The sequence below is a fragment of the Mercenaria mercenaria genome, chromosome 15, assembly GCF_021730395.1.
Source record: "Mercenaria mercenaria strain notata chromosome 15, MADL_Memer_1, whole genome shotgun sequence".
Lineage (NCBI taxonomy): Eukaryota > Metazoa > Mollusca > Bivalvia > Venerida > Veneridae > Mercenaria > Mercenaria mercenaria.
The window spans coordinates 35378521-35450609 of record NC_069375.1 but is presented as its reverse complement, the minus strand read 5'-3'; the positions used below and the strand labels follow the sequence as shown (position 1 = coordinate 35450609).

General features: G+C 34.8%; 2 protein-coding genes across 3 annotated transcripts; both read left to right on the top strand.

The window, feature by feature from the left end:
• Nucleotides 1-13342: 13342 nt before the first annotated feature.
• On the top strand, nt 13343-19646 carry LOC123550979 (acetylcholinesterase-like). Of its 2 annotated transcripts, none has more exons than XM_045339529.2 (3): nt 13343-13480; nt 15180-16754; nt 18415-19646. In XM_045339529.2, exons 2-3 carry the CDS (start codon nt 15631-15633, stop codon nt 18659-18661), a joined length of 1371 nt encoding a protein of 456 aa, XP_045195464.2. In that variant the 5' UTR covers nt 13343-13480; nt 15180-15630; the 3' UTR covers nt 18662-19646. The 2 variants fall into 2 exon arrangements, with proteins under 2 accessions (XP_045195464.2, XP_045195474.2); XM_045339539.2 differs by having other exon boundaries at nt 13349-13493.
• A 46810-nt stretch (nt 19647-66456) lies between these two features.
• Nucleotides 66457-66918, top strand: LOC128548760 (uncharacterized). Its single transcript, XM_053524179.1, has one exon. The coding sequence runs from the start codon at nt 66457-66459 to the stop codon at nt 66916-66918; it is 462 nt and encodes a 153-aa protein (XP_053380154.1).
• Nucleotides 66919-72089: the final 5171 nt, after the last annotated feature.

Genomic DNA, 72089 nt, shown 5'->3' with positions numbered 1-72089 from the left:
TAATGTCATGCCTCTTCAAATAAATCAATACTTCCTCATTATTTATTCCGAAAAAAACGCTCTCTTTATATAAATGATATAGCGTCATTCAAACATGGTCTACATGCCGATTCACATTGTCAAACCGTCCGGAAAAAATCGTCTGTACCTTCTTCCGTTTTAAGATAATTATTATTATATACCACATTAATATAGCACTCTTTTCATATAAACATACGTTCAAAGGTGCTTTACATAAAAACATTTATATAACGTTCAATTAAATTGGTAATTGATCTATTATAGAAGAACTTTACAAAATTACATTACGGTAATAAGATACCAAGCATTTTAAATTAAAGGTAGGCAGATCAAAACATGAAACAAAAATACAATATCGCAAAACATTAACTGACCTGTCAAAGACACATGTTAGAGCAGAATAGAACAGAACATATCTTACATTTTGAACAGACAGAATTAACCGGTATGATGTCTGCGAAATGCATCAGAGCATGCAAACCGTCCCGGATGATTGGGTCAATCCCTACCTAAACGGCCCGGAGAACATCCATGATACATCCCACAGAAAAACCACCGCCAACATTATTCTGTCACACTAGAGTTCTTGATTAAAGCAACTGACTGGCCGACAAAGAACCCACATCATTAATCAGGTAATCAGTGAGATTAGTTGCCAAAGAATTCTATGAAATAATGCGTCTTTAGCGCTTTTTTTAAACTTTACAAGGTCTTGCACTCTCTTATGCCAGATGGGAGATTAGGGGTCATACATTTTGATTTATTGCATATTCTGTATTTCATTAAAATCCTGCTACCTGTAGACTGACTTCATATATATTTACTAGATTTTCAAAACATCTAACATTTCTATGTAAACCCTATTCTTAGTATAATTATATGTGCCCACACGTACATGAAAAACTTTCTATTTCTTCTTTAATCAATAGACATATAGTAGAAAAATACCACCCAAACACGAAAAACTATTACAATATAACCGACGTTTCGCCGAAAGGCTTCATCCGAGTAATAAAATACTGTTGAAAGACGGCGTTAAATCCAAAACTAGATATGCTTTTGAGAAAAGCCCATGTCTCCCACAACTGCCCCTATGAAAAATGTCTAGTGTCTCTAGATGGCTTAAATGAGTGGATCCAATTAGATGGTCTGGACGAGTGGATCCAATCAGTAATTCAAGGGCCATAAATCAAAAAAGCCTGGGCGGATTTGGCTAGTTATCGAACTTGACTAAGGTCTTATGGCCAAACACATTTTGTTCAAGTTTGGCGAAGTTCGGATGAGAAATGTTCGACTTAGAGAGCGGACAAGTGTAAAAAGGCAGATTTTTCAGTAATTCAAGGACCGTAACTCCAAAATGCCTGGACCGATTTGGCTAAATATTGAACTTGGCCGAGGTCTCATGGTCAAACACATTTTGTTCAAGTTTGGTGAAGATCGGATGAGAAATGTTTGACTTAGAGTGCGGACAAGAGTAAAAAGGCAGATTTTTCAATAATTCAAGGGCTGTAACTCCAAAATGCCTGGACCGATTTGGCTAGTTATCTAACCTGGCTGAGGTCTCATGGTCAAACACATTTTGTTCAAGTTTGGTGAGGATTGGATGAGAAATGTTTGAATCAGAGTGCGGACAAGAGTAAAAAGGTCGACTTTTGGTAATTCAAGGGCCATAACTCCAAGACGCCTGGACCGATTTGGCTAGTTATCGAACTTGGCCGAGGTCTCATGGTCAAACACATTTTATTCAAGTTTGGTGAAAATCGGATGAGAAATATTCGACAAGCTTTGTGACACACACACACACACACACAGACTGGAGTAGATCAATATGTCTGCCACACCACTGTGTGGTGGGAGACATAACAAGCAAAATTCATTGTGTATATACAGTTTGGTATAATATTTTTGAAATCTCATTTTTTCAGCAATGGACGTAACTCTGAATTTACCGGCTATTCGAGTGTCTCGTCTTATCTCCCCTATATAACAATGCCTAAGCTACTTAAAACTTCAAAAGGGACACAATTTAACCATACAATGAAATAATGCTAGTAATAATTATTCATCATCCTGATACAATGATAATAAAATTTATTAAAGGTAGTAGTATTTATCAAGAGTATTTAATCATAACATTATCATACGACTGGCGAAAGCAAAGTATATATCAATACGTTATAATTTTTTTGAATGAAAGTTTTTCTTTTACAAAAAAAAAATGAATCCCATTAATAAGAACCAGAGAATGAAGTCATTATTGTATGTCATATGCCCCCTTCCCTGTCCTCCACCTCACTTACCTCCCGTCCTTCCTTCACACGCTACTGATAATGCCAGATAGAATAATATTTTAAAGTCATGAGAAGGGTCATAAATCCAGAAAAAAATAATCGGCCATGACAGTCCCGACAATATGCGCATGTCAACTTCATGTCTAATGATGTGTACCAATGTCCATTAATTGGATGGAAATTGCACAATGTTCTGAAGTACATCGGGGGCGGCATTAAAAGTTCGGTCAGTGAAAACGCTACTAGTCAGGGCGTCGTACAAGTAATTTGAGTAACATATTTGTTAAACCGCTTCGTTTTCTTTTTTTTTTTTAAATAACTATTTGCCCAAAGATATAAAAATTTATAAAGATGCTCTGCTGAAGTTTATATATATGAAGAACAACACAACCGGCTATTTGTAAAATTTTGCACCTGACTTGACTTGGCGGGGATAACTTTTATTTACACTGTCCTGTGACTTTGGAACATGACGGGGGTAAGAGTGAGATCAGGTGCACCATAAACCGGTTAAAGCTTCCTGATGGTGTTTATCTTTTTATATGCATGTGAAACATGGACCCTCACTGCAGAACCAGGCACTAGAAATGCGATGCTACAGAAGATTGCTGGGGGTTACATACTTAGACCGAATCACCAACGTAGAGGTCAAAGCCAGAATCCATCAAGCCATAGGATCATCTGAAGATCTACTTACGATAGTGAAAAGAAGAAAACTGAAATGGTACGGCCACATTACAAGATCATCGGGTCTTGCTAAAACAGTCCTGCAAGGCACAGTGCGGGGAGGCCGAAGAATAGGGAGACAGAAAAAAAGATGGGATGATAACATCTGTGAATGGACTGTCAGTCACTCAGTAGATGTCTAAGACATGCGAGAACCGGGAAGAATGGAGAAGGATGGTTTGGCAATCTTCTGTGATGCCCAACTGGTCTTCCAGACAGACTACGGGATAAGTACTGGTACAGGATGGTGTTTTTGCCACTGACAGTTCCAAGGTAGTGCCCCACTGTGTTCCTTTATTTGTTCGTTTTGTCATTATGTGTTTTGCTTTGTGCGTGAGTGTGTGTAAGTTGGTCGTGTGCACGTCCGCGTGCTGGGTTGCGGTTTTGGGAGGCGCGGCTTTCCCTGTCGGATATTTATCCTTGTTTTTTCATATCACACACAAAAAGTGGATCTACTTAAATCAGGACGTCAAGTAGATCTATGATTTAACAATAAACACATTGTCACATAGAAAGTCTGAAAGAAGAATCAGCATACCATTCACAAAACAGAACGACAGTGAAAATCAAAGACAAAATGTAGCAAATCAATGAAATACTGTAAATGCCGTAAAAAATCTCACTTTTGACAAAAATAATCGCTTCTTGGGGGTTGTTTACATGACTGACCAATCAGAACGCACAGACGTTACCTTATTCCCAGGTATAAAATTACCTCATTCCCAGTAAGTTCCCTGTACTTTTTGGAATTGATGGTCTCTGACCTATAAACGCGGAGATGACTTTTAGTAAAAAAAAACCGGAAAATGCCGAAATTGCATATGGAGAATTCACTGATTGTTATTAAGGGCCCATTACCATAAAGACCTGCTCCAGTCCTACCTTTTAACCTTAAATTGTCACTGAAAAAGCATGAAAAGCCTGACTATGAACAGTGACGCCTGTCAAAATATAAAATTCTATATAAGATACCTGTGGTTTTGCGTGCTAAAGTGTGGCGCGTGGCCGTTAACTGTTACCTATTGTAATCATGGGTTGCATAACACAATAGAATTTGAATAGCCGCGGAGCAGGGCTTTAAGTTGGTAGCCATAAGCGCAATGATCAATTTTGTTCCATCTGTTTAGAGATTTAAAAGACCTCTGTTTATGTACTTTCTAAATAGAATTAAAAAGATACAGACCTCTGAGCATTTATCGAAGTGATATATGCCACCATCGAACGAAATCATAGTTTGCCTTAAACAAATCGGTGTTTCAGACTTTAAGATCATTTTCTACAAAAATAAAATTTCATGAAAAATGGCGCAATTCTAATCAACATCTTTTTTTTAAGTTTCGAGATTCAAGGATATTGTTCTTTTTTTTTAATAAAAAGAAAAAACGTAAAAGAAACATTTATTTCACGACGCTCTTTTTTTTTAAAAAAGGTTTTCAATATTTTTTGGAATAAGTTCAAAAAACTAATTTTAATTCTTGATAAAAGTAGGAAATGTCGATTAATGTGATTAGTTTAGCCAAAACCCCGACTGACGGGACATGTAAAGTAGAACTGTTCCAATCACAGGAATTTCACACAATACTGAAAAATTATATTAGTAAATTGCAAATTGACTGCGTTTTTATCCACTACACTATACAACACTGAAGACACCTTTTCGATGTGGTTGCCTACCATTCTTGATACCACAAGAGGGCAAGGAAAGGAAGTTATGGTACTTCAGTTTTGTTCTGCAACAATTTGTTTCTATAAGTAATAATTTGTTAAACCAAACTAATAAATATAATGAAGAAAGGAAGAAGATTTAAGATCTTACTAAAGTCTAACAACGTTATTGCTCTATCTGTGATTGGCATTTTGCAACAAGCCTGTCGAACAAACGTATTATCATAGGCCCTGCATTTTTCTTCAAGAAAATGTTGAAAGAAGGGCTTGTTCAAGACTTCATTTATAGGCAGTTGTGATACTTAAGTTCCTTTTTGGAGCTGTTAATACTATACAATTAAATGCATCATGAAAGAAGACATATCAAATGTGTCAGTGCGTGAAAAATATTTATTTATTTATTTATTTGGGTTTTACGGCGCACCGATTACAATTTTGGTTTCACATCTCATTTACATCGAAATAAAACCATGAGGTATGGAATCAAAATTTGCGCGAAAAATATATAACGTTTTGTAGTTAAACAAAGGAGAGCACAGTTCTATGGATCACGGAGTCATGAGTATGATCCCTGGGCGAGGAGTATGTTCTCTGTAATGATTGACGAACGGCATTGTGTTTAAAAATTATTCGTCCTCCACATCTGATGAATGTGGGGAAGATAGCAGTTACCTTTGGAGAACAGGTTAGTACTGTAACGGTAAAACATGTATATAACTCTACGAAACAAGTGTCAGTATACCGATATAAACATTGAATTCCGGAAAAGGAATGCAAAGGGGCCACACTTGCGGACAGTTAAACAACATTAAAAGCTCACCATTTTCAAGTACTGTTACATATGTTCGTTTTGATGCATTTACAACACCGTACAAGTGTTGAAATTTCACATAACTAGGTGGAACGCAGTTTTCAGCAATTGTTTATTTTTATTTCTATACAAATGGCATTCTTTTTCAAAAGGGAGCAACTTTTTCAGAATATTTTAAGTATCCGTCGTACGGGACAGTACGGCAGAACATGTAATGGTCAGATAAAATATTGGTAAAGATGTTGTTCGTTTATCAAATATTTCTGTGTTTTGATGATATACTCCATAATCTTAACTGCCCATATACAACTGAAAAAAAACACCAACAAAAGCATGTATTTATTCACAGCTCGAGTGATATCCTCCTAAGCACAATGGATTTCTAATTCCTATAGATATTTCAGACTATAATTATAATAATATGTTATTATATTATCATAATGCACACTTAAAGAGAAAGAGTTATCAAAGTACAGCAAGTTTGTCGGGGGAAAGAATGTCGGGAGGGGATTCTCTATATTTCATAGAGACATACTTATTTATTTTTTAAATTTGAATGAGGATGCATGCGACACGAACTAGTTCATATCCTGAAATTTGGCTCCTCTGTTTATGTGATGCTGCAGACAGTTTATTAAATAATAAGATCTATGAAAATGTCCTTTCGAAGCATAGGGTCTAAAGTTTAAGTAATTAAAAACTATAAATGTAAATTATGTTGCCCTAAACGTATCATTTTCTGCATCGGAATCTCAATTGATGACACTATCACAAAACAACCAAATAAAAACGTCTTAAAGAAGTCCCGAGTTTCGTTTGGTATGTCCTAACAAAAAAGACGTTTTACAAGACATAACGTAATACCCAAGACCTATTACATAATAACTAAAACAAAACGACCCAAATAAACCTTACTCACTCTATGTCGTGAGTAAATCAATTATTTAATAATTCCATGTTCCTAACTACAAAAAACAACAAACAAAAAATGTAGGAAACAGGTCTTGGTATTTGACATCATTCCAATGTACAAAAAATATATTTGTCATGTAAATGCCAGTTGGTACGATGTTGTGCGATGTGGTAATGATCGACCTGTAGAAGTGGGGTAAATGCGGTTATTTTTATATATTACCTTTGTACACCACTCAGCCTGAAAACATACTATCAAAATTTAAGGCAAATATGCAATCAGACGTTCATGGAAATCTAAACAGTAAAAATGTGTTCCTATTATGTCCCAAATAAAACAAAAGAAAATGTAATAACTTGAATTCATCTAATCTAGAATAATTAAACAGCATATAAGATGGCCGCTCAGGTCTCTCTCAGCTTCTTTGAACAACCACAAAATAAAAAAACAAAAATTGTTTAGACCACACCAAATTGAAAAGTTGTTCATCGGATTTTTTTTTCTGAAAACATTGTGACAGCAAGCGAAAAAATAGTTTAATCTATTTTGGAGAAAAATCAGTAGCGAAAAAAGAGCGAAGAAATTTTTTTAAAAAACAATGTACAGCCCTTTAACATTAAAAATAATTCACCAGGAATTTAGAAAACATGGGTTCATTTTGGTATGGGTATGTTTTGACTTGCAGGTGCATAACAGAGGGAACTCGTGAAAAATAAAGGTAATCAAATAATGTGTGCACTTGAATATTTTGTTAGAAAATATGTAATGTACAACAGTGCATAACCTTTAACCATAATCATGAAATAGATATATGACATGAATATTTACTGTTATGAAAATGCAGCAATTTAAGCTCGAATTTTCGAAGTTTTTGATAAAGTCAAATATCTCCTTTACTATTAAAGCTTTTGACTTGAAACTTAAAATAGTTATTTACTATCAAAGTCCGAAGTCATCAGTACTTATTTACTCTTACAAAAATAATGTATTATGTTATCAAATTAATTAGTTTGTGTTTTCATCCAATTTTCAATGAAATAAATCCGATTTTGTAGCAAACCAATTTAGTAAACATTCGAAGAAACTGGCGTAACTGCATAATACCCCGGTCACACATACGGCGCGGATAGCTACGTCTAGCCACGGATAGAAAAGTAGTAATCCGTATCGATCTCAGGTACGGATCGATACGGATTACTACGTTTCTATCCGTAGCTAAACGTAGCTATCCGCGCCGTATGTGTGTCTATGGTATAAGGGGGAATAACTTTAATGCAACCAAATATAAGTATCATGGTGTACACTGTTACGTCCGTAAAAAGCAGCGCACCAACAAATTTTGGCTTGATATAGCGCAAGCCAAAAACAAACAAAAAATTGTGTGTTTCTGAAACTATACGAGCGGCAAATCCGATGAGCAATTATTTAATTTTGTGAGGCCTTATTGTGTAAAACGAGTTAGAATCAAATAAATTGAAAACTAGCTCAAAAAGAATAACGAAAATTTCCATTTGATAACGAAAGAATCACATTGTATGGGGAAAAAAAGCATAAAATATATGGATGAAAATTAAATGCGTACTTGTGAACGTTACTTTTCTAAATGTAGATACCGAGTCTGAACTAAATGAATACTCTTGTTTAAATTACAGTCAAGTCAATTATGCCTTTAATATTCGAATACTGATACAAGCCATTAGCAATAACTATCAACAAACTTGAAAGCCGGTAAGGGTGGGTGGGAGAGAATAAACAAATAATCAAAATACATTTGTTTTTTGCTGTCAAATAATCAACCTCGGGTAAAGAATTATCAGTGGACAATCACTTAAATAGTGCACTGAAAACATGAGAAAATCGTGAACGCGGTAAAATAACTACCCGGGAACCGGAGAAAAAAACAGTTAGCAGACGATGGAAAACGTGAATAATTTCACTTACTCACTCGTGAGTAAATCCATTAGTCACTAATTCCATGTTCCTAACTACAAAAACAACGGATACAGGTTTTAGTATTTGACAGCATTCCAATCGAGCTAAACAAAGAAGGCAATTGTAGTGTAATGAATTCAAAAGATCAATTTAGAAATAGCCAATGTTTTCATATCGCTAGCTAAGTAAACACAGCACAGCCAAAAGTAAATGCAACAGAGACAAAGCCTTCAAAATACAGTTGACGCAATAATGCGCGACTAAAATAAACAGTCCACGTTTTATCAGCACGGCAAAGTGAAAGGTCTCTTCTTTCAAAACAGCAAATGCTTCCACAGCACGACCAAATAGGATCAGTTTTTTTTTACAATAGAACACACGCACAGCAGTACCAAAGTAAAACGTTCATTTTTTTCCAAACAGCCACCACTATCACAGCACAGCTGAAGTAAAATGGCCATTTTTCTTCCATTGCAGTTCTCACCAAGTCTTATATGAATTACATATCTGTCTTACTATCTACATTCAGCTACAACTTTCACACCATTGAAAATGTCAATTTACATATTTAACATTTCTGTTAGATAGAACTCGACAAAAATAATTAACAGACAATCTTTCAAAGTTCAGCAAAAGTGAAACGGCTAATGGTTTCGCATCGAGGATAGTACATTTTTAAGATAGAGAATGAATAAGAAAAAATGGGACCAAATAATTCGTTCAGTTTAGAAAGGTTTTCGGATTAGAAGGGTTCAGATTAGGGAGGTTCCACTGTATAACCAACTCGAAATGAATAAAAAAATATCATGTTATCAGACAGTTCTATCAAAATTCTGAAACTTTCTGAAATATATCCACTAAAAACGATTATATACGTTAAGCTAGTCACAACATCTGAATGTAACACTTAAAATATTTAGCACTTTTGTTTGGCTAGTCAGCACTTCTACGTTATAACCAATCAAAACATTAAAACCTTTCTTGCATGACAGTTAAACAATGGAAAAAAACTTTTTTTAGCAACATTGAGCTTAAACAGACAACACTTAACCTTTCAAACAACCAGTGCTGCCGCTTATCCTTTTGCTACGGTGTTCCGTTTTTAATACTACACCGAAATGCACGATGGTACGATGACGAGAACGCGATGGCGCGATGGCACGATGATGAAACAACGATGGTACGATGGGATGGTGAAAACGCGATGGCACGATGATGAAATCGCGATGGTGCGATGATGCGATGGTACGATGGTGAAATGTATGTACTTATCTATTCATTGTTTTCTTAGTTAGCCCAACAGCTTCAGAAAAATATATCCACCAAGCAACGTAACACTGATCACTACATATGAAAACAACATTAATAGATTAAAGATTGATCTGGAAAAAAATATTTTACAGCACAACTATATAGTAAAAATGGTCCGTGCTCTCAAGAATACGTCAACAATGAAAAGACAAAATCATTGTTTTTGAAACAACTTCATTTATCAAAATATAATAATCATTCTTTGATGTAGTACCCAGTTATGTAGCTAATGCAGAAATAAGACAAGTCAACAAAATGATTCACGGCTAAAATAAAGCAACCTACACTTCCATAGCATGGCATACCTAACGTTTTCACAACAGTAAAAATGAGACCGTCAATGCACAACTAAAACAAATTAGCCCTCACTTTCAAAGCACGGCAGAAGTAAAAGTGTCATACTTACTAACGTTTTCACAACACTGACAATTAGCCAGTCAACGCAATAATGCACTATCAAAATAAACAGCCCACGCTTTCTCAGCACGGCCAAAGTATCAGGTTACCTTTTCCCAAAAAAAAGCGAATGCTCTCCATGCACGACAAAAGTAAAACGGTCACTATTTTTGCATTACAGCTCAGTATTGTAAGACAAATACTTATCTTCCGTCGCAGTTCTAGCCTTCTGAACATTCTCTTCGTTAAGCTAACAACTACAGCCTGAAAACGTCTGATATTTTTTCAGCTAAACAATGTTACGGTTATTACAACATCTAAAATAAACAATTAATAGATTAAAGATTATATTTGGATGTAAAAACCAAGGTAAAACGGACAGTAGTCTCATATTCAACAGAACTATAAGAACAAACCCTTTCACAGCACGGTCGTATTTACAACGCAACTGAATATATCAAACGTGATAATCTGTCATTGAAAAGAACATTATATGTTTATATACTTTCATAGCATTTTTCATGCATTGCAGGTTTTTGTTAGCCTAACAACTTCTGAAATACATATCCACCAATCAACGTTACACTTATCATAACATCTGAAAAGACAATGGACTGAATGATCCGTATGTAAAACTCACATTGCACAACCAAATTAAAACGGTCAGTGGTCTCAACGTACGGCAAAAATGAAAAGACAAACGCATCATAGCACAGTCTTTTTTATTAAAAAGAACTCAATATGCCAAAACATTATTATGCCCCCGAAGGGAGGCATATAGTTTTTGAACCGTCTGTCTATCAGTCTGTCGGTCTGTCAGTCTGTCCGCAATTTTCGTGTCCGGTCCATATCTTTGTCATCGGTGGATGGATTTTCAAATAACTTGGCATGAATGTGTACCACAGTAAGACGACATGTCGCGCGCAAGACCCAGGTCCGTAGCTAAAAGGTCAAGGTCACACTTAGACGTTAAAGGTCATTTCTCATGATAGTGCATTCGTGTCCGGTCCATATCTTTGTCATTCATGCATGGATTTTAAAATTATTGGGCATGAATGTGTACCACAGTAAGACGACGTGTCGCGCGCAAGACCCAGGTCCGTAGGTCAAAGGTCCTAAACTCTAACATCGGCCATAACTATTCATTCAAAGTGCCATCGGGGGCATGTGCCATCCTATGGAGACAGCTCTTGTCTTTCACAGTTGTACCTATTTCTATAGCTGAAGTTTTCACAAAACAGTAATAAGACAGCCAATACAATAATGCATGACTTCAATGAAATAGCCCAAATTTCCACAACATGACAAAAAAAAAAAAACATTTTCACAACACACTAATAATATGGCAGTCACCGTAATAATGCACGAATAATGCAAGAGCTCACACTTTCAAAGCATGGCCAAAGTAAAAGCAACATAGCTAACATTTTGGTTGCTTTCTTCACGTTACAACTCGAAATGTTAAAACAAACACTAACTTTTCATCGCAGTTCTCACCAATTCCGAATACTTCTTAATTGCATATCAATAAACGATCTCTACGGTATGCTAATTACTAATAATTTGTCTCAAAAATCCATAAAAATGAGTACTCTGAAGTGACTAGTGGTACAAACGTATTGACATAAGATTTTTTGCAAGATACTCTTATAAATAACCAAAATTATTAGACAGAAGACAGTACGTTGGAACGCTTTTAAAATAATGCAGAAAATTTACATTATTCTTGCATTTTTTCCAATATCTAACTTTTATTTTCATCCACTTCATCATTTTTCAGTGTCATATATACATTCATGCCAAACATGGTGGAAATGAACATGTTCAAAATTTTCACCTCAACTATGGGACAGGGCGAGTAGCTTTAAAAACCAAATTTTTTAAACATATACTTATATTTTCATTGCAATTCTATTCTTGAAAAACATCTCCATCCCTTGGTTTACATTTAAGCAAATCAAAGCTTCTGTGCTTATCACAACTTCACACAATTCAAAATCAATCTAATTACAGTATCTTTCTATTGTTGTTTTTCTCTGATTATGCTAAAAACTAATAGCACCATCTGAAAAAGAATAAGTAAAAGACGACCGAGCTAAAACTACTGAAGCATTTACGCTCGATAAAATATGCACACCATTTATTTACTAGTTCATAAGTATATACATAAGTATGTAACCAATTTACCAACTTATTAAGTTTCCTTCAATAGCATTTGTTTTTTTTTTCATGGTGAATTTATATTAAACAATATTAACAAATAGAATAACGCTTTAAGCAAGAAGCACCTGCATAGTCAGAAAGAAAAAACAAATAAACGCATCTATAAGATATATGTTATACAAACCTTCTTGTACACAAGTACCATAAAACTAACTGAAAATATATACAAAACAAAAATCCTTTCAGAGATAATAGATTTTGATATAAAAGTTTTCTTTGTTTGAGCATTCTGACCAGACGGAGTAATTGTTGCACCATTTGCACGAACACGTCGTGACCTGACACTACCAAAATCAACACTGTGGTTACAGGAACCAAATCACAAAGGATTATGTAGTTCTTCACGTGCAATTTTGCTATATACGTAAATAGTCCGCCACTAACGATATTAAAAATGTTTACAGATAAATTGTAGCCAACATTACCACTAATTCATATACACAGTAAGCCGAAAATAAAACAAGATATTTTGTAATTCCGTAGTACCATATATCCTAAGCGTCGATGAGCCATACCATGGCAATAATCTTGGTACAAGATATTCTAGCCAAAATTAAAACTTTAAACAATATGAAATGTCTCATTTTGTGGAAACAGTATGTTGATAAATTCTAAGACATTCCCGTTACATTCGTCTAAATTTCAAACTCAAAATATTCATTTTGACAAAACACTACGGAAAATATATTTAAAAAATGTAATCAGCGAAATTGCCACTTTTTTGTTGAGTATCAGATTGAATGTCCCTTTCTGCAGTCCAAAAACTGAATATTCATCTGATTTTTCTAACGAGAATAAACAAATAATCAAAATACTTGTTATGCTGTCAAATATTCAACCTCAGCGAAGATTTATCAGTTAACAAACTCTTAAATAGTGCACTGAAAACATGACAAAATCGTGAATTGCAAGAAGAAAACGCGGTAAAATAATTATCCGGGAACTGGAGCAGACGATGGAAAACGTGAATAATTGCATTGGAGGGTATAACGTATAGATTATGAATAATGGGTTATATTTAGTACAGCCTGTTCACAGTAGCGTGAAGGTTATTGGAAACTGTGTGAGGGCAAATCATCCATTATAAATAGATCCATGTTTAAAATCATTCGAATCTTATCATTTTAACCAGTTTATGCGTATCTGTGCAAAGTTGGACTTAAAGCTTGTGGCCGTGGTTTGCATACTGAGGTAATGCAGTCAGGTATATTTATATTATTTTATAACAACTTATTAAAATCTTTAATCAATCTATAAGACTGTTATTATTTGCACGAAAGTATGAGATTGTAGGGAACCATATCAAAAAGTACGTTCTAAAATTAAGGTACTATTGCACGTTTGATAAGCCGGGAGTAATAGCGTAACGTGATTTATCCGGATACAGTTCAATACAATCTGGACTCGGTATACAGAAACGAAAATTGTTTTATATATTAATGGCAGCCCGTGAGTAAATTTATTTATATGCAAAATTTACTAAAGAAAAATATGATATTAAAACGTCTGACACATAAAATGATTCCACATAAATTAGCGTGTAATGCGCAGATCTCTTTATAGTCATGAGGAATTATGTAAAAATAAAAATTAGCACACATATATATTCATTACGAAAAGTGTGAGGTACAAATTGTGCAAATAAGTCTAACCAAAATAAATCAAGCACACGACTCTACCTTCTTTATTTACGTACATTCTGGAGTTTTGAAAAATCAGTGTTTAATCTAGAAAAATTTTGATCCGAACGTCATAGAGTACCTTAAACGAGGATTTCAAACTAAGATTGCAGACCAGCTACAACACTTTTATATTCGACTTTTTTTATAACACAGTGCGACCAAAAGTCGTACCTAAAACGTGATTTGAAATACAGACTTCTTAGCCTTACATTTCGGGAAAAAAGATTCAAACAATGCCAAATCATAGAAAGAAGTTATTTAAAATGTATAGAACCTTTATATTACTCTACAAAGCAGTTGTCAGTATACAGATATATCTATTTAGTTCCGAAAAAATGCCTGCATAAGGGAGTCACACTTTTGGACAGTTTAGCGCCTTTAAAAACTCACCATTTTCAAAGAACTGTTACTTAAATTCGTTTTGATTCATTTTCAAAAGTCTATACTTTTCGGCTCCAAACACAGGGTCAAGTCTTTGCCTAAACTTGTTGTCACTTGTAAAGGTCATCATATTGAGCCTAAGGACACGGTTAAATATCTAGGTGCAAACCTTGACCAGAGTTTGTCATTTGAGTCTATGGTTATGTATGTAATTAAGAAGGCCAATGCAAGATTGAAGTTTCTTTATAGAAAACTCGATTTTCTTACCCAGCATTCCAAGAAGTTATCGGTTATGTCCCTTATACAGTGTCATTTTGACTACGCATCATCTGTTTGGTTTTATTCTGTTACGCAAGAATTCAGTAACAAATTGCAGGTCACGCAGAATAAACTTATAAGATTTGCTATTTACCTTGATTCCAGGAGCAGTTTTCTAGCCGGAATTGGTTACCTGTGGCCTGTAGAGTTGACTATAACTTATGGTATCTTCTAATACTGCCTCATCTTGTATGTTAGAACATTTTAACCCTGCTGCTTCTGTTCACAATCATAATACAATGTACTATAGGTTTATAGTAACATCCGCATCATCCAGTGATGATCTATCTCGTACTTTCACTGACAGTAGTCGTTTCCTCTGTCCGATACGACGGATGCTTAAAATATTCTGAAGCAAAATGTCGTGCTGACAGGTATAAAACGTCGTGTCAAGTCGCCCTTAATCATGCTTTGTGCGAAGACACGACAAATCAGTAGTTTTATTTAATGCTATAATTGATGCCAGTACAGTTGTGAATTGTTACTAAGTACAGTGCTTTATTTTACAGATCAGCAAGTAAAAAGCAGTGTGCAATGGCAGTTAAAGCATTATATCTTCTCCCAGTACTCTCCATTGTTATAGGGATGTCAGAACAACTTAAAACAGTCTCCGTGAACACAAACATTGGGATTATCAATGGATTAGTGGAAGATGTAACATTTCTCGGTAAATCTTCCAAAATTCACAAATTTCTTGGAATACCTTTTGCTGAACCACCGATAGGAAAATTGCGATTCCAAAATCCAGTTCCGAAATCTCCACTCGAAGAACGTTTGGACGCCTTTAAACACAATAACGTATGTCTTCAAATGCTAGGACTATTCGATAGCAAAAGATTAACATACGATGAAGATTGCCTGTATCTAAATATCTACGCACCTGAAAGAAAACCAGAGGATGAGTTGTTGCCAGTTATGGTTTGGATTTAAGGAGGTGGTTTTACTTTTGGCTTCGCTGACATGAACGTAGGAGACCACTTGGCTATTCATGGAAATGTAATAGTGGTAACCTTCAATTATAGATTGTCTGTTTGGGGGTTTCTTGCGACAGGGGACAAAAATGCACCAGGAAATTATGGCTTATGGGACCAGCATATGGCTATAAAATGGGTACATGATAACATCGCCGCGTTTGGGGGAGATACGGAAAAGGTAACGCTATTTGGGGAGTCAGCCGGATCGGCCAGTGTTATGCATCAAGCCTTATATCCTGGAAATAAAGGACTTTTTCAAAGAGTTATAGGCCAAAGCGGAAGTGTTGGTAATTTTTGGGGAAATAATGGAAAGAATTCTGAAAATGCAAAACATCTCGGAGCTCTGGCTGAATGTGAAACAGAAAGCTCCGAAGCTTTAGTTTCTTGTCTACGAGAAGTGTCCGCTGATCTGTTAGTAGAGTTCGTTAGCAATGCAACATATGGATTGATATCGTGTCCATTTCCATTTCTACCTACGGTTGATGGCAAATTTGTTTCTACCGACCCTAAACACATTTTTGACAAAAACACAGATATCCCAAGCGAAATCGCAGACTTCTTTTCAAGCTTGGATATAATGTCAGGCGTTAATTCGGGAGAGGGTAGCTTTGGTTTTAGTCCATTTGCAGGAGTGACTAATGCCGAGGAATTTTCTCCGAACAGAACATTCTTTGAAGAAACTTTAGTGCCCTTGATGATAAAAGTCTGCGTTGGAGACAACGTACCTCGAATTGCTATAGATGGTGTGATACAGGAATATACAAACTGGGAAAGTCCAGATGATGGTAACAGTGTTAGAGACGAATTTGTGTCAATGTGGGGCGATGTATCGTTTACCAGAGACTTGTACAAGACACTGGATACGCATTCAAATGTGTCCACTAATCAACGTACTTACATGTATATGTTTGATATTGAACCTGAATATAAGAGTTCGTTCACGCCAGCTTCTTGGTTTAAGAAGCTTGGACATGGGCAAGATCTTCCTTTTACGTTTGGGTTTAAGAACCCTGAAGAGCTAGAAGAGATGTTTCATGCGTCACCGCGGAGATGGGAAGAGCGTCTTTCTGTAGATATTATGACGTTATGGACAAATTTCGCAAAAACTGGGTAGGATGTATATATTTATAGACATTTACTTTAAACACATCTAAGACAAAATGGTCACTCAGAATTAAAACGAATGGCGTCATCAATAATAATCTAATAATGTGTTAATTATGCAAAGTACGATGAAAAGTATGCAATTAACAGTCATTCCTATGTACACTTATTTAAAATATATTCATTATTTTATACAATTGTTTTGCATTAACTGTACTAAGTGGTATTGCATTCGTTTCATTTTCTTCCTATTTAGATGTGTATACATTGTAGTTCATATGAAAATTCGTTGACAACATTTTTTTCCTTCCTTCTTTTTTTTCTCTCTTTTTATTTCACATCAAAAAATGTGATAGTTTTGTAGGGTTTTTTTTTCCACATTTTATATGATGTTTGGGGTTTTTCTTCGGTTTTCTTTAGTCTGTTATTACTATTTCATGCAGACTTAAAAGCAATATTATTCGTTTTTAAATGTAATCCTACGCTTTCCCGTACTTTTCTTACATAAGAGTTTTAAGGGTTTTGGTGCGCGGATTACAAATAACGTTTATTCTTTTGTACATAATTTTATCTTCTGATATTTTCTAGATTTTATACAGTTTTCATTGTATTGCATACTGTTATGCCACTAAGAATAAATTTGTTCATAATACATTATTTCAATTTATGTCGTTTAATTCACTGTCTATGTTACATACTTAGGATGAATGTTCACATAATCATGTTAGAGGACATTATATTAGTCTGTCTGTTGCCAAATGTGTTAACCTTTTTCAGCTGTTGCAAGCTTGGTTTACACACTGACTACGCATGCCCGAATATGTATGAACCGTGATATCGGATTTCCTTATTTGGAGGTGTCACTATGTAACCGTTATCAAATTGAATGACTCGATTTACGATATAGTGTATTGACTGGCGATGTAGACTGTTCCAAATATGGTAAAATTTACTACGGGTTTATTCTGAAAAAAAAAAAAAAAAAAAAAAAAAAAAAAAAAAAATGTTTTATATGAGCCGCGCCATGAGAAAACCAGTAGATCTATATATTGTTTTTTCGAGCAGCCTGTCTACTGTAGACTGGAAATCGAGCATCTACTTTGGTAACATTTTGCTAGATAGATAGTTAGATATAGTCGTTATAAAAGTAAGAGTACCATGATTGACAAAATGTGTTAATATTATTGCTATAATTTGAAGAAAACCACCCTCACAGCTCAGTATATAACTTGTGAACAAACTACTGGTATAATTATAGATCTATAGATCTGTTAATTATTGATTTATTTTACAGTAACTATGACCTTATTGTTAAGCTATGTTTATTGTAAATATGTATATATGTATGACGAGAAACTGTGTACAGTTTAAGTCAATAAAATATTCTTCTTCTTCTTCTCTTTAAAATTGTTATTATTATTATTATTATCATCATCATCGTGAGTGTGAAAATGAATACATTCTACCGGAAACTTAACTGTATTTCAATACATCGAAATTTTTCATAATCCTTGATAACAGCTTCACTGCCTCTTCCTGTTAAGTCTTCTTTTCATGCATTTCGACGGGCTCTTGTATACCTAAGACACAATGCTCTGTGTTTTAATGAATGAATATATTTATTTTCAGTCGAAGTATAATACCATCACCTTTGTTCTCTTTTCAGAAATCCGAATTTGCCAGAAGACCTCGGGCTTGACTGGATTCCATACACCCTGAAACATCAACATTATCTGCAGATATCACCTGACATGACATCATCAAATGTGAAACAACGCTGGAACACGCGAAGAGCAAATTTCTGGGCAAATCTATTGCCACAAATAATAAAATCGGCAAGGTGTGAAGGATCTAAATATGATGAACGTCAAAATCAAGGAACGTGCCCTAAGGACCGAAACTGTTCTCCCTAATTCCCTCATTAAAACGACATCAACACAGAACAATGGACAACACAATATAAGATTGGCTACAGTGACAGTGGTAAAATTGTGTGTAACTATGACGACAGTTCAAAGTTACAAAAGTAGGCGGTGGAAATTTATACATTTCTTTACTCACATACTGAAAATTGTACACATAATAACGTTATTCGTTATTTCGATTATAACACTTGTCATGTCAAAATTATTCATAATGAAAAATGATGTCATTAAATTGATTTATAACCGCAGCTAGTGTCAAAATTGTCATACGAGAAAACCAAATTAGTGCATTTGCGACCAGCATGGATCCAAACCAGCCTGAGCATCCGCGCAGTCTGGTCAGGATCCATGCTGTTCGCTTTCAAAGCCTATTGCATTTAGAGAAACCGCTAGCGAACAGTATGGATCCTGACCAGACTGCACGGATGCGCAGGCTAGTCTTGATCCATGCTGCTCGCAAATGCACTATGTTGGTTTTCTCATGATGCGGCTAAAAGTGCCATTAAATTGATATATAACCGCATCTATTGTCAAAATTGTCGTACCATAATTATAATCGGAGGACCCTGTTTTCAATGATGAAAATGTTATATGATAGTGCACTCGAGTAAATAACGGTAAAAATGAGTATTATTTACATCATAGGTAGGTGAGTCCGTCAGGTGCAACGGTTATACGGGGAAACGTTTAAACGTACTTGATCATGCTGAATTCAAGCTCTCTTTATGTAGTAGATGCCAGTTTTGGGCTTTCCGAAAGCCAGGCGGAGAACGTCTTCCTTTGATTCAGCAGAAGTCACATAAACACAGAGACCCGAAAAACAATTAGTAATTATGTATAGATGCAGCACAATAATTTGATCTTATCCCTTTTGGGAATCTGCCGAAAATAGTAATTGCACATTTATGATGAAATGATTTTGCTATTTTTGTAAGTATTGTGAAATATAAATATAAAGTTAAGATCACTTTCACTGGTATGACCTTTTTCATAATTATGACTTGGCAGACATTGTTTGTCAATAATATCATATTACCAAATTTTCACTATTTAAAATCCATACACAGTATCTGCCATTTACAAGACCCTGTAGTCCATACATAGCTGACAGGGAAAACTCGGAGCTAATTTCTAAAATATTACCACATTTGGCGTGGTGGCAAAATGTTAGGGGAAAAGCAGGAGTCTTGTAATGCACAGTCCCTTGTACATCATCCTCTCCCCTAGCTATTCCGCATGACAAGTCTACCTGTCAACCCAGAAAAAACTGTACTTTTTAAGTTAATGCCATAAAGGGATGTAGTTTTAAAGGAATGTAATTTTATAGCTTTTTGTATGAATCAATTTAATGTAAATGTTCCAATATGAATCGCCTATTGTAAAATGTTACGATATGGTCACACTGTCATTTTTTAATTTTTTTTAATAATTATAACGTAAGTTGTAACAGAAGTTAACAAAAGATGTTTTAGCTCGCTAAAATGTCACAAGTGGAAAGCTAACACAAGGTTGTATGTCTTCAAAAGTTTCCACACAGTTGAAATGAATTAAATAGGAGTACTTAAGTACAAATTAATCACAACGTTTCTTTCAAGAGTAACACACAGTTTAAATAAAATAAAGCGAGGTATTTTCAGTTAATCACTATGTTCTAACACACAGCTAAAACCATCACTTAGAAACGTAACTTGTTTAAATATTTTTCCTATATTTTATACATGTTTTACAAAAAAAAAAACGTGATATTTAAATACTAAACTCTAAAAACACTTCAGATGGTGTTTGTCTCATATTATGATAAAGACGTGATTGACACTACCGATTTCAAAAGTTTCTAACTCAAAGGTGTAATAAAATTGCAATAAGACTACGACCAACCAATCTGTCAATATTTAAATTTAATAATATATACCGGCTGAAAAACATTATGTAAAAGAAACTACAAAAAAAATTGTGCATGATGACAAGAACAATAGAACTACGCCATGTAAATAATATCAAAGTTTATTTTTTATTTAATATCTGATTTTAGTTTGTGGCGATGAACATTGTATAATGTTTATGCCTAATAAATTAATCCCGAAATCTTTATCAAGGTGAGACATGGTAAAATCTACCAAATCATTGATTTAACAACAAATGTGGTCACAAAGAAATACAGGAACCCTAAAAATTATACAAAAGACGAAACACAAAAAATGAATAATTTTCACATAGAAACCAGAATTTTTACAGCATGAATAGTTAAGCGAAATTGTACAAATGCTGTCTTAATTTTTGGCATAATAAGAAAATCATAAACAATGAGTTCAATAACATTTTCAACTATGTTTATTAATATTCAAGTCTTGGATAATTATATGAGAAAACACTTATACAGAAAAAAGATTTATAAAGGCATAGACATATTTGATGTTCATAACAAAAATGTGGCATCCACATTATAAACAAAGGCAGTATTAAAACGAGAATGACTTCCGTTAACACAAGGTACCATTTGTATTTAAAGGTTCTTCAATTTATGCAGTTTCAAAAACAACACAAATATTTGAATCGAATGTTCAGAAGTGCACAGAGCACTGCAGCTACAACAAACCGAAGATCATAGACCTCAGGAAATGCTCCTTTATTCTGCAATGCGTCAATTTTGTACATCCGGGAGTCTTCGATGCAAATTCTCGCGCGAACGCCTCCGTATGTGTTACTCGATACTAGAATAAACTGGCCGTCAAATATGACATGCTGTGTTAAAGTATTAAAAAGTGCTGTCTTGTCGTTGCTCAGAATAAAATCAAACTGATTCAGTTCGACTTGGTCACATAAATAATGTCTTGTAATCAAATGTGTTTCAAACAATATCAACCGTTTCAAATTAATGTAAACCTTTCGGTACCTTGGCTTTCTGAAAGTTATGGTACGATTGCCAAAGGCCGGCTGTGCTGTTATATCATTAAATGGCGTAAAGTCTGCCTTTAGAACGGTTATGGTATTGTTACGTTCTAAAAACCATTTTCGCTTGACCATATTCTTTATGTTTTGCACAATATTCCTCGGTTCTATCCTTGATATTTCTTTCCAAATTATCACTAATAATGCGGTAGACATTTCACTTCCATTTATTACTTCATGATATATCTGTGCGATTGTCCAGTCTGCAGGCCATGGTGATTTCAGAGCAACAGGTATATCGTGTGTATAATATCTAGCAGGTGTTATCTTAAAAAGTTCAGAAACATTAAATGCCTCCTCCGAAGTAAGGCTGACATATACAGCATACGTTTGATCATACCAAATCTTGCTTACGTATGTGCATTTACCGGTTCTGTCTTGTAGCTGTCCTGAAGCGCATAAGACTGGTCGGCATATGTTTTTCTGAATAAGATAAGTGGATATCATTTAGTAGTTGTACTTGTAAATACCACTTAAAACTAACCCAAATATTACATTGTATTCAATTAATTTGCTGTAATATATTCGTAAAGTTTCTATGTAAAAACTATGCGTCGATGAAATTAGTGTTTGAAAAAAAATCTACCCCATCGATATTTTAGCAATATATTTCATATTTCTTGCAGCACATTTATGAAATTCACACTTTAAGAACAAGGTAAAGATTGCATACATCTATGTTGCCATTAGAGGCAATAAAAAAGGCTTTATGTCAGATTTACAGCAAAACTTGCTTCAATATTATCCAATATTATTCATAAATTTACTTTCGTTTACAGGTTATTTTGATATGTGATTCCCCACAGGGAGTATTGCTATGGAGTTACTTATCCTGAAAAGGTCTGCAGTATAACTGCTTATACATGCACTCCTTGCATATCAAGTTCTCATCCCCGGAAGTTCAGTAGTATAACGGAAAAAAAAGAGTATTAAAAATTTTCATTTAAACAACATATTATTAGATTGTTTAGTTTTAGTATATTCTGATAGAAAATGATTTAGGAAACAAAAATGGTATAAAGTTATATCCCAATCAAAATAAGAGACAACAGTAATGCTGTTTCTAATACTGTAAGAATCAGTAATAGTATTGCCGATACTTTTTGCAGAGACAACAGTTATATTGTTTCTAATCCTGTAAGAATCGGCAGTGTTATTGCTGATGCTCTTGGCAGTGACAACAGTAATGCAGTTTCTAGTACTGTAACAATACGCGGTACTATTTTCAATACTCAGTAATGCTGTTTCTAATCCTATAAGAATCAGCCCTGTTATTGCCGATACTCTTGGCAGAGACAACAGTAATGCTGTTTCTAATCCTGTAATAATCAGCAATATTATTGCAGATACTCCTGACAGAGACAACAGTAATGCGGTTTATAATCCAGTAAGAATCAGCAGCGTTACTGCCGATACTCTTCGCAGAGACAACAGTAATGCTGTTTCTAATCCAGTAAGAATCAGCAGTATTATTGCCGATACTTTCGGCAGAGACAACAGAATTGCGGTTTCTAACCCTGTAGGAATCAGCAGCAATACTGCCGATGCTCTTTGCAGAGACAACAGTAATGCGGATTCTTATCCTATAAGAATCAGCAGTATTATTGCCAATACTCCTGGCAGAGACAACAGAAATGCGGTTTCTAATCCTGAAAGAATCAGCAGTAGTATTGCCGATACTCTAAGCAGAGAGAACAGAACTGCGGTTTCTAATCATGTATCGATCAGCGGTGTTATTGCCTATGCTATCGGCAGAGACAACATTAATGCAATTTCTAATCCTCTAGTAATCAACAGTGATATTTTCGATGCTCTCGGCAGAGAAAACAGTAATTTGGTTTCTCTAATCATGTAAGAATAAGCAGTATTATTGCTGATACTCCTGGCAGAGACAACAGAAATGCGGTTTCTAATCCTGTAAGAATCAGCAGTGTTATTGCCGATACGTTTTGCAGAGACAACAGTAATGCTGTTTCGTATACTGTAAGAATCAGCAGTATTATTGCCAGTATTCTTGGCAGAGACAACAAGATTGCGGTTTCTAATCCTGTAAGAATCAGCAGTATTCTTGCCGATACTCTTGGCAGAGACAACAGTAATGCGGTTTCTAATCCTGTAAGAATCAGCATTGTTATTGCCTATGCTCTCTACAGAGATAACAGTAGTGCTGTTTCTAATCCAGTAAGAATCAGCCATATTATTGACGATACACTTGGCAGAGACAACAACATTGCGGTTTCAAACCCTGTAGGAATCAGCAGCAATGATGCCGATGCTCTTAGCAGAGACAATAGTAATGCGGTTCATAATCCAGTAAGAATCAGCAGAAATATTGCCGATACTCTTGGCAGAGACAACAGTAATGCGGTTTCTAATCCTGTAAGAATCAGCATTGTTATTGCCTATGCTGTCGGCAGAGACAACAGTAATGTTGTTTCTAATCCAGTAAGAATCAGCCGTATTATTGACGATACTCTTGGCAGAGACAACAACATTGCGGTTTCAAACCCTGTAGGAATCAGCAGCAATGCTGTCGATGCTCTAAGCAGAGACAACAGTAATGCTGTTTTACATCCAGCAAGAATCAGCAGTAGTATTACCGACCCTCTTTGCAGAGGCAACAGTAACGCGGTTTCTAATCATATAAGAATCAGCAGTAGTATTGTAATGCAGTTTCTAATTCTGTAAAAATCAGCAGTATTATTGCCGATACTCTTGACAGAGACAACAGTAATGCGGTTTCTAATCCTATTAGAATAAGCAACGTCATTGCCGATACTCTTGGCAGAGACAACAGAATTGCTGTTTCTACTCCCGTAGGAATCAGCAGCATTAGTGCCAATAGTCTTTGCAGATACAAAAGTAACGCTGTTTCTAATCCTGTAAGAATCAGCAGTGTTATTACCTATAATCTTTGCAGATGTAAGAATCTGCAGTAAGAATCAGCAGCCTTACTGCCGACAGTTTTTACAGAGACAACATTAATGCGGTTTCTTATCCTGTAAGAATCTGCAGTAAGAATCAGTAGCCTTACTGCCGACAGTCTTTGCAGAGACAACAGTAATGCGGTTTCTTATCCCGTAAGAATCGACAGTAAGAGTCAGCAGTATAATTGCCGATACTCTTGGCAGAGATAACGGTAATCCGGTTTCTAATCCTGTAAGAATCAGCAGTGTTATTGCCGATACTCTCGGCAGAGACAACAGTAATGTGGTTTCTAATCCAGTAAGAATCAGCAGTATTACTGCCAGTAGTCTTTGCAGAGACAACAGTAATGCTGTTTCTAATCCTGTAAGAATCCGCAGTAATAATCAGCAGTATTATTGCGATAGTCTTTGCAGAGACAACAGTAATGCAGTTTCTAATCCTGTAAGAATCAGCAGTATAAATGCCGGTAGTTTTTGCAGAGACAACAGTTATGCTGTTTCTAATCCTGTAAGAATCCGCAGTAATAATCAGTAGCATTATTGCCGGTAGTCTTTACAGAGACAACAGTAATGCGGTTTTTAATCATGTAAGAATCAGCAGTATTATTGCCGATTCTCCTGACAGAGACAACAGTAATACGGTTTCTAATCCTGAACGAATCAGCAATATTATTGCCAATACACTTTGCAGAGACAAAAGTAATACGGTTTCTTATCCTGTAAGAATCAGCAGTATTATTACCATTACTCTTGTCAGATACAACTGTAATGCGGTTTCCAATCCTGTACGAATCAGTGTTATTATTGGCGATACTCTTGGCAGATACAACAGTAATGCGTTTCTAATCCTGTAAGAATCAGCAGTGTTTTTATTGCCGATGCTCTTTGTAGAGACAACAGTAATGCGGTTCCTAATCCAGTAAGGATCAGCAGTATTATTGCCTATATTCTCGGAAGAGACAACAGTAATGCAGTGTCTAGTCCTGTAGGAATCAGCAATGTTATTATCGATGCTCTATGTAGAGAAAACAGTTATGCGGTTTCTAATCCTGTAAGAATTAGCGGTATTTTTGCTGATACTTTTGTCAGAGACAACAGAAATGCCGTTTCTAATCCTGTAAGAATCAACAGTGTTATTAACGATGCTCCTGGCAGAGACAACAGTAGTGCGGTTTCTTATCCTGTAAGAATCAGCAGTATAATTGCCAGTGGTCTTTGCAGAGACAACAGTTATGCTGTTTCTAATCCTGTAGGAATCCGCAGTAATAATCAGCAGTATTATTGCCGGTAGTCTTTGCAGAGACAACAGTAATGCGGTTTCTTATCCTGTAAGAATCAGCAGTATTATTGCCGATCCTCCTGGCAGAGACAACAGTAATACGGTTTCTAATCCTGAACGAATCAGCAATATTATTGCCAATACTCTTTGCAGAGACAAAAGTAATACGGTTTCTTATCCTGTAAGAATCAGCAGTATTATTGATTCTTACATTGATATCTTGTCAGATACAACGGTAATGCGGCTTCCAATCCTGTACGAATCAGTGTTATTATTGGCGATACTCTTGGCAGAGGCAACAGTAATGCTGTTCGTAATCATATAAGAATCAGCAGTATTATTGCCGATACTCTTGGCAGAGACAACAGCAATGAGTTTCTAATCCTGTAAGAACCAGCAGTGTTTGTATTGCCGATGCTCTTTGTAGAGACAACAGTAATGCGGTTTCTTATCCTGTAAGAATCAGCAGTATTTTTGCCAATACTCTTGGCAGAGACAAACAGTAATGCGGTTTCTAATCCGGTAAGAACCCTCAGTTAGAATCAGCAATATTATTGCCGATACTCTTTGCAGAGACAACAGTTATGCGGTTCCTAATCCAGTAAGGATCAGCAGTATGATTGCCTATATTCTCGGCAGAGACAACACTAATACAGTGTCTAGTCCTGTAGGAATCAGCAATGTTATTATCGATGCTCTATGTAGAGAAAACAATTATGCGGTTTCTAATCCTGTAAGAATAAACGGTATTTTTGCTGATACTCTTGTCAGAGACAACAGTAATGCGGTTCCTAATCCTGTAAGAATCAACAGTGTTATTGATGATGCTCCTGGCAGGGACAACAGTAATGCGGTTTCTTATCCTTTAAGAATCAGCAGTAGTATTGCCGATACGCCTGGCAGAGACAACAGTAATGCATTTTCTAATCCTGTAAGAATCAGCAGAATTAATGCCGATACTGCTGGCAGAGACAGAGACAACAGTAAATCGGTTTCTAATCCTGAAAGAATCAGCAGTAGTATTGCCGATACTCTTGGCTGAGACAAAGGTAATGCGTTTCTAATCCTGTAAGAATCAGCAGTGTTTGTATTGCCGATACTCTTTGCAGAGACAACAATAATGCGGTTCCTAATCCAGTAAGAATCAGCAGTATTATTGTCAATATTGTTAGAAGAGACAAACAGTAATGCGGTTACTATTCCAGTAAGAACCCGCAGTTAGAATCAGCAATATTATTGCCGATACTCTTGGCAGATACAACTTTAATACAGTTTCTAATCCTGTAATAATCAGCAGTATTATTGCCTATGTTCTCGGCAGAGACAACAGTAATGCAGTTTCTTGTCCTGTAGGGATCAGCAGTGTTATTGTCGATGCTCTTTGCAGAGAAAACAGTTATGCGGTTTCTAATCCTGTAAGAATAAGCGGTATTTTTGCTGATACTCTTGTCAGAGAAAACAGTAATGCGGTTTCTAATCCTGTAAGAATCAACATTGTTATTGACGATGCTCCTAGCAGGGACAACAGTAATGCGGTTTCTAATCCTGTAAGAATCAGCAGTAGTATTGCCGATACTCCTGGCAGAGACAACAGTAATGCGGTTTCTAATCCTGTAAGAATCAGCAGTATTATTGTCGATACTCCTGGCTGAGACAACAGTAATGCAGTTTCTTATACTGTAAGAAACAGCAGTTTTACTGCTGATACTCTTGAAAGAGACAGCAATAATGCGGTTTCTAATCCTGTAAGAATCAGCAGAACTATTGCCAATACTCTTGGCAGAGACAACAGTAATGCGGTTCCTACTCCTGTAAAATTCAGCAGTAGTATTGCCGATACTCTTGACAGAGACAACAGTATTGCGGTTTCTAATTATGTTAGAATTAGCAGTAGTATTGCCGATACTCTTGACAGAGACAACAGTATTGCGGTTTCTAATTATGTTAGAATTAGCAGTAGTATTGCCGATGCTCTTGTCTCAGTATTGCCGAAACTCTTGGCAGAGACAACAGTAATGCGGTTTCTAATCCTGTAAGAATCAACATTGTTATTGACGATGCTCCTAGCAGGGTCAACAGTAATGCGGTTTCTAATCCTGAAAGAATCAGCAGTAGTATTGCCGATGCTCCAGACAGAGGCGACAGTAATGCTATTTCTAATCCTGGAAAAATCAGCAGTATTATTGCTTATACTCTTGGCAGAGACAACAGTAATGCTATTTCTAATCGTGTAAGGATCAGGAGGGATTATTGCTGATACTCCTGGCAGAGACAAACTTTTTTATTGTTACTTTACTTGGTAGTGCTGCTGCATGTAATCATGGCGCGAGAGCCAATAAGCTTTTTCTTGCACAGTTTTAAATGATGGGAACAATAAATCAAATAGATTGGAATTATAAATCAAATAGATAAAAACTGAAACTTTGAAAAATATGTTTGTTAAATGCAACTGGGAATCTGAAATAGGTATGTTTGTATGTAAGCTTATTTATAGTCACCACCGGTACCCAATATGGGCAACTCCTCCAGACTGTCAGTGATGTGTTTAGGAGGGTTGAGCAAGATACAGAAGACACTTCTCTTGTTCTTTAACGTGCCAGGTGTAAAGCAGCCATACACAAAACTCTTATCCCAATATCAGTAACTTTTAATGAGAGGAGCGGGGGCTCAAACACACGACCCCTTGTTTCTTAGTCAGACAGTGTTGCCATTGGACCACTGCGTCCGCTCTAAGAAATAGGTAAAAGGTAGAACTGCGGTTTGATAGCGGTCAAATCGGATTCGTCAGTAATATTGAATACATTTTTGCAAAAATTATATGGTACATGTCATACTGAATACACCTATTGATTATGTAGAAAAAAAACTATATCAATATTACCTCTGTACTTTAGAAATCATATCTATCTACCTAATTTAGCGGTCATTTTAAAGTTGCCAGCTATATAAGAACATTTCAATATGAGCCTATTCCAGTTTTCTGTTGGATTATATTCATCAACTGTACCCGTCTAGTACTCACTCAATGCACTCACCATTTACAAAACCTTGCAGCATTAAACAGAGAGGGATTAAACTTTAAACTGCTTTGCAAAGCTGGCAGTATCATTATTTAAATCTGTTGGTCAACTGTTAGTCAAGCTGGGAGAAATTAAAGAATGTAGTGTTATTTCCCACAAAAAATATATTGGGGGAAACAGTCTTTTGCACTTACATTCGGGCTGCGAGAAAAATAGGAATCAGTTTTAATGCTATAACTCTTGTACTGCTTATGTCACTAAAATAATTTTAAAAGCAATTCATTTACATTTGTAATATTGCATGCCACATGAATGTCTGGTGCCTCTCCAAGCTTTTTCTTTAGACCATCTTTCAAAAATTTCACATCAATTAGTCCAGTGAACCCGCCAGTATAGAACGATTTGCCTCCGGCGTCATCACTCTTTCTGCAAATATGGTCCTTTTCGAAGTACTTGAAATCACAAATTCGACAAATCACGTTGGCATACATTATCGTATCTCGAAAAGGCGATAGAAGCCCGCTTGTACACCACGTTACAATATCATCCATTGACAGACCTATCCCATCTGGAATCTGAAATTCTGACGGGCAGGTATTTACTGGAGATACATAACATTTAAATGGTTTTAAATCATCAAGATTACCTGGGTAGATGAAACTTACAGCGCAGGTTTCAGGAAATGAATTTGAGTCTGGTCCTAATACAATACTGCTTAAAACTGACGTGATACTTATGCCTTGGGGACAATTTACAATAGGCTCCCAAAGTGTACCGTCAGTCAAACAATTGTCAGGTGCACATGCCGCATTCACATATATTTGTTTGCATTTTGCCGAGTAAATAGGGTATAAACTGCCCCAAGGAGCCACCTTTTCATCCCCACAAGAAATATTTGAAACGGACGTTCTAACAATTTGGTCTTTTTCAGGAAACGATGAAACCATGTAGTACGACTGGTAATACACGCGTTCTCTTTTTCCCGGCTGTTTTGTTGAAGGAAAAAGGCAGGAACTGCTATTTTGTAAAGCGCCCAAACCAGCGTCATCGTGTTGATTGAACGGAAAACAACAGTTACCGTTTTCACCACAACCTGACGAACATGAGCATCCTGAAAATGTTGAAAGTATGAGATAAATATCCTCTTCATTTTTTGGTGTCTTGACATTTTAAAGCTATCAAGTTTCCTGAAGACGTACAAAACTTTAAACATAAGCTAACATCTTTGTAAAATATATAGTTGTTTGACATGATGATCATTGAATACTTCTACTGCTAAAATGTTAATTTTTTGCTGTGTCATCATATTTGTTAATGTTTGTATAATGAAAAATAAATTATGAAAAAACAAGTGGGAAATATGCTGCATCGACACATTATTTAAAGAGAATGATTAAGTCAGAAGTTCACAAATTTTCAAATTGATAATTTATGAATTATACCATATTTCCATTTTATCTTAATTTTCTGATGATTTTATTTATGCACAAACAATTAAGATACATTTAGCGACTATTCTGGTTTTTAACATGCTACTCAGGGTCCAGAAATATGTATATTTTATTAATGTTTGCTTTAAGAGTTAGGTCCATGTTTCGGAGAAAAAGTTCGAACATCACCAAATCATAGAAAGAAAGCACTGTTTTACATGAAAATTAAACAGCATATAAAACATGTATATTATTCTACTAAACCATTGTCAATTTACTCATATATTTATTGAATTCTGGAAAGGGACTGTATGAGGGGGCCACACTTCTGGACAGTTCAGCGCCTTTAAAAAACATCCTTTTTGAAAAGCTGTTACATTTCTTCGTTTTGATGCATTTGCAACAATGTACCAGTGTTTATACTTAACATAACTATGTTAAACATCGTTTTTGACAATTGTTTACATTAATTTCTTTACAAATGACATTCTTTTTTAAAGGGGGACAACTCCTTTAGAATATTTTAAGTATCCAATTCTATGGGACAGAACAGTAAATCATGTATTGGACAGATAAGTTGTTTGTCAAGATGTTGTTCGTTTACTAAAATGTTCTGTTCTTTTGTGATATACTACTAAACCTTAATTATAGGCGACCCTAAATGAATTTATCAAACAAATGTAGATCGTGGATTGTTGTTTTTTGTTGTTGGTGTTGTTTTTTCTCTCAATATAATCCTGCTTTTTGCAGGTTATTTTGTTACAATAATGTGCAAGCTTGTCTTCGAATATTCTGAATTTATTGTGTAAATAATATATCTTCCATGAGTCCTGTATGTGAATGGAGCAAAGCACAAGGACAATAGATAATTTTGTTTTATTGTACTTGCTTCTAGTGCCCCCGTTGTCGTACACCAGGGGGGTATATAGTCTTTGAACCGCCTGTCAGCCTGTCTGTCACTCAACCTTTCCTAACGTTTCCATCAAATTCAAAAGAAACATGTCTACCCTTCTGCATGAAGCAGACATGTGCATATTTGTCGGTAGTCTTATATTAGATTTTATTTCGTTCTGCCACTTTTGGACTTTTCTAAATATTACAACTAAATATATTATGTACATTGTATACTAAACTCTACTACATTTTCGATTCAATTTACATGAAGCTTGATCTCGGTGTTGTTTAATTTTCTTATCCTTTTGGACCGTGGGGTCCTTTCAATGTGTCTTGTACAATAACATTCTACTAAAACCGATGCTTCAAAGGGACACGAGGGGCGTTGCACATTTCATTACCTCTCATGAACAGAATCGTACCTGCTTGTGGTTTCTTGGTTATGTTATATGCTTCTAAAGTTTAGTTTAAACATATTTTATTGCTCAGTCAATATTAACAAGAATACATAACGAATATACATAAACAAATAAATAAGCAAATTGGTCGTGCCACAAGTTCTTACAACATCAGGTGACGGCCCTACCCAACGGAAATATATGAACTAATTCGGTGGGAAAATTCTGGAAAGTTTTGGAAATATGAAAAATGAAATATGACATTAATGAGAGAGAGAGAAAGAGAGAGACAGAGAACTTGTCTAGTGTGTGTGTATGATTTCAAAGGACCTTCTTATATATTATAAATGTATACATTATCACTGTCAAATGGAAATTGGCATATAGTCGGGAGTCTCATGTCCGATAACTGATTTTTAGTTCAGCCCCTTTTAGAGTTTATATTTTCTATCAATCATTTCACAGAGGGGTAGGGGTGCGTGTCAAACCATGCTGACATTACTTTTGTTCTAGTTTGACTTCTTCCTTTCATCATTTTATTTAAAATCTGTTACAGTTCTACAAGAATCTGATTTTGACACTATGCATGCCATTGTTTCTAAGAATTATGCTTGTTTATGAAAGAAAACAAGACTTGATAGTGCGTCAGACCAATTTTACAAAACTGCGATTTTCTATAAATAAAACGGAATATACGTGCAGGCAAACGCAGTGTCCTTGGTGTGTGTACTGATACGTTATTTGAAAGCATTCAGAAATCACAGTCGGCAGCCAGAGGAAATCAGAAGAAATATTGCTTTGAATAATATAATTCAAAGAGTGTCAAAATCTTACCCGTGCAACAAGACTCGTATCCTTTTTTAAATAAAATCTCTGGTGCTTCAGATGTCTGGTTCTCACGACACACGTTAGCGCCGGGACACATTTCTTGCAAGGCGTCTGGTAGGCGTGTCAGAATGGACGGATCTGCAGCAGAATCACCTCTCACCCAACACAAACAAGCCACAAATAAAATTTCCTGGAGCATCTTCTCTGCATTATACAGTAAAGAATACATATAAAGTAAGAATAAATTATTTCATTGCCTTTAACCTTTACCCTGCTAAATTTCTATAATGGACTGATCTATCATTCAATTTGGGCAATACCCTTTATACTGTCTGAATAGCGAACAGTGCAGACCATGATCAGCCTGCACACGGACGTGCAGGCTGATCTTGGTCTGCACTGGCCGCAAAGGCAAACTTACCTACCGGCAGCAGGCTAAAGGTTAAAAAAGAAATATATACTTGGTATAAATCTACATTCAGTATAAAATTAAACATCGTAATCTCATGGACATAACATCAGCATTGTTAATACATATATCCTTTATGTCTGTCGTTGAGTTATAGGGGAAGTGTGGGGTAATAACGGAACTAATGAGGATATGCTGCAATGTTGACGCACATCATTTTAGATCTTAAACAGTACAAAGCCTTCTTGAACAATATTGGAATCCTACATCAAAATAGAAAAATTAAGATTGTCTAGCTGTTTTGACAGTTAAACTGTTTTTGAAATTATTAATGCAAAATAAAGATGGACATACACTATGTGCATAAGCTTATCGTATCAATGATACTGGCATATACTTTAAACTTTAAAGTTTAAAGCTAGTTGCTGTAAATTCAATTTAAGTTTCATAGCACAGACGAAAACATCATTTTTAACGACAGCGGTATGCCCGTATGAATATTGTTGAAGAGTTCTTTATAAGGAGAAGAGGTCTTGTGCAATAGAACTAATTTCTTTGAGGATTTTTTTTTTGATAAGAAGGGTATACAAAAAGAAAATACAGTTGAAACTCGGTATCTTGAATTCCGAAAGACTGAACGTTTCAATTCGAGATAACCGAAATTCGACTTAGATATAACGATTGGGGAGAGTTCACATGGAAGCTCTAGGGTAGAGTAGAGACCGACTCTATACCCGATAACCCACTTGAACGGTATAAATTAGTACACCAACCGTTCCTTCCCTGTTGAAGAGCTGAACTCTAGGGTTTACTGGTTCCTTGCTTTTCATCACAGCGCTCAATGTGTAGGGGAAGAACAGATTTAGATATTTCCAGGGCCCAATTTTTGATTGGTCGGTTACTTTACTGGTGGGAGCAAGTATCATTTACACAACAGCCTACACTTCTCTAGAGCTCCGATGTGAACTTTCCCTTGGTGTATACCTAAGATAACCTAAAATGACCCTCATGAACTTTTACAACCACAAGGGAAAATAATGATTTTTAAATAAGAATATATCATTTTCGTTACATTCTCTATTTAACGTTGGTTCCCTGTTTCACATCGCCAATATTTCATTAGTCCGGGATTAAGTCGGTTGAGTTGTGTAGCTATATGAGCATGTAATTTCCGTGCAATTATACAACAATTTACCTATTCATCACACCCCGTAGTAAGTTATTCGCATCATGTACTTGATGTTACAGAAGCATCAACATACCTATTATGAAATGAGCTGACTGTAACTTGGTTCAACATTCACATTATCTCAATACAGGAACTACTGTTTGTAGTTTATATAAATGATTTATCTTGAATCGACATTTGTTGCAAAGAAATACCGATCAGTAAAGTGATCAAATTATGTTGGACACCTGTGTACGTTACTTTACCTGATACGACCCCACTTCTGGTGAAGGAACTCCGTAGGGAAGGCTACCTATGATCAGGATATTGACGAGGAGGTGTTTTATAGTTGTTGGAACATGCGTATTGCGTTATCAGTACTTGGCTATTTCTGTATTATTTTACTATGTATATCATTGTGACGTATATTGACTACTATTCATGCGCTGAGGACACCCAGCGATGAATGTTATATTTATTTCGGCCGTTCATTGGACCGTTGAACACTGCGTTCTGCGTTGGCGTTACGTTTGTAGGCTACTGTTTGCTGGTCTATTTGATACTGCGGTTGTGATAAATGGTATTTGGCAAAAGTTGGTTACCTTCTCACTTGTAAATAGGTTCGCCGTCTCAGTATGAAAAAAAAATCAAACAAACTCTAACGGGCGTCATTGAATGACACTGAAATAACAGACATTGTTGTTGCTAGGCAACAAAAACAATTAGCGAAATTTAAGAAGAACTCATGCATCCTGAACAATCAGGGGAAAGTATCAATATTTATTTTAACTGAGATTTATCTAAGAATGCAAATAAAGTTATAGTAATAGTTACATAATATATTAAATGACCATCGTATTGACTGACCATCGTATGATGACAAGAGAATGTGAAAGAGAGCATTGTTTGAAAGCCACATGGGAGCAGCCTTTCACAATTTCCAGCATGGATACAAGCGATTTAAATATGATACACTCTTACTTCAACTTTTGTCTACACACAAAATATACAGTGTGTTAAAAATGTCAAAGTTTTCGCCATGACGTAGCTCAGGCAAACGTGTCTGACTTTGTCATATAAAGACCGTTGAGAAGATTCTCTCTATAATAGACGATTCGAAAATTTTATTGAACTTGAATGTGACCGACATGGAAGATTTACCCCCTGAACTTGTGGAGATATACAAACTGAAAATGTATTGTCCGGTGTAGGGGGATGGATGTGAAACTTTTTGCATGATAACCAAAATGATAAGAATGAGAGAAATTTTTGAAAAAGAGATTTTTTCTTATTTGGAAAGGCCCTACCAAACGTAGGGTGGAAATAATGACAGTTAATCCTTCAATAATTTACAAATACTTGTAAAAAAATAACACATATATCCACATATAGATTATTGCAGTAATATCCCCACAATATTGTGGTTTCTCTATTACCTCCAACTAACTGACAATAGTTCGTTAAAAATGATTTCTGGATAGTTATGTTCCAATTTGAAGGCATTTTGAAGACTTAGTTTTGAAGGCCTTAAATATCTTTTACAAACCACGTATATATATATATATATATATATATATATATATATATATATATATATATATATATATATGGACAAATAAAGTTCAGATTGAAACAGGAAGACTATAATATGTAGAATGTCTACAGACAAAATATTAAATAAGATTTGCTTACAATGTCAAGTTTTTATATTCAGCACAATTATTCAATGAATGATAAATGTAAGGGTAGATTTCTCGGAAGCACAGACCATCCCAAACACAGCCACAACAAAAAAAACTGTAACGGAAAAATATTGTTGACGGGTTGCTTCAAAAATCCAACAGCAAGTACATTTTAATTATATGCAAAATACAGAAAAATGGGGGAGGGGGTGTGGGGGTGGGTGGGGTTGGGGGGGGGGGGTAAGGGGTAGATAAAATGGTCGGGTGTTGGATGTAAAGTAGAGCAAGTATGAATATTCAACAGGGAAAGCCACGTTCCTTAAACGCAGTCTCCCTACACTGCGCGCGCAGGAAAAAAGGTCGGGCACAGCCTAAGGATGGTCGGCGGCCAAAATTATGGTGGGCACGATAACCTACTCATAGTAAAAAGGAGAGGGGGTGCAAATGCAAGGGAGCGCAAATGCAAGGGGAAGGGATGGGAAGGAGCGATGGGGGTAGTGAGGAGAAAGAGTAAAGAAACTCAAACAACAAACAAGACAACATACGCAACACAAAATACGAGACGGAAACAAGTTGAAAATAAGGACACCGCCTTGGAACGGTCAGTAACCCATAAAAACGAAACTGGGGGTTAAAACGCGTTTAGGGCACGCCAACCTCGTACTTATCCTATTTTCAACAAGTTAGACAAGACAATGTATACAAAATCACTCCCCGCTGAGAAAGGCTCTAACATTAGTGACAAAATACCAAATCATATAAAGTAAAAACATAAAAATAGGATCAGACTAAGGTAAAATTACACCAATGTACTCAATGCCAATTTTGTTCACTGCCGGTCTGAGAATAAAATATAAAACATAAGCCCTAAACTCTAACCAAACCTCTAAACCCTATACATTATATTGATACAGCCAGGAATATCTCTCAAAGAAATCTGTCGTTTTATTTGTACATTTACATTTAAAATGTCTTACATAGTCTAATAAGGGAAGGTCCGAACCTAGACAAAATTGCAAAAGAATTTCTTTGTACATTTTTGAAAAGAGTATAGTCCCATATATTCACAGAAGAAAATCTCCATTAATAGACTTTGTCATTTTCTCGCATTTGATAAGAAAATATTTTGAAAAAATGTGTTTTTCATTCCCTGTTTATATTGTGTAGACGGCGGCCCATACTTGCATTTGTGACGTCATAATGAAAGGTTAAAATGGCGGACAATTTTCGAAAATGTATCTGGCCGAGATTAAATTTATAAATACTACGTAATTCGGATGGATAAAGTTTAAATCTAAGGTAAGCATCGTGTTGCATGCAAAATGACCGATATTCATTTCGGATAAAAATCGCATTTTAAACAAAGATTTGAGCCAAAGATGCTCTGATATAACATAATATAGTAATTGGTAGTATAAAATTGTCATATAAAGGAATAAAAACATTTTAAAAGACATGTTAAGTCAAGGTCACGCTCGATTTTTTTTTGAAATATGGAACGCCGTTTCCGTCAAAATACAAATTAAAAACTGTTCACTGCTAATATTATTTTTGACAGTTATTATTGTTATGAGAGGATTTTTTTTTCAATGGATGCAATGAATAATTGTAATTCTTTGTTTACAGAGATAACAGATCTCCAGATCAGTTTGTAGAGAAAGGAAACAAGAAGGATATGGCTAGTTTCAAGTCAATAAATAGCTTAACACAGGTAATTAGGTACATATTATTCATAATTTACAACAAAATTTTAACTGCTTAAAGTCAAAGATGATAGTTTCTAATTTGGGCACCGTTTCTGCTTTTATATTTGAAAGACAAACAATTCTTGTATGGATACTTATAGTGTTCTGAACTGTTTCTTTTCAGAGCTTTAGGTTGTCTTGGTCTTGGTGGTGGTTTGAGAAAGGTTGAAAGTGCTTGAGCTGTTCTAAATATAATATGCAATAAGGTAAGCACCCTAATGTCAAAAATATCAAATGCCGATGGTTTTTAATTGTCTTATATTGTATTGATTTTGATTGTATATTATTTCCATATTTCTTTCATTATTGAATGCAGTATTTATATATTTTTTAAGATGATTTACTCACATTTCATTAATCTACTAGCGATAGGTATATCATTCACGTAGTGATATTTAGTTACGTGATTTGTTTGTTGATTTATGTTGCTTTGGTCTTATGGCGTGGTGGTGTTTAAAACAGTGAAAATGCTGTGGGTATCCAATATATATGTCATAAACTTGGATAAACTCATAGATAAGTCAGGTCAGTTTCAATGCCCTATCATGTATTTTTTTTTTAATCTGGATTGAAGCAATATATATTACATGCTAATGATTTTCATATACCTTCTATCTCTGTAATAATTATCTAAATGATGTCATTTTCTAACGTATATGAAGGGGTTGTGCTCATTAATGAGGAAAAGACAAGTTATCATTTTTATTTTATAATGTTTTGAAATGTTTCTTTTCAGATACATGTTGGATTAGTATTTATGGCGTTTGAAAGAGTTACATGTAAATGCTGATGTTGTCCAACATATATTCCCTATAGCTATACCCTACTACAGTAAGTGAGTCCGTACACCTACAGTACAAAATATTTGTTCTCAACTGCTATTTTTATAGACTTGTTCTTATTTGTAAACATTTGGTAATGCATTTGGTTATGCTAAATACATAGAAATCATATAAATATATATAAAGATTTAAGGTTAAAATTTAATGGCTTAAATGAAGTTATTGAAAAAGATATTTCTTCTTACACACGTGCTTGACCAGGCATTTTGCATAAGTAGTCATAGCTGGCATTTATTTTTCTTTTGTATGTTTCAGATGGACGTTTGTGCTATTTGTGAAAAATCTTTCACTGACACTGATGATACTACAGTTTTAAGAGAAAAGGGAAGCCACGGCATCAACCAGATAAGTGCTTTGAAAAAGGACACAGTAAAAACAACTGCCGGACAAAAAGTACACACAGATTGCAGAAAGAAGTACACTGACAAAAGACATGTATTGACTGAATTAGATGCACATACTAATGAAACTAGGTTACTAAGATCTGTTAATGATTTTGATTTTAAGCATAAATGTCGTTTTTGTGGAAAAGATGCAAAAACTCATCCAGAAAACGTGGACATGATGTATTTCCAGAGAGAAGTACTGACTTTCAGTCAACAATAAAAGAAATATGTGCACAAAGAACTGATACGTGGGCCGACATTGTTGCATGTAGATTAGTATATGTCATTGATTTGTTTGCTGCAGATGCAGTGTACCACCAGTCATGTAATGTTAATTTCAGAACCGGTAGACAAATTCCAAAAGCGTTTCAAGATATTCCTGCTTAAAGCCCAATAGGAAGACTATGTAGAGAAACAAATGATGGATTTATGGCTGTAGTTGAGTACATAGAAGATAGTGAAGATGTTGTTACTGTTACAGAACTTGTTCAAGTGATGGAGAAAGAATGTGGAGAAAATGCATATTCAGCGAAGCATATGAAAAGGAAATTAGTAGAGTAATTCGGTGACGCTTTAGTTATTAGCAGTAAAGAAGGACAAGTTGACAAATTTACTCTAAAGCAAACAGCATCTTCAATTTTACATAGTTTTGAAGAAAACAAAAGACAAAGAACTGAAGAGGAAGAAAAAACAAGACTTATCAAAACAGTCTCAAAGTTGATTAAATCGGATATTCTAGACATCCCTGCTGATAATAATGTCTATCCATCACCAGACTCAGTTGGTTCAAGTGACAAGAATAGATGTTTCATTCCACAGAGCTTACTTTTACTTCTTAACTTGCTGTTCAGTGAAAAAGACAAAGATGTAAAGATTGCATCTATAAGACAAGCAATTATACAAAGTTGTAGACCCAGGAGTATCCAAGCCCCTCTACAGATTGGTCTAGCAGTGCAATTATACCACCATTTTGGTTCCAGATTTTTGATTGATAATCTGAATAGTATGGGATTTTGTTCGTCATACTGGGAAGTGCAAACGTTTGAGTCAAATGCAGCTGCTATGTTGAATACCAGTATGCCATCTTTCTTCCCTGGATCATTTGTTCAGTTTTCTGCTGATAGTGTGGATCATAATGTAAGAACACTAGATGGAAGCAACACCTTCCATGGGATGGGAATTATTGCATGTAATACCCCAGGTACACAAGTTCATGCGCGTATTCCTCGCAGAGATATAAGTATGGATGAAGTAGTGGAACTTGGAAGAATTGAAATAAAGTATTTTAAAGAACCTGAAAACGAATTTAAAGCAGATGTATTTCACAACCTTGCAGAGCTTGATGCGACAAACACCCACAGTAAAGATAGAGTATTTGACATATTTTCAAATATTGTATATCCTTTCGACTACCGCTATCGTATACCGACGCACTACCTGAGACGCCAAATGCAGACTATATTTTTGGGGTTCTCCATTACCGCTACTGTTTTGCAGACGGGCTACCGCAGACGACTAATACGTACCAGAAAAATGGGGGTGCTCATTTCCATAGCGTATAATGCAGTATTTGGGTTAAAATTGTATATTTTCGCAATTGAAAATAGAAGGAATTAACAAAAATATACTACATTTTTATGCTGCGGTAATTTTTATGTAAAACGGTTGCTACACTATGGTAGTTATGTCCATTGTGTGGTTATTGGTATAACTACACTGTGGCACAACTTATAGTTTCTTGTTTCCTGCAATAGTCTACAATGGTATTTATATGCAGATAAAACAAACAGTTAATGTTATTTATTAAAAGTCACATATTTAAACGGCCACTGCATCACTGCGGCAGTACATGCTATTTTGTGTGAATATGTATTAACACGCTGCGGCACTCTCTATGGTTTCGCATTCCCTGCATTAAACTACTGTGGTAATCGGGGAATAAATAATGCCTACAGGGTAAGTTTTGATTACTAGTATAATCCTTTCGCAGGGTAACTTTCTCAGCACTGTGGAAGTGCATTTAATTTCATTTAATATGTATAACTACACTATAGTACGGCCTTAGAATTCTAAAAAAGTTTTTCACAAAAGTCTACTATAGTTCTTAGTAACAGGACGAGTAAAACTACACTGCGGTACTACACTGAAATTTGTTCTTCCTGCAAACGTCTACTGTGGTAATTATTTGCAGAGTGGTTTGGTTGCTGTACCACTTCTCCCTATGTCAGCCCCTCCCCCTACCCAATCCCGTCTAACAAGACATATGCATCCCCACACCTATACCTAGTTCCTCACTCCCTGTAATTACTATAAGTACTCTTTTTTCCAGGCACCATAGTGCTTTGGAATTCCCTTCCAGTACAAATTGTGCAAGCCCCAACCCTGAACCAGTTTAGGCAGGTGTAACCAAACTTGCACACAATGCTTAACATGATAGACCTGTTTCTTTAAACTGCTTTTATCTGTAAGTCCTTCTTGTTTTTAACACTATCAACTGTATTCATGCTTGCAATACACATCGTGTATTACTTTTATTCTCCTGTCCATTCTACGTTTGAAATTCTTGTTCAGGCGCGCAGCTGCACTTAATACGCGTAAAGAGGAGTGATGCAGTATAAAAAGATAAATAGATAAACGTTTAATTAATAGTATGTATTAAAGAGAGGCTTTAAAATATTCGTTTTAGCAGATGCAGTTTCTGCATATCTTTGGAAATTTAAAGTTTATATTAGAAGAAAAAAAAAGAAGTAGAGCTAACGAGGAAGGTTGTTGAACATCTGTTTGAACCGTATAGTGCTTCTAGACACATCCCTTTGGCACAGGCGTTCCTTGCCAGCTAAACTCATCTTTGTAGTTCTTTTAATAAGGGCGAAAATTCTTGCCATATGATTTGAAACCACAGAAATTAGTCCGACAGAAAGATGTTTCGGAAGGAATAATGTAATACTTGTAATACATTATAATTCCTGGTTTCGGTTAGTACAATGAACAAAGGACAGCATATGACGCGTCAAATCAAAGATGGAAACATAGTAGCTAGAGTATGGAAGGTTACTGTTCACGAATTAGGAAACCCAAACAAACGTAGGTAGTTAATACCATTGACCGAGAGTTTCAAGGCTCACAGGAAATTATCTCAATGTCAAGGCGAACAAATGCTTGTCAGTTTTACAGTATGAAACTAAAGACCGCCGGTGGTCTTCGAACACCAACGTCATCATTTGGTTGTAAGCAGTGTAAAGACAATTTACACAGGTATAAGAATACTCTTCTTACTAAAAAAGTTATATTGATCTAATGAGTAGTTTTAAAGATTTCATGGTATTATTGGGTCATTGCTATGTTACGTGAACGTACTTTTTTTACTGCATGTATATAAATTGTGTCTGAGTCAACAAGTCGCTCAAATCCAAAAAATGTACTCAAATTATCGTTCTTGAGCAAATTTCTCGAAATATTTAAGCATGTCAGATGAGGAAAAGTCTGTACAGTAAAACACCGCTCGCTCGAGGTCGCAAGGGGATGAGCAAAATGCTCGAGTTATCCATGGTTTCGAGCGACCCAAACATTGACCAACATACGAAGAAAACTAAAGTTTGTTTTACGGTCATCGGGACCGTTTGCTGAGTAAACGGTGATGCGTAATAATAACATACTTGTGACATTTTCGAAAACAAACGTATTACAAACGTTATCTATTGATAGATGTTTCAATATGTAATTTGTAAATGGCACATGCGAAGAAACAACTAAGATTTTTTAAAAATTTTTATTCATCAACAAGTGCATATCATAATTATCGTCTCAATTTTATGAAACGGCTATTTTATTTCCTTCATTTGCATGCAAACAACTGCTGATTAAATTACTAAGATCTCGATCCCGCAGAAAAGATGCTTTAAGTTATCAGTAATTGATCGATATTTGATCAATAAAACTTTTCTATAAGCTTTTATCAATAATTAATCTCATCATAATATCAAATATACCGACAAACAAACATTTAAGATAGTCTGGGAATAGACTACGCAATTCTCACGGTTTGTGAAAATGTTTAATTAACCGTTACATTCTGACCGCCGAAGGTGTGAAAAATTTTGACACCTTTGCTCGAGTTAGCCAGAAGCAACAAAGAGTAAATTAATACACAGGGACCAGGTGTCATGCTCGAGCGATCGAGTTATCGATGCTCGACCCAGCCATGGTAATATCACATAGAAAATAGAAGGAAATCGGCCGGGACCACATGAATTGCTCGAGCGAGCCCGGGTGCTCGAGTCATCGATGCTCGAGCGAGCGGTGTTTCACTGTAATTGCATTATATATTCGACTGCTTTTAACAGGTTAATCTTCTTAGTACAGGATAAAATGTTTCGAGAAATCTAGCCCTTAAGTACAAAAGCCAGTTCCAGAGAAGCTGGGCAATAATTGCAGCTGAAAATCAAAATGTCTTGCTTACATAAAAATATTTGTCATCTATTTTCAAGGATAATCCCCGTGATCTTTTAAATAATACTTTCAGGGAATGCTTTATTTCGTATCATGCGTCCAGAACTGGGATTGGTTAACTAAAGAACAAGTCCATACAGACCCCCAATCCGAAAACGTCCGTAAAACTTATGGCAACAAGAGCAAAACTGGAAACTCCAGGAAATCGATTTCAGTATATATAACCATTGCAAATCACTAAATGTTATAATTTGATACGTTTAATTATTGCTCATTATTACTACATTTTAATAAGAAATCTCTTACTTCAATTTAGCTACATAACGGTTGCAAAAACTCACCCAGGAAGGTACATATTGAAATAGAAACACCCCGTAAAATGCCAACAAAATTATCTTGGAAATCGACGAAGAAGAAATGACTGTCTGACTAGCGGACACTAAGCACACACTGGAGAAAGAAACAGACAGTGTCTAAGATTAGTGTACACATTTTTACTATGTGTCGTGTGTATATGTACGTTCTGTTTTTTGTACGAATGAGAAAGTTTGATTAATTCATCTTTTGATAATTAATTTTCACATGCAATATACTTTTCTAATATGAGCTGTTTAAAGGGAAAATGTGTTTAGAGTTAAAGTTTTGAACTTCAAGAAAAACATGTTTCATAAAGTTTGGCTTCTTGTGAATTTTGATACATTGTAATATGGTATAGAAATAATAATCATACAACCGGGCATATTAAATATAGACACATAACTAACTTATTAAACAGTTCTACCGATGACATGTTTATCACAGTGAATTTTGGACATTTTATCTTGCTATGCGTCATTAACAATGCTAATTACCCTCCCCCCCCCACCCCCTTGCATTTAGACGGCTATTAAAAAGTACATGTATATATAGATGAACGGTTATTGTCGTAAGTTGTTGACAAAATTGTTACATTCTTACTCAGTTTAAATGGACTACAGTACAAATTCAACAAAAAAAAAACAGGAATTATTTCATGACTTTCAGTGAACATTTTGTGTAACATTACATATGCTCTATGTTACCTTTTGCGATGATTTGTAAGTAATGAATGATCTTCATCTGTTATAGCTTTCACAACTTGATTTCGTTTAAATATATATATATATATATTATTTTTTTTCTGTCAAATGTTTTTATTTGCTTTTAATGTTTTACTTTTAGTCTCCTACCTGTTTCTCCGGATCGGACTATAAGTAGACTGTCTATCATGACATTTAGTCCAAAATACGTTGTTCAGGTTGTGTAGCATTTGATATATGATTCTTCTTACTCATACCCGTTCATAGGAGATTGTCTGTACTGTAGTGTTTTCATTCATTTGTTAATTTTATTGTTTTATCTTATCATTATCTGTTATAAAAATGTTCTTTTTTGCATTTTACTTTTAGTCACCTACCAGTTATGTCAGCGGACCATGTAAACGCGTCAAATATACGTTATTAAGGTTAATTTAAATTTGTTCGTATTCATAATCTCTTTTTATGGTGTACACGATGCAAATGCCAAAACAAAACTCAAAAATGTCAAATGACACTTCGTGGTAAAACTTATAATAATAGCTAAAAGTGTCTTTTCCTTAGTTTGTTATGCCTTACTGACTTTCAAACAGATTTTAAAATAACAGAATTTATTAATAGCATTATATCTAAATTAAAGCGTATCCCAGTTGCGAGCTGTATTCCGTTGATACTTTTCTTTAAAGTCACAATTAAGGTATCAATTGTTTAATCATATAATGAAGAATTGCAAGATCTCATTTCACCGAGAGCACATTCATGTACGGTTTTGGAAACAGTTCATTTTAGAGTCTGTTTTTGTTTGAATTTAAGGTCATTTTCAACATTATTTTTGTTATATCAAGCAACCAGTTCAACTAACCATCGTTCCTGGGAAAGACCAGTACTAGACGCCAAAGTCCGTAAGCAACTACCTACTTTCTCACATAAAAAATCTTAGTCGGTAGCACAGCTCGAACCTGCGACCCTCCGTCAGTGAGAGGATTCAGAGATTACAAGTGCACGAATGTATCTCCTACATTACGGACCCGGACTATAAATCAATATAATGAGTATACAAAGGCACATGTGAAATACTGAATACTGTACCATATATAAAGCATTCCAGAGTATCCATGCATTATAATGCATAATGCATGGAGCTCAAAGTCAAAATTACCATTGTGTACTTTGGGATAATTTAAATGCATTCTTACCTAAAGTTTGAGTTTTAAATTTGAAAAGTAAATACTTCCATAGTGGATAAATTTACACACTACTGGTTTGCAATTGGAAGAAGCGATGTGTGCATATGTATTACCGTTGCGGCGTAAAAACGATGAAGCGTTCTGTAGAGAATCACCACAGTGTATATATGTATGTTTCAAGTGCAATAACAATTTAAAATATTACTGCCGCAGTGTATAAATGTACACTATTTCTGATTACCACAGTGAAATTTTGTATTTCATGGAAAAAAGTTCAGAACTACCGTAGTGCCATAGTGAAAGTAACTGGTGAAAAGTCTACAAAACGCATCAGTGGCAGACCCGTGGTTTTCAGACTTCCAGAATGCCGGAGCCGCATAATGCAGACATAGTAAAATAGCTTTAAATACCGTAGCGTAGAAATGAGTAATTAATTAAGTTTTAAAAACTGAGTTCGGTAATTACCGCGACCAGCAACCATCAAAACTAATGGGTATTTTTGGAGAGTAATGATCCCTTAATTGTCAGAAAAGGATTTTCTTATCAACAAATTGCGATAAAAATGATTTTAGAACATTATTGCGCACGAGACGTTTGGTTTTGTTTTTAAATTTTATGGAGACCTGGAATTTGTTGCGTAATATTATTTAGTATGTCATATGAATGATTTAACTTATTAGTTTAACTGATTCTATACCGATTTGTTAATAACATAAATGAAAGTTTACACTTCAGATCAAATTCTGCAATAAATAAAAAGCACTCAAATTCCCCTCAGATACAAAGAAAAATTAAAAAATTCCGGTAGTCCTACGCTGTACGATGTCGGTAATCTGGACCCTCGTTTTGATGGTACGTTTTAGGCGTCTGCGGTAGTCAGTCGGTGTATGATAGCGGTAATAGCGACCCCCGTTTTTATGGTACGTATTAGTCTGCTATGGTAGCCGAAAGGATATCCAATGCGACCAGCTAGACCAAGCTGGTCAGGATTTATGCACCTGTATGAAAAGAAACAGAAATTTTCTCCAAAGTCAACCATAACATTCCTTCCTATGATAGATATGCCACCTAGTGATTTGTCTTGCATAAACTCTACCTTACACTTTGTTGCCAAAGTAAGTAGGACGTATGATGTTACACCAGTGCTTACATTTGATCAGCCATTATTTCAGAAAGCTACATATATACTTGATACTGTACAACCATCAAGCCCGATTAAAAATGTTGTTCTTCGTCTAGGTGGTTTCCACACTCAAATGAGCTTTCTGGGATGCATAGGACATTTGATGAGTGGTTCAGGTTTGAGAGAGGTGTTAGAAACTGTATATTCTTCCAATGCAGTAGTACACATGTTGACCGGAAAAGCAGTAGCAAGAGCTGTAAGAGGACATTTCATGGTTGATACAGCACTGCACACTCTTTTACTATCATCTGCTTTAAACATTCATTACATTTCACCCATCCAAGAAGATGAAACACAAGTATCTCAACATACAGGACTTGGAAATGATTTTATGAAACACAATGCTACTTTCACACTGAAACGGTCGGAAGATGAAATGATATCTGAAGAGTCTTCGCTGTCAGATGGAATTCGGGACATTACAAAGATAGACATAGATAATTCTTCAAAAGAGTCGAGCTTTTCATTTTGTGTTGCTAATTCAGAGCAAGACACTTCTTTGCTATCAGTCAGTGAAAAGTAGCAGTCTGGAAATGAGCAGTTAATGCAGAGGCTTGTAGAATTGTATGACAAGATGGAGTCAAAACAAATTCTAAAAGATGCTATATGTGAAGATGATAGTTTGCAATCTGTGTGTGAAATACTGACACTTAAGACAGATTACCTAAAAGGATATCGCACAGCAAGACTCTGGATCCAGTACATGGAGATGATTACAATATTGCGTGATTTCATAAGAGCTGAACGGACAACCAACTGGTATGACCATTTACGGTCTGTCTTCAGAATACTTCCGTTCTTTGCTGCATCTGGACACAATCTTTACTTAAAGTCGGCATACATATACCTACAAAAAATGTTGCAGCTGAAGGCAAGTCATCCTGAAGTACATGAAGCGTTTGTCTCCGGCTACCATTCTGTACGGAGAACAGACAAATTTTGGGCTGGATTATCAACAGATCTAATTATAGAACAAGTATTAATGAGATCTCTTAAAACCACAGGAGGACTGACAAGAGGTAGAGGCATAAGTGAGAATCAAAGAGCACTCTGGTTGATGTCTATGCCAGCCAAAGCAGAAGTGAATAATGCCATGCTAGATCTGTTGGGCATGAACAATCCTTATGATGGGCACAAAGAAATTCGTAAATCTAGAATTGAGAAGGACGCAAAAGATACCAGTATCATAATGTCGTTTTTAGAGGAGAGAGACCCCTTTAATAGCTCTGATATATCTTTGCGTAACATTGAAACTGGATTAACAGCAGGGAGTAAAGTAACTGCTGATCAGGCCAATGATATTGGTAACAGTATAATTCAGAGAATGATGGGAAAACCCCTGAATGACTTTTCATTCCGGAGATCTTGGCAAGCTGTCACATTGTCTGAAAAAACATCAATTACACTGTCAGGAGAAAACATCAACATAGATACCCAACTACTTTTTCAAAGATTAATCACCGCTGCAGGAAGATTAGTGGATGACACACAAAACCTTTTTACATATGAGTTATGCAGTGTTCCAAGTTCACTTTTTGACAATACTGGCATGTCAAGGCAACCTACGAAATCCCTTCTTGCTGGAAGTATGTGGAAATTGGGGGACTGCAGTGCAACAAACATTCCGAATTCAGACGACTGCGCTTATGTCATTGATGGAGGTTCTCTTTTACAAAGGATTCCATGGCAGAAAGGCATGTCATTTGGATCTATATGTGAGGAATACACCAATTATCTTAAACAGAGATACAGGAAACCTGTTGTTGTTTTTGATGGTTACAGTAACAGTCCATCTACTAAAGATTTAACACATTTAAGGAGACAGAAAGGTGCAGTTGGAACTAAAGTTATTTTTGCAAGAGCAACGCCATGCAAAACAAACAAGGAAGTCTTTTTGGAATACTGACAATAAGAAAAACTTCACTGCGCTTCTCAGTGAAACATTTGCCAATCATGGAATACCTGTAAAACAAGCCATTCACGATGCTGATTGCCTCATTGTCAAAACTGCAGTCCAGTCAGCTGAAACAGACACTACAGTGGTTGTTGGAGAAGATACAGATTTGCTTGTGTTACTGTGTTACCATGTGTTACCGAAACGAGGGAAAGGCAAAAGGGTATGGGATATACAGAAGACAAAACAAATACTGGGACAAGATGTCTGTAGTCTACTTCCCTTTATTCATGCACTGACAGGATGCGACACAACTTCAAAAGTACATGGCATCGGCAAAGCCTCAGCTCTTAAAGTTTTGTGCACAAAGCAGAATTTCAGGGATAATGCATTAATGTTATCAATGCAGAAACAAAAGACGATGTAAAAAAGTTAGGTGAATATGCGATGATCTGTTTGTTTGAAGGGGGAACTTCCGAAAGTTTGGATCACCTTCGTTTTCAGAAATTTGCTAGGAAAGTTTCATGTAGCACAAGCTTTGTGGAAGTGCATAGTCTCCCTCCCACCAGTTCTGCTGCGGCGTTTCATAGTATGAGAGTTTATTGGCAAACCCAGACATGGATGGGAAATGAAAATCTTGATCCTTTGGAATGGGGTTGGGAGGTGTCTGTCAACATTTTAAGCCCAGTCAAAATGACTTTGCCGCCAGCACCAGAATATTTGCTTAAAGTCATCCGATACAGCTGTAAAACAGGATGTGACAGCAAACGTTGTACTTGCAGGAAACACGGTTTAGAATGTTCTGTGGGATGTGGAATTTGCCGTGGAGTCAGTTGTTCAAATTCTCCTACATTAACGGAACTTACTGCAGAAGATGAAGACAGTTATGATGAAATGTAAATAATTGTGGAGTTTGAATGCTATACTTTGATTATTTTGTTGCAGTACTGAACTTTGGTTTTAGTGTTACAGTACTGTAATTCAATGGTTATCATGTTACAGTACTATACTTGGAGTATGGTTTTGAAGTGTTGCAAACTTATACTTTCATTATGATGTTGCAGTACTTTACTTTGATTGTCACGTTGCAGTACTATACTTTGACCATGGTTTTCCAGAACTAAAACTTTATGTTGTTGCAGTACTGTGCATTGATTATGATCTTGCAGTACACTGTGCATTGTACTATAGTTTGATAATGGTGTTGCAGTAATATACTTTGTATACTTTAAGTGTTGCAGTACATAGTACTATACTTTGATTATGATGTTGCGGTACTATACTCTGATTATGATGTTGCTCTTCTATACATTAATTATGCTGTTGAAGTACTATACTTTAATTATGGTGTTGCAGTACACTGTACACAGTATTATACTTTTATTAGGGTATTGCAGTACTAAAATTTTATTATCTTGTTGCAGTACTTTACTTTATTATGATGTTAAAGTTATATACTTTGATTATGGTACTGTAGTATTAAAGTTTTATTATGGTGTTGCAGTACTTTACTTTGATTTTGCTATAGCAACTGAACTCAAATTTTCTTGCCGTCAATTTTGTCTCATTGAATAAGAATTTCAGAAAATCTGTAACATACTGATAGTAATGTTGTTATGTAATATTAAATAGCGGCTTATCTTTTGTATGAATATGTGTAATATTTAATCATTTTATAGATATTATATCCTTAATGGCATTTTGTAGATTAACATTAAGCACATGCAAAGAAAACAGTGTAGTTTAAGAAACAATGTTATTTCCTATACGCAGCACCACTCTCTATGTAATTAAGGTAGAATTGAATAAACATTATATTGTCTTATAGTAATGAATTAGTTGTATTAGAAATGAATAAAAATAGGTATGTTTAAACGTATTTACCAATATAAAGAAAGAAATCCATGTTTTGTGAAAATTTTCAAATTAACATTTTTTCACAAAAAGTGGGTGGGGTAAATTTACCCCATTCTTTTCACATTATTTACCTAAAAACTTGAAATAAATGGTTTATTGAAGATGTATTGCCTGTTAAGACTTGTTATTTATAAGTTATCTTCGATGTTTACATGTATTAGTGTATCTACCGTTATACTACCGATAAAATTCCATTCCCAAATATATGTCCTTATTGAAATAGCAATTTTATGTACTTCCCCAACTTTCTGGACAGGGGATTTTTTCCTGGTTATAGTTTAGACATTGTAAAACTTGGAAATACACAAAACAAAACTTTTGCAATTTTGTCTAGGTAATGTGATATTTTTTTGGCTAGACTGATTAGACTATACATTATTTATGCAAAATATAGATGAGGCAAAAATAGTGTAGAGACAGGTATACCTCATCCAAAACAAAGAAAACAGTACAACATTAATAAACCTCTTCCCGGAATATGATCAGCACATTGTTTCAAACGTTTACTTTTATCAATAGTTGACGGTGTTATAAACTGCATGAAATTTTGTACAATTAATAAAAAAAAGTTTTTAACGATAATTACAGTTTTCAAATATTGATAAAATTTTAGACTTTACTTTGAATATGTAGTAAACAGATGTACTTATATGAGTATATTTTCAGATTGAATATATCAACTCAACTGAACGTGTTGAAATTAAATAATAAAATGCAACACTCTGCTGACCATTTTAATTTGAAAAGGCACAAATCCAAGATTCTTTTTATCACATATGTAAGTTTTTTTCTTGTGAATCATCGATATTTCGTCTTTCCATTATAGACAAAGCCATCTGGTATAATACCAAAACTATGACATGGCGTTATTTGACTCCAACAACGCAAGACATGTGATAAAAAAGAAACAAGGACAAAAGTCCATCAGAAAAAGCAACATTCAAAGGGTGCAGCCGCCCATACAGCACTCCACATAGCCTGGTACCCGACTGTATTTCGAGAATCATTCTCTCCAAACATATGGAACGTAGAGAGTAAACACGGGCACCAGACTACACTCCACATGGATATAGGGTTATGTCTAAATGTTTACCAGTAAATCTTTCTATACCTTTGTATGACAGACGAGTCTGTCCTTGAAAATCTTTTATCAGAAAGTTAAGTAGACATACCTCAATTTTATCTATGTCTTCCCTACGTTCCAACACCACTGCAAAATCCTACCAGACTATGTGTTGAATACCTCAACAGTATAATGATGAGACGAATGAATTTGTCTGTATTGGAAAAATGCCTTAAGGATCCATATATATACCACAGCTAGGTTTATACTGGCGCATGCGCACATAGAATGAAACATGAAACGAGTTTCATAACAATTTATTACGATAAAGTTTTCTCTTGTATGCATCCGAAATGAAATACAGGCTCCTTAAACAAATTAGTAGGGTTATTTAAAAAAAAAATCTAATTCTACTAAACAATGAGAATTTGGTGCAACACATCTAAGCAGGGAGGTACTTTATAATGTGCGCTGTATTACTATATTGTTGGTGTTAATTTGACGCCAACGGGAAGACGGAGTCTATATTGAAATATTGTATTGTATATTTGAAAGTTTTAGTTTTAGGACAAAATCAGATGCATAAAAAATGTGTAATATATTTTCATTGAAAATATGAATGGAGTTCATTGTGTAAAAATGTGGGTTTTTTTTAACATTTAGCCGATTGAAATTATGGCAAAAATTATTCAAATAATTTATATTAAGTTCTCAAACCAAAAACATAGGTCGAGTAGTATCTCCATAAAGCAGATAACCGCTGAAAGCAGAAAATTCAGAAACATATTAAATACGAATTAAATACATACTTTATTTGAAAAATACAAAGTCGGAATCATTATATATGCATCTAAATGATACATTCTCCTTAGAATCGAAGATCATGTTAACTTGAATACGTCTGCGTTAGATGTTGAATATTCCATTTTTAATACGCATTGTTCAGACTGAAAATTTATAGTTCAAACATCTTTTTTATCCAACGACAAGCGAAGGATTTTCAAAAAAGTAATCAACTTATTTTCATATTATTTCATAACTGAAAAAAATTGGTCCACTTAAGCAAGAAGTGGTACAAAATTAATGAGTATTCATTGTTCCGCCTTCTATGGATTTGCCACATTCAGGGAGGCGGAGCAACTGGCAAAACAAGGATTGATACAAGAAATAATTTGTCTATATAACGAACAGACTAAGTGTGTAAATATCAAATTGTGTTGTTTTTTTTTCTTCTTTTTAATACAAGCTGTCATAGTTAAGTTTTACCTTTTTGCACCTTTCACTCTTTGTATTATCTCCACTATTATTATACTGCATTGACCAGGGAGTGCACTAATTATTGCTGTTTATATATATCCAAATTTTTCCATTGTTCATTAAATTCAAAAACGGAGGTGAATAACCTCTACTGGTCTTCGTTAGACTATTATGAGTTAAACATGCATATTATACTTTCATTGAATAAGAATGTAATATTGTGTTCTACAAACTACTCGATAAATGAGTCGTCTACTATGTATTTATAATTACATCCGCATGATTCTGTGTACAATGTTGGACACACCACTCAGGGAAATTCAAACTTTTTTCTCAAAGTCAAATAGAAATATATTTTTAATAAGATATTGTAATAAGTCACTGTGTACAAATGTGCAAATTAAAAAAAAAATGTATTTCTACATATTTAAGGTAATTTCAAAGAAGGTTAGTTAACTTGAGACGGAGATGTTGATTGATGAAGAGGGACGTTCTAACTATAAGTCGGTTATAGATACACTAATTGACATTCTAATGCATTAAGTATTGCCTTCACTACGCTGCGCTCCGTTTCGGCAAACTTGATTGCGTTAGAAAGACAATATATGATCTATAACCTATACTATTAGAATGCAGTCAATGTACGTGGCAATGCTAAAAGGAACACGTTTTGAAATTGAACGGATATGTTTTGTTACTATGTGTTCGTGAAAACATTTAGACTGTATTAAGAACAGCAGCTTTCTTTTAGATTTTGGTCAGGTAACCGGTCCACAAAATGTCGCAATATGTTTTATACATCAAAATGTTTGTGAGGGTCTGTAGTTTTTGGAAAGGCTGAGCTACCAGATACCTTTCACGTTTTCTACCTCAGAACTGACGCCATGATATACTTAAATGCTAATATAATTATTTGTGGAACTGAATTGAAATTTAAAGCCAGAATGAATTCAAATGTTTAAAGTTATAGTCGAAAATGATATACAAAATGTAAACTAAACTCAGAACGGTCACTGTCGGACATATTTTTCTCCAGGAATGACAGCGACATGAGCATGCAATTTTACACAAGTGCGTGTTGTATCCTATTTCACAAGTCGAGGTCTGCCATTGCTTCAGTGTTGAAGTTTCGTAAGTTCGTAAGTATGTAACTATCTCGACCTTTGGCTGCACCCTTGATTTTTATTATCAGTGGCTGAAGGTACTCGTATCCTGGTTGAATGTATACAAACTGCGTGCCACTAATAATCCTCTCGACAGGGAATTTCAGTTTTGTTGGGCTTTTGGGCGCTTGACACTTAACACATATATATTTCTATATGACAGTATAAGGCAAAAATATTTATCACTTAAACTTTTAATAAATCACAAGCAATGTTGTTTTTTTTTAATGTGGACAAATTCACAGCGTACTGCCGTGATCGGAGTATTTAGTTTGACTTTCAAATTTTTACAATACAATATTGGAGCTGAATCTTTGTTTCACTCAAACTTTCTTCCTATATGTTTGCAAAGTGTTCTATCTAACTAACATTTAAGATGTAAGATAAAATGCTATTTATATATTCTTGCACGTTTTGTAAAGTTATAATTTATTTGTCATCTAAAAACTAAACAACTTGTAAACCACTGTTATTAACTGTATTTGCTTGTTCCTCTATTTTCAACAATATACCTGCTTAGCTTAGTGAGACATTTTACAGCAGGTAATATCTTTACAAAACCTATATTAGTGTACGGTTATTGCATAATAGGTAATTTAAAATACTGGAAATTATTGAATTTGCCATCTTCTTAAAGAATCTTAACTAATATAACGTAATTTAGTTATCCACGAGAAAGCAGATTCTAAATATATATTTTCAAAATAAATGCTATCTGTGTGTTCTTCCAAATTTCGAGAGATTAGAACGATAACATATGAGATTATAGTTTTAGACCAGAAAGCAAATAAAATATGTAAATAAGATTCTTTGGAATCAAAGAATGCAATCAAGAATAATAATAGCAGACTCGGTTTGACTGAGTATGTTCATGAGAGGTAATGAAATGTGCAACACCTCTCACGCCTCTTAGCACCGGCTTAAGCGGAACTATATTACACATACATGTATTATGTTGAATGGACTCCATGATCCCAAAGGACCAGAAAATATAACAACACTGAATCCAAGACTCTCCGTCGATACATACAATTCCATATGCCGATTTTCACGAATAGAATTTATTCTACAATATAGATTTTAATGAAACTTCTCAAAATTATAATTTTACTTATGTTCTGTAATATGTTGAAATAAAATGTACAGGTCCTTGTGCTTGATCTATTATTTTTGCAATAAATTGACGTGTCAAACTTTTCAATATCATATTTTATTCTTTAAAGATACTAACGTTGTCGTTTTAATAAATTTTCTCACGGTCTGCAATTAAATCATAAAATGAACTTCGTTTCCGTATGTCGAGTCCAAGCATTATTCTACGTTATCCGGATATATACCGTCACGCAACCAGGTATTCGAACATGCAGAACTACCTTAATTTCATGCTTTAGGATTAGTTTTAAACACCAGCAAAGTTTGGTCTCTGCTCGAGAGCTTATTGATGCAGCAGCGCCGTGAAAACAACTTTCTATTGATGAATAAATCATTTTTAGTAATACAACTAACCGAGTGTGGCATTTCTTCTTTCAAGTCAGCTTGCATTAAACAAAATGTTTGTGTGTGCATTTGTAAAAGAAATTTATAGAAAGTAATGTCGCAAGAATTTGCAGCGTCTCTCCGTGCTTTTCTGGGCTGTATACAAAATATGACTCGAAACGTTTGTAATTGTGCACAAACATATCATTCTTTATAGCAACTGTTGCATTATTAGTTTAGTCTGAACGGATATTGCAAACTTAATTTGCTCATATATTTACTTTTTCGAACATGTCCTAAGTTACTATTTCTCATTAAAACTAAATAGGGAAAAGATGAGAAGAAAATTGCTTTTACTTTTCTTTAACTTTAAGCACCTCTTTAAATATTACAACATGAGGAAGCATAAAGGATTATTAAAATCATATGTCATAAGTTTTCAGTGTTGTTATATTTTCTGGTCCTTTGGGATCATGGAGTCCATTCAATATATATGTAATAGAATTCCGCCTAAGCCACTGCTAGGAGCGTGAGAGTTGTTGCACTTTTCCTCTCATGAACATACTCAGTCAAACCGAGTCTGCTATTATTATTCTTGGTTGCATTCTTTGCTTCCATAGGATCTTTTTACCGATTTTATTAATCATGGTTTTGGGTCACATACGTAACTGAAGCCCATATGTAACTAAAAGGATACATTTGTAACTAATTAGATGAAAGGACGACAGGACACTAATGTAATAATTCGGAACTTTTAAATCTGGGGCCAGTTTCACAAAAAGTCAAACGTTTAATTTAAGTTCTCCTCTAAAATCTATTTATTCAATAGAATATAGCTTGTATATGATATATGGATCTTCTTAGCATCATGTTCGTGAAACATCCCAATCTTAAGTTCTAACTTTGTCCCAAGTAGGTTTTGTGAAACGGGCCCCTGATATGGAGTTAAGATTTGTGACGAAAAACATGCATTTAACTGTGTGCATTATACCTTGTAATTGTAATATGCAGTTGTGATAGTCTCCAATATATGTTGAAAATATTGATATTGTTAACCTAGAGTATGTATTCTGACCAAAAGAGCTAACCTAACACTCATTATTTTCCGTCATACACCGTGTTGTCCTAGGTTGTGATCCGGACTGCATGCTGAACATTCTTTGACATAAGTATGAAAAATGTAGTTTAAGTGCATAGTACGATATGTACTAGTTGTATTTATTCAACCACGAAAATATTCAAAACGGCCCTGTTAAGGTTAAATATTACCTAAATATTCGTTTGTTGAAGTAATATGCTTGACTTAAAGTGCATTTTGTATTCGCTGGCGCATTGGTATCCCAGAAAATAACTTTAGCTCTATACAATCTCAACAATTTGATAGTAAATATTTTCGGATTAGGCATTTTTCTAGATTCTAAATATGATGTAATGTCCGCGTAAATGGAAGCAGAAAGTACTTCGTGATCTTGCAACATAATTGAAATATTGAACGTATGGATTCGATTAAAATTTAGAAAAAAGACAGAACACCGATTGGTCGACGAACTATTTAATCTGCACTTCAGTGTAATCAACTTTGTATATATTTCACTAAGGCATGGTCTAATATCTAGCCCCGTCTGGCCTGGCCTGGCTTGGATAGGTAATAGTAATTTCAATAGCATCTTTAAAATCTGACTTCAGCGATGCAGTTTATTTATTGCAAAATAAGTCTAAATATTTCAGACATGATATAAATGCATTATAAGTAAGGGGTGTTTTGATGTTGGCATTTTTTCACTCGGCACAATTGCTCATCCGGGAATAAGTCTGGTGTTATTGAAATGTGGTTAACACAACTATTAAATCTAATTTAAAGGTGATAAATTAATATTTATGACTTATAATAAGGGGATCTCAGTGCTTTCCAAAATTTGATAATCAAACAGATAATTATTATTTTGTGTTTTGGATATGACAAAGAATCTTTCATGGCAGCAATCAAGTGTTGAATAAGTCTTGGCATATAACCCATTGAACTAACCGTAATCTCCGGTATGATATGAAGAAGTGTCTATTAAATGTTGTATATAAGGTTCTATACTTACTAAATATTCTTTTAAGACTGTTTTTATATTGTTAGAAATATGTCACAGTGAAACAAAATTCTACAAAGTTTTGAAACAGGCCCAAGAGCATCCTTAAGCATTAAACATATCAATACGAAATGATATAAGCACATCGTGAAAACAGAAAATAAGAACGTGTCAGCAGACTCTGAATGGCGGTTATCTTTGAGTGTTGAAACTATGGTGGCTGAGGGCTGGATGAGAAAAAAAAACAATTCCGAGAAACACAGTAAATTAAAACGAAGACAATATGTATTGTTCAAAAGAGAACAACCTGTCTTGAAAGTTTCTTCTTCTTACTATATCAGTATCGCGTATAGTTTTTTAAGCTATACATTCCCCTGTGCGTTGACTACACCTAATTTATATAATTCAGAAATAGACTATACTTTCAGAAGCAAACAATACAATATAAATGTAACTAGTTTTAAAAAAAAAAAATGTTTCTGTAAATAAGACAACTGTACGGCCTTAAACAATCAATACATTTTTTTCGGGGAACGAAAATACACATATATATGAGGGCAAGGGGCAGAAAATTTGAAAAGTCCACAAATCTGCGCTGATACCAGTGCAAAAAAAAATAAAATAAAAATAAAAATCCGGGGAAGTTTTGCAGATATTAAGCACTTCATCATGTGACATTGTCAGCCTGCCGATTCCGTTGAACGAGTAAAACTCAGGTTTCAGCACACTAAATTTTGAGGTACAAATGCAAACATTGCGCGACCTGTACCGTACTACTATTTGCAAACGACTTGCCTAAAACATATGTATGTTTTTAAAGCATGTGACCAGACGAGAATAATGGTGGGAAGAAAAGTGTCTCATAACCGTTTACTTTTTCCGCAAATTTGAGCTGGGTCTGGATGTATGGGTGACCGTTTCCACCACGTATGATGAATTCCGTTTCCTCGGGTAAGATTTTAGACCCGACCGTTTACACGGAGCTTTGAAAATCGATTTAAGAATATATTCATTTTACACAATAATTACTCGTGCGTAGGAATCCTTAGTTCTATACACATGACAAGTAGGCATCTTTTAAAAAAGAAACCTAGGAGAGGTCCAGTGTTGCTCCTTTTAAGTTATATCAGAGACATAGATCACAATTGTTATCTATGTCTCTGGGACAACAATTGTTATCTATGTCTCTGGCTATATGATAGGTTGTGCTATAGACGAAGAACAGTTTCCCTGTTGCAGGTCACTGTGACCTATTAGGGGTTATAGTCACTGTGACCATGACCTAATGAGCTCAAAATCGATAAGTCATCTTCAGGTTATGATCAACCTCCGCCAATCCGACTGTAGGCCAAAGCATTTCCTAGTCACTGAATTTCATTTAAAAATGTTCAAAAGCTACCACTGCAATAATTGTACACTGAACTTGGCCCGGGGGAAAGCTACCAAATTAGCATGTTACCATTTTTGCGAGAACCTCACCTGACAGGCTTATTTGTCAACTGCCCCGTTCGTTTGCGCCCAAGAGAATAGCTTCCGAGGAGTTTTAGAAAAGCTTAAAAGAAAATCCCAATCGAACGGACGTTTGCCGGAAGAGAAAAAATATATCATTCTTTTTTTCTAATGTATTTTTTTTTCAGAGATTTTTTATTAAGATAAGATAATCTTTATTTAGCGTCGGTTATAACGAACATGTAAACATTAGCTAATACAAGCTATTTTTTTCCGACATAACATTATTATCCTATTGTTAATGTGCTATTTGAAAAAGAAATTCTGAACATTTTATTTGTTCTAGTTTATTACTCAGTTTGTAAAAGTTATATGTCAAATTGCCAATTGTTTTGATCACGTGATTAACATCTCTTGACTATCTAAGCTCGGAAGAACTCTTCTCATTTCGGTAGGTCTTCGGAACGGGGCAAACGAACCCACTAGTTAAACAATAAATTCATTTAGTTCAACGAAATGCATTTTAATGTGATTCAATTCATATGCATATCTTTGAATACTGCGAACAAAGAATAGTAAATATATATCTATATATTTATTTTGTTGATAAGCGAACCGTTTCCAACATTTATAACAATAGTATTACACTATATTTCTTTATTTTAAATTAACAATTATTTTCGTCTTAGAGGACTTCAAAATTTACTTTAGCGCAAGCGCATTGGGCCATTTTAGACTGGCTCACCGTAATTTGCGCTAGAAAGTGAAATCTAACGCTGTAAAATTATTAGATTAGTCTAAATTCTCCTAGTTTGAAAGCCAACACTATGGAGAGGTCTTGATAGACCTCTCCAATAAAGAACTAGTTGAATACAAAGGCCTTGAAAGTACTTCTACCTATTTCATTTAAAAGAAAAAGAAACGTATCCGGGCCACAATACGAAATTGGCTCTTGGCTCCAGTCGCCGAAGTACAAAATTATATGTGCATGTTCTTTTTTAGGCATATTTGAATATTTGACCAGTTAGCACCCCCCCTCACCCCCCACACACACACCACCAACTTTTTCTTTTTGAAGCTAAAACCTATTGAAAATCTTTTTGAATTTGGAACGTCTTCTAGGAACTTCGTAGGTAGAGATATTGGTAAAAAATTGAAGTCATTATAGTATATTTCAAATTTTTGCAACCTACTATCTTTCGGTACATTAAAGAAGCTAATCCTTATTTACTATTTACTAGATGAGTATTTGATTGTATGTCATTTTTTAGTTCAACGGAAATAAGTGAACTCTTTTAATGAAGGAGTAACTTAAATCAGTTACAAGGAGAGTAGTTCAATGATATCTAGTTTGGATGTGATAAATCACCTCAAATATCATAGACAAAAGCTAAAATAACCATTTTTAGTTTTAATGCTACCTTGCTACCGATCAGTTCAAAATCAAATGTTACTGTTAAGATTTTGATTGAGTCTGTTATACATCACTGATTCCTGTTTAACTAAGAATTATTTTAATCGAAAAAGTATGTTTTTTGTTTTCAAGCCTCAAAGCTTGCAGCTGTTTGAACTAAAAGAAATTTAGAGGTCAATATGATTGAAAGGTTCCTGTAAGTATAATGTTATTTACAGGGTTTACACTTACAAAGTAAATTCATTTAATTGTACGCTACCATATCTTAACTGACGCTATTTTTATTTTCTGATGGTCGCGACCAGCAAGTTATGGCTTTACCCCGTTTGTTTACGTAACCAGTGTCGAACCGCAACATCTGGGCACTGACTCTCGTGAGATTCTGAAGACTCAACGCGAAGCCCGTAGCGCATGGTTATTTTGATTTGATTTGACAATATTTAATTGCCTATATATACAAGTAAATAGATTAACTGAATTGTAACAAAACAAATGAACTGGGCAACAAGTTCTAACAACATTACATTTAGCCCTTCCCAGTTTATTTCTCAATATCAAAATCAACATTTTTAATAATAATGAATTTAATTAATTTATAGATGATAACGTTTCCAGCATAATTTAAAAAACCGTAGAAAGTTCAAATTCACAAAAAGGTAACTCAAAACCGCTAATTACTGTACCTCGATCAGATGACAACTGCACTGGTGGGCAAGTATTGCAGTCTGTGATACCCATTTGAAGTGTCTGTTAATCACTCGTCTTCAAATGGTGTTGCCTGGTTTATGTCAGGTCATGTCAAAAGAAGAATTGATTAAAATATGTGGAAGTGAAAGGTGAATCCGCAGCATTTGAATTGATGAAATTATAGCGTGACAGATTTCTGGCACGATTTCTGGTAAGGTTTCAATACGAGGTTCGTTTCAGCTCCGAGGTCCGCAACGGTATATAAACAACCCTGAAATTGAATTTTTCAGCTACATTAACTACACCAATATATGATTAAAATCGTAAAAAACATTCAAATTCACTTTCGGAACGCAAACATTTGTGTTGTCTCCAAGCAAATGGAACAAAATGTAGATTTTTTGAATATTACAATGTTTCTTTTCAAGGCAATGTCTTACATGATGTTATAATACAGCCACAGGAAAACAGAAACCAAAAACAATATACAAAGGAAAAGTGACACTAGTTTAAAAGACAACTGCCAGGATTGTTCTTGCACCTCCTTACATAATGGAAATTATTTAGGACCACAGACTGCCAAACTGACTGTGTTAATACTGAAAGTCTGATTTCTTATGTCGATGACGTCATCAGGTTCTCCGTCGAATATAACGTTACCTCTGAAGTGAAGTGTGTCATATATTGTTTCCTGGCCGTGTTGCTTTTCACGTTCAAACCTTAGCTGCTTTAAAAATTCGTAATATCTCTCTGACAATGGAGTTACAGAGATAGAGTTTGACACATTCTTTAAATTTTCCAGTCCATATATCAGACTGGACAGATGGCTTTGAAAAATTTCAATGTGATTTATTTCAGCATAAAACAATGTCTGGTAGCAATCGAATTTACCACGTGTCCGGACAAGAGGTTTTAAAGTAATTGTGCACATGTCACTGCTTCCGGAGTAATTTGACATTTTTTTTAAAATCCATTTCAAGATTGTTACTGTACAATGTGACACGGGTGAGTCGGTGAGTCCAGTACATCTGTAATGGTGGTGAATAATTATAGTTTTAATATCATATGATGATATCCAATGTTTTCTCTCCGTATCTTTATGGAGCGTTATTGCTGGATGTCGGCATATGTGTCTGATTTTATCTTCTGACAGTTTTCCTTTAATTAGGTATTTTAACAGCCTGTATACCTTCATGTGCTTATTGGATAATATACGTTTCATGAAACGTACTTCTGTCTCGATAAAAGAAGTTTTTGTGTATGTGCATCCGTATCGTAGTAAAACGAGAAAGCTTCCAGTTTCAAGTACTTCTCTTCCAAATACTTCGGTTGGACAAATAGTGCGTAAATACTTTGACATACTTGAATCTAATACTTTTATTGCAGGGACAATATCTACATTGATTTCTTTAATATATTGTTTATTTTCCTTTCTGATTTCAAAGCTGAAGTGTAGTGTGATGATTGGACCATTACCTTTAGCCTAAATTGCATCGACAAGTTGTAAAATATAAAACGTGGATCTGTCATATTTTTCAACAGTATACTTTTCCTCGCCTTTTACATGTTGGCCGATTCTCCATATAACATTCTTTAAGAGTTGATTATTGTAAACAGAAATGCTTGTGGCAGATGTTTTTTCTTTAAATATTGGCTTTCTTGTGTGTAGAATAACCAAAACAAAGTCGAATTCATCTGGGAAAGTGTTCTTTGTGCCATCATAAAAACTTCCCTCTTTAAGTATTTTAGGGGACAAACTGTCTATAAACGTGTCATGTCCAAACTCGTCCTTTAGTTCTTTTATATCATCCTGCACTTGTTCGTCGCTTATAACAAACTTGCGTAAACCTTTCACAATTTTTTCTATTCCAGTTTGAATGAAACTCACTACATCTTTCCCAACTGCACGTTTGACATCATTCTCAAATACTTTTTCCAGATATGTATCCAGATTTGATGGTTTTGAACCACGATGTGAAATATGATTGCGCATTTGTTGAAATTTGAACTATTTGTCCCTTCAGTATTGTCACTTGTATCTATATTTAACAGGAATGTTTTGCAGCATTTCTGACAGTTAAATTATTATTTATACATATATATTTATTTGTGTTCTGTATAAATGTTCCGAATATATTACGCACGCGTTCAATTAATATCTCTTTTTGTAATGTTCCTCTAAATCAGTTAAATGTAAAAAGTTAACATCCTTATGCAATTTTGGCATGTGTCCCTAAAACCAAGTGATTTCGCGTTGTATCGATTAACAAATATGTACAGCTCGTTTAAATGGGTCAACCGTGTTGTTGCACTTATAAAATAGACTGACCCGGTTTATAGGTTGGTCAGGGCTACGGATATATATTGTATTTTGCCATTATATGTTTCTATAAAATGCTTCTTCCCCTTCCGTTTGGATTCGTCCATGTTTACAGACACGCTTGTTTATTTTATGGACTGTATGAGACAGCATGTTTATATTATTGTATGATGGTTATGTTTCTCATGCATCGTTGAACTCAAAAAGGTTGTCGTGACAGAAGTTAAGTGTATTGTAATGTTATACAAAAATATTTTCTGTATTTTTAATGAAGAAAAATCATACTTATCAAATATGTTATCGTTTGAGTTATAGTGCGGGATTTATAACTGACAAACATATAGCTGGTTATTCAGTATTGCTTTTAAAGCCCTGCTCTATGGCTATTCAAATTCTATTGTGTGTATTACAATAGGTAGCAGTTAACGGCCACGCACCACACTTTAGCACGCAAAATCACAGGTATTTTATATTGAATTTTATATGACTCTATTTTGACAGGCGTCACTGTTCATAGTCAGGATTTTCATGCTTTCTCAATGACAATTTAAGGTTAAAAGGTAGGACTGGAGCAGGTCTTTAAATGTACAGTTGAGAGTTCAACTGATAGTTCGTCGATTAGGGAGATCAACATGATTTGCTTTGCCTTATTTGTATTAGAGTCACTACAAGTTATAACTACTTAAAATGGTCAAGCGGCCGGGTGGTAGCCTGTCACATACGCGACTGGGATTCAACACTCCGACGACTCTTTTATTTTAGTGAAAACTTTAGGGGTATAATTATATCAATTTCATAATTTAATTTTTTATTTTTTTTATTTTTAATGCCATGTACAAGCACTTTCTTTTTAACGCTAAATGCTGTGACAGTAGATTAATGGGGTCAAATTCCACTCGTCAATATATTATAGGTTATTTAACATTGTTCTGTACAATACGGAGATATATTTGGACGAGTACCTGTTACGGGGGTGGTATCGGCGCTATAATTATAACAAGTCCGAAGCCCTAAGGATCTATGAGTTCAATAATGTCCACTTGTGTAATTGGATGGTTATGCTATAGGATAATACGACTAGGTCAAACTCTTCTATATCCAATTTATTCAACCGTTTACTAAAGTAGTACAGCAACACATTCTGAAAACAAAGGTTAAAAGATATTCAATACATGGTCAGTCATATTAAAAGCAATACACAATACACAATACTTATGATCTCGTAAGTACCGTACATTCGCATTTAGAACATATCAACAAACGCGTCTAGTGGCCAAATAACCTATTTGTCCTATAACGTATAGAATACTTATAAACACATATAGTTACATATACAACATAAAGTTACACATAACACATATTAGATCTTGTAACTTACCATCTAAGGGATGAATGATCTGTAACTGTACAATTCTGAAACAGGCTTCATTCACACCAGTGACTGCTACTTGATACTGCAAAGTTAAATATTAGAAGTAAATAAAAGACAGAAATGTGATTGCAGAAATAGTCACTCTGAAACTCACTTCTTTATAAATCATGAAATTTACAATTCTAAAGTTACTAAACTCAAGGTGAACCTAATACAAAGACTTAATTCCCTGTACTATAAATCAGTCAATAAGCAACAACAGGACAAATACAAACCATTGGAAAGACATTTTCTGACCACTGGTAAAAACACATCTTTCCAACAAAGACTAAAATCACAGACACTTGGGGCTCAGACAAGCTTATAGTTGTGTATTATCATCACACATAGGTATCTGACGAATATGAACAGGTTTCATAAGTTTCTACTAATATTTAAAAAATGCTCCCATATACTATCAAGCCTTAAAATACTGAAGATACCAAACTTTTCCTCATTGTTTACATGTAGTGACCTTGTTTGGGACGATTTTATTTAAATTAATCCGACACAAACACACATACTATTGGTGTCCATCCACTCAGCGCTTAATAATCTTTCCGGTCATATACATATTATTACCTGTCATGGACTTAAAAGACCCTGTAGAATTGTTGCAAAATGTTTATGATGAATATAAAAGTAGCCCAATGGAAAACTCTATGTCAAAATTATATGAAGAAATTCAAAAAAATACTGAGCCTTTCTTCAACTGGATATGTACTCAATTTTTAAATTTAGTTAAAATAGGAGAAGCTAACTTTTCAGATGCAAATATTTCTCAACAGAAAGACGTCACAAAATTCTGTTCAGATATCAACATGTTTTTAAAAAGTGATGAGTATTTCAGTTCTTGCGAAACGTTTTATTGTTACGGAAAAGGATTTCAAAGAGTTGGCCAATTTTTCTGCACCTCTTTAATGTTTAGTCTTCAAAGCATTTTGCTTGAAAAAAAGGCTGAACTTATAAGCACCTCAGAGATAAAAGAAAGAATTGTTCCAACTGAAAAATATGAGGAAGGTAAAGGTAATGTGCGTTATATTGGTGGTTACTGTGTCAGTAAGGTAAAACATTTATATCAGAAAAAAGTTCAGATATCTCTGTATGACCCTAAGAAAGAAAAAACTCTTCAGGTTTCTAGAAAAAAATTATCATTACTAACACAACTTACAGTTTCTTTCTCAGAACTAGTTGGTTCAAATGACTGTTTTGAAAACTACTTCTAGGAAACAAAATGTTAGACAAGGTCTAACAAATATTACTGACGCAGCCTTTATCTTCTTTCAAACTTTAAATAGAAAATTCGCAGAATTGAAACTTTTCAAAATTTGCATATGTACGGTCAAGATGTTATTGAAACCATTCGGGTAACTATTTTGAATGATAAAGAGATTTTTCAAATATGGTTAAACTTATCTAAGGACAGGAATACTGAATCTGAAATCAGCATTGTAGATGAAGACGATATTGCATTGACTGTATGCTATTTAACAGAATTATTCAGTGAAATCGTCTCAAAATTTATCAAAGTTTCAGCTTCACATTTTAGAAAAGATTACCTTCTACATGTAAAACGAGAAAAAGGCAAAGCTCACAGAAAAAAAGTAATGGAGAAAAAAGGAAACAAACAAGAAAGAAAAATATCTCTTGATGAAATTAAAAATGATAAATCTGCTGGAAAATTAGTCTCCCATTTGAAATTAAAAGCGTGTGTACTGAGTGACATTCAGTATTTTAATGATAAATTTTACACAAAAAAAGATCTTATAAAGCTGTGTGAAGCCTACGAAATTCCAACACTTACAAAACACAATAAGTCATTTATGAATGACCAACTAATTGAAGTTATAAGACAATGTGAATTAATGTTAACACCACAAGTATTCACTAATAACGAAGAAAAGGCCGTAAGTGTTGAAGGAATGCAAGATGGGAATGGCGGAGTGACAGAAGAAACAAGCAACGTGTATGAAAATGAAAGACTGCAAAGCAATAAGGGTAAAAATAAGGGTAAAGGCAAAGGTAAAGGTAAGGGTAACGGAAAAGTGAAAAGTTCATCAGCAAGGGGCAAAGGTAAAAAGAGGAAAGCTGAGGATGTTGAAGAAAAGACGGAAGATGACAACTGCTGTTCCATTTGTAATGGACAATATGATGAATCGCCAAAATGGATTTGTTGCGACGGGTGTGATAAATGGTACCATGGTCAATGCGTTGGCATTAACACGCCTGCGGAGTGGGAAAAATATGCTGATGAATCTGTTAAGTTTATTTGTCCTTTTTGTTAAGTAATAGCCATAGAAAATGATACTTTAAAGCATCGTTATTTTTGCAAAGTTGACGTTACTATAAACATACTGCATTTCTCTTTCGTAAACCTCACACAGCTTTTGCTTTGCCTTCTTCGTTTCAAAGTATAAAACTACGTATTATTGCAATGCTTAAGTCATATTTTTCTAGCGCGTGCGGACTGACCGTACAGCTGAATAGTTTGACTTTTTAAATATCCACCCTTGTATTCTTAAATTTCTCTTTCAGTACAGTTTAACTTTTTGATATAGTTTGGCTTAAACCTATTCTTAATGTTGATGTGTACATTTAACTACCTTGCATGCATGGAGTAAATAAAACCGAGTCTGCTATACCTTTGAGGTGTTGTTTGCTTCCACATGATGTTAAAATTGTAGATTTAGCTTATAACTAAAAAAAACTTTTATTTGTTATATTTGTTTAGTGAACAGTACATTCTGTACACAATCTTCCAAATTTGTTTTCATAATTTATGTCATTTTTGAAGCTCGTGTGGACTGACCGTACAGCTCGTTTTTGACAACAGACTTTAACTGAATGTTTTTCATCATGTATACATACATATAGTATTTTGGTAATCAATGTGTTTGGAATGTCTGAATTTGTATGGTCTTACCACTGCTTCTACAAATTACACAGTACGTAATTTTGGTTCAAACTGAAAGTTTATTTGCATATCTTCCAGATTTCCTTCATTATGGCATCTGGTGACGCCGTGCCTTCAGAAATCAAGAAAATTTAAAATTTTCTTATTTCTAAAAGGGAAGAGCCTGTTCAACTTATTTCAAGCTATGACAATGTGTACATAATTTCTGACAGCAAAGGGAGGTACCAGAAAAATGAAATATGCAATATTCGTGATCTCGTGCACTTATCTAACGTGACAGTTTGGTACAAAGTGGGGAGGAGCACTTCTGACGGAATTAAATTCTTACAGGAAAAAATTGATACAATACACTTTCAACAAGGGAGGTCTATCATTTTATTCTGGCATGGTACATGTGACTTAAATCAACTTAAAAGGCCAGAGCGGTATTTATTACCAAAATTTGAAAACCCGTCTGAATATATTGAAGAATTAAAACCACAGTTTGACTCTTTGCTACAAATACATAAGAAATATACAAACGTAGACATCGGAATTCTAGAAATGCCTCCAGTATTTTGGAGTCAATGGAACAAAAAACAAACGCATCCAAACTGGCAGACATTTGATGACAAATTAATGCATGATCAAGTTGACTTTGTGAATCACTATATTCGTGACATTAACCAACAATTGAATTATGTTTCTCCAAAATTTATATTAGATTGCATGGAGTTCAGAAAACGTAGGTCAAACACTTCTGGTCACAGAGTTTCTTTAACCAGTGTATTGTTTAAAGACGGTGTACATCCCAAGAGTATTGTTTCTGAAAAATGGTTATATCAAGTTCTTAAATCCGTCTGTATTTCAAAGGAATAATCACCAGTATATATTATATTGTTTAACCGTTATTGTCCGTACGTATTGACCTGCCACTTATTAGTGTGTGTATAGTATTTACTTATTTTTCAACAATTTTTGCAGCAATATGAACGGCGGTGTCTACTTGTAGCAGTGAGCACAATGTACAAGTTTAAAGTGCTGCCTCACTGGATAAAGCCGCAGACATGTGAAATGATACCCCGACCAGTCACATTATACTGCCACAGGGCTGACCAGTCCTAGCACTATCCTCTTAATGCTGAGCGCCAAGCTAGGGTGCTACTAGTACCATTTGTTTAACGTCTTTGGTATGACGCTGCCAGGAATCGAACCCACGACCTCCCGCACTTGAAGCGCCTGCTCTGCCATTAGGCTTTCGAACCGGTACCCTAGCACTCATTAATCTTAGACAATATTTTCTGAGGTTTCCATTATTTCATAGTAGTAGTCATAAGGTGTCTGAAGTACGAGTTCAAATGTACGTGAGCGCCTTTCCTTTAAATTGGCTGTAATGGTATTTTATCAACATATTTAATAGAAATCTTATTCTTTTCTCTTGTAGCATTAATTCTCTGGGAATGTTGGTAACAAGTGCTATTTTTTTTTATGTAAGATCCTATAAAGGATTTTTATTTAACATTTTGTACAATGGTTAACTTCATACAACTGTACTTCTTTCACCAAAGGGAGCATAAACTTTGACCAGATAAGTTTGGTAATTTTTCTGCTTGTCAAGTTTGCAGAAAAAAGTGAAATAAAATTGTTCGACGCATGACTTAAATTCATTCAATTTTGTCCCCACAGCTTCTTGCACATGCGATATTGGATAAATTATAAAAAAAATATACACGCAATAATTACATCGGTATTTTACTATTTAGCTTCGGACACCGATGATTAGTTTAAGCAATTATACAGGTCAGTACTTATGGACAATAACGCTTAAATTCTGTTGTAGACCCCCAATGTCACAACTTGGGCAAAAACTTGCTGGTATACGGTCATTTCCGTGCAATATAAAGCAGTTTTGCAAATTAACAAGCTTATTAAAATAACAACCTGTGTATATTTGGGGAAAAAGACTTTTCCTTCTGGTGTAGTCTTTCATAGTTCATAACTACTTTATGTTTCAAGTCAATTGATAGCTTTGAAAGTAACAGAGATATTGGACGTTATGTAAAACTTTAACCAAACAGCTGTAATTAAAATAGTGGCTTAAATCTGTCAAAATTAGACTGTCTTCAAATTAGAGTGATGGGGATTGTATCATGGTAAAGACTTTCATATAAAACAACTATTTTAAGTTTCAAGTCAAAAGCTCCGATAGTAACAGTGATATTTGACATTATGTAAAACTTTAACCAACAATATCTGAGTTAAAAAGGGACATGACTCTATCAAAATTCAAATCAGAATTATAGGAATTGTTTGTCCTGGGGCCGTATTCATAAAGCATCTTAAGTATAAGTTTTGACTTAAGTTTAAGATTTTACTTAAGTTTGTGGTGATTTCAACTTAAGTCTAAGTAAAAACTTAAGTTCTAGTCATAAGACAGCTAAAACTTAAGATACGTAAGAAATGACTTAAGTCAGAAAATAAAATAGCGTGGTGAGTACGATTGAAGTGTTGTTGCACTTTAAACTTAATTGTGCATGTTGTAACTGTCTGAAATTAATGTTGTTGTTTTTTAATGTTTTCGTCCACAATAAAAAACAAGAAATACTTATTAAGTTGTTTTATGAATAACAAATATACTTAAGTAAAATAAATTTCTAACCTAAGTAATACTTAAGTAAATAATCAATTTCTTATACTTATACTTAAGATGCTTTATGAATACGGCCTCAGGTGTATACTTTGGTAGTATGAAATGATTTTAAGTTACAAGTTTATCCGAAACTTTAAAGTACGGCGACGCTGACGCAGACACTGTGGCGAGGGCAATAGCTCTACTTCTTCTTAAAACAAGCTAAAACAAGTTTCATAAGTACGATGTAATTATATTTATTAATTAATTCTCTTTAATGATATTTAATTTTACATCATACTTTCTATTTTCTTTCCTAATTACAGTTAGCCCTTTTCGTAGGAGAAATGTTGTATTTTCATGCAATATGTATCAATAAACAAGATGACATGATGACCCTATATCGCTCACCAGAGTTCATCTGGCCTACTGACCTAGTTTTGACCATATATGACCCAGTTTCGAATTTGACATAGAGATCATCAATACAAACATTCTGACCAAGTTTCATAAAGATTTGTTAACAACTGGGACCTCTAGAGTGTCCAAAAGCTTTTCACTTGATATGACCAGGTGACCTAGTTTTTAACCCTACATGACCCAGTTTCAAACTGGACCTAGAAATCATCGGGACAAACATTCTGATTTAGTTTCATAATATTGGGTCACAACTGTTGCCTTTAGAGTGTTCATACACTTTTCCTTTCATTTGACCATATGGCATATTTTTACCCCACATGACCCAGATTCAAACGTGACCTAGAGATCATCCAGGAAAACATTCTGACCAAGTTTCATACAGATTGAGTTACAACTGTGGTCTCTACAGTGTTCACAAGCTTTTCCTTTTATATTGCCTACTGATTTAGTTTTTGACCCCACATAACCCGATTCGACCTTGACCTAGACATCATCAAGACAAACATTCTGACCAATTTTCATAAATATCGGGTCACAACTATGGCCTATAGAGTGTTCACAAGCTTTTCCTTTGATCTGGCTTACTGACCTAGTTTTTAAACCCGCATAACCCAGTTTCAGAAGTTTCCTACAAATCTTCAAGACAAACATTCTGACAGTTTCATAAATATTGGGTCACAACTGTGGCTTCTAGAGTGTTCACAAGGTTTTCCTTTGATCTGGCATACTGACCTAGGTTTTAACCCCACATGATCCAGATTCCAATTTGACCTAGAAATCATCAAGAAATACATTCTGACAAAGTTTCATAAAGATTGAGTCACAACTATTTCCTCTTGAGTGTTCACAGGCTTTCCCTTTGATTTGACCGGGTGATCTAGTTTTTGACCCCACATGAACCAGATTCAAACTTGTCCTAGATATTATCAAGACTTACATTCTGACCAAGTTTCATAAAGGTTGGGTTACAAATGTGGCCCCTAGAGTGTTCACAAGGCAAATATTGACGCACGACGCACGACGAACGCCGACGGACGCCGGACAATGACTGGTCACAATAGCTCACCTTGAGCACTTCGTGCTCTGGTGAGCTAAAAAGCATTAGTCGGGGGACGTTTGTAACTCTTTTACAATTTTTTTTATCATAGTTTGAGTGTAATATTTCATAAAATGTATTACCAAAAAAAGCAACGCTCCTTTGAAGAAGCTGGTTGATGATCTAAGCTGTAACTTATTACATGTCAGTTTAAAGTTGCAAATGTAGAAATAGTTTTAATCAGTTTATCATTGCGAGTGCGTACTAGTGGCAAAATTTAATGACTCTTGTTTATAATTGTCATAGTTTGAGTATAAGATTCCTAGAAATGTAGTACAAGAAATAACAGTTCCCTTTTGAAAAAGCTCAATTGATAATCTAAATTTGTAACATTTACAAGTTACCCTTACGATGAAAAATAGAAATAATTTTGATTATCATTTTCTTATTGTGCGTGCGGACTGGCCGTACAACCTCA

Bases quoted from the DNA above. Each gene is read 5' to 3' on its own strand.
- LOC123550979 (XM_045339529.2), top strand. From the start codon at position 15,631: ATGAACGTAGGAGACCACTTGGCTATTCATGGAAATGTAATAGTGGTA. The intron at 16,755-18,414 runs GTAGGATGTATA...TTCTCTTTTCAG, and splicing joins ACAAATTTCGCAAAAACTGG to AAATCCGAATTTGCCAGAAG.
- LOC128548760 (XM_053524179.1), top strand. From the start codon at position 66,457: ATGAATGACCAACTAATTGAAGTTATAAGACAATGTGAATTAATGTTA.